Source organism: Argiope bruennichi, chromosome X1 (assembly GCF_947563725.1).
Source record: "Argiope bruennichi chromosome X1, qqArgBrue1.1, whole genome shotgun sequence".
Lineage (NCBI taxonomy): Eukaryota > Metazoa > Arthropoda > Arachnida > Araneae > Araneidae > Argiope > Argiope bruennichi.
The window spans coordinates 1,676,890-1,748,978 of record NC_079162.1 but is presented as its reverse complement, the minus strand read 5'-3'; the positions used below and the strand labels follow the sequence as shown (position 1 = coordinate 1,748,978).

General features: G+C 31.1%; 3 long non-coding RNA genes across 8 annotated transcripts; all 3 read left to right on the top strand.

Annotated features, from left to right (window-relative positions):
• The first annotated feature begins 40,318 nt into the window (after positions 1-40,318).
• LOC129958791 (uncharacterized) lies at positions 40,319-51,253 on the top strand. Of its 2 annotated transcripts, XR_008783311.1 has the most exons (6): positions 40,319-40,428; positions 49,613-49,732; positions 49,835-50,000; positions 50,080-50,358; positions 50,916-51,017; positions 51,117-51,253. It is a non-coding gene; the product is annotated as an uncharacterized LOC129958791 (long non-coding RNA). The 2 variants fall into 2 exon arrangements; XR_008783310.1 differs by having other exon boundaries at positions 49,835-50,358.
• A 726-nt stretch (positions 51,254-51,979) lies between these two features.
• Positions 51,980-54,461, top strand: LOC129958993 (uncharacterized). Its single transcript, XR_008783367.1, has 3 exons — positions 51,980-52,202; positions 52,404-52,490; positions 54,303-54,461. It is a non-coding gene; the product is annotated as an uncharacterized LOC129958993 (long non-coding RNA).
• A 5,803-nt stretch (positions 54,462-60,264) lies between these two features.
• Positions 60,265-65,683, top strand: LOC129958781 (uncharacterized). 5 transcript variants are annotated; one of them, XR_008783304.1, is made up of 9 exons: positions 60,265-60,652; positions 61,714-61,827; positions 61,970-62,125; positions 62,215-62,492; positions 63,073-63,160; positions 63,536-63,688; positions 63,871-63,972; positions 64,066-64,344; positions 64,966-65,683. It is a non-coding gene; the product is annotated as an uncharacterized LOC129958781 (long non-coding RNA). The 5 variants fall into 5 exon arrangements; XR_008783306.1 differs by having other exon boundaries at positions 61,970-62,138; XR_008783303.1 differs by having other exon boundaries at positions 61,970-62,492.
• The last annotated feature ends 6,406 nt before the right edge of the window (positions 65,684-72,089 follow it).

Sequence of the window (72,089 nt, the reverse complement as noted above, 5' to 3'; positions counted from 1 at the left end):
AAATCATATATTTCAAAACAATATTATAAATTTAAAATATTTCTAAATTTTATTGGAATTTTAAGAGTCATGTTCCAGCACATGCGCAGAATCTATTAATATTCTTAGCATTGTGCTTTTAAGACCAGATTTACACAATACTTAAAACTTTTTGCCGAGTCGTAATGAGAATCTTTGACCATTCAGAAGCTCCCGAGGTACGCGTCTTGGTGGCTAGATCGGCAGGGTGTGTCATTGTATTTTGCTGGTCTTCTGTTCGAATCTCTAGATCGACAAAGATTTTATAATTTTTCTTTTTTTTAAATAAATTTTATCTATATTTCTCCATTATTCATAGAGTTACTATGAATCATTCCAAATCATATATTTCAAAACAATATTATAAATTTAAAATATTTCTATATTTTATCGGAATTTTAAGAGTCAAGTTCGCGCACATGCGCAGAATCAATTAATATTCTTAGCATTGTGCTTTTAAAACCAGATTTACACAATACTTAAAACTTATTGCCGAGTCGTAATAAGAGTCTTTGACCATTCAGAAGCTCTCGAGGTACGAGTCTTGGTGGCTATATGGGCAGGGTGTGTCATTGTATTTTGCTGTGATCTGTTCGAATCTCGAGATCGACAAATAATTTATAATTTTTCTTTTTTTTAAATAAATTTTATCTTTATTTTTCCATTATTCATAGAGTTACTATGAATCATTCCAAATCATATATTTCAAAACAATATTATAAATTTAAAATATTTCTAAATTTTATCGGAATTTTAAGAGTCATGTTCCCGCACATGCGCAGAATCAATTAATATTCTTAGCATTGTGCTTTTAAAACCAGATTTACACAATACTTAAAACTTATTGCCGAGTCGTAATAAGAGTCTTTGACCATTCAGAAGCTCTCGAGGTCCGCGTCTTGGTGGCTAGATCGGCAGAGTGTGTCATTGTATTTTGCTGGTCTGTTCGAATCTCGAGATCGACAAAGATTTTCTAATTTTTCTTTTTTTTAAATAAATTTTATCTTTATATCTCCATTATTCATAGAGTTACTATGAATCATTCCAAATCATATATTTCAAAACAATATTATAAATTTAAAATATTTCTATATTTTATCGGAATTTTAAGAGTCAAGTTCGCGCACAATCGCAGAATCAATTAATATTCATAGCATTGTGCTTTTAAAACCAGATTTACACAATACTTAAAACTTTTTGCCGAGTCGTAATGAGAATCTTTGACCCTTCAGAAGCTCTCGAGATACGAGTCTTGGTGGCTAGATCGGCAGGGTGAGTCATTGTATTTTGCTGGTCTTCTGTTCGAATCTCTAAATCGACAAATAATTTATAATTTTTCTTTTTTTTAAATAAATTTTATCTTTATATCTCCATTATTCATAGAGTTACTATGAATCATTCCAAATCATATATTTCAAAACAATATTATAAATTTAAAATATTTCTATATTTTATCGGAATTTTAAGAGTCATGTTCCCGCACATGCGCAGAATTAATTAATATTCTTAGCATTGTGCTTATAAAACCAGATTTACACAATACTTAAAACTTATTGCCGAGTCGTAATGAGAATCTTTGACCCTTCAGAAGCTCTCGAGGTACGACTCTTGGTGGCTAGATCGGCAGGGTGTGTCATTGTATTTTGCTGTCTTCTGTTCGAATCTCGAGATCGACAAATAATTTATAATTTTTCTTTTTTTTAAATAAATTTTATCTTTATTTTTCCATTATTCATAGAGTTACTATGAATCATTCCAAATCATATATTTCAAAACAATATTATAAATTTAAAATATTTCTAAATTTTATTGGAATTTTAAGAGTCATGTTCCAGCACATGCGCAGAATCTATTAATATTCTTAGCATTGTCCTTTTAAAACCAGATTTACACAATACTTAAAACTTTTTGCCGAGTCGTAATGAGAATCTTTGGCCATTCAGAAGCTCCCGAGGTACGCGTCTTGGTGGCTAGATCGGCAGGGTGTGTCATTGTATTTTGCTGGTCTTCTGTTCGAATCTCTAGATCGACAAAGATTTTTTAATTTTTCTTTTTTTTAAATAAATTTTATCTATATTTCTCCATTATTCATAGAGTTACTATGAATCATTCCAAATCATATATTTCAAAACAATATTATAAATTTAAAATATTTCTATATTTTATCGGAATTTTAAGAGTCAAGTTCGCGCACATGCGCAGAATCAATTAATATTCTTAGCATTGTGCTTTTAAAACCAGATTTACACAATACTTAAAACTTATTGCCGAGTCGTAATAAGAGTCTTTGACCATTCAGAAGCTCTCGAGGTACGAGTCTTGGTGGCTATATGGGCAGGGTGTGTCATTGTATTTTGCTGTGATCTGTTCGAATCTCGAGATCGACAAATAATTTATAATTTTTCTTTTTTTTAAATAAATTTTATCTTTATTTTTCCATTATTCATAGAGTTACTATGAATCATTCCAAATCATATATTTCAAAACAATATTATAAATTTAAAATATTTCTAAATTTTATCGGAATTTTAAGAGTCATGTTCCCGCACATGCGCAGAATCAATTAATATTCTTAGCATTGTGCTTTTAAAACCAGATTTACACAATACTTAAAACTTATTGCCGAGTCGTAATAAGAGTCTTTGACCATTCAGAAGCTCTCGAGGTCCGCGTCTTGGTGGCTAGATCGGCCGAGTGTGTCATTGTATTTTGCTGGTCTGTTCGAATCTCGAGATCGACAAAGATTTTATAATTTTTCTTTTTTTTAAATAAATTTTATCTTTATATCTCCATTATTCATAGAGTTACTATGAATCATTCCAAATCATATATTTCAAAACAATATTATAAATTTAAAATATTTCTATATTTTATCGGAATTTTAAGAGTCAAGTTCGCGCACATGCGCAGAATTAATTAATATTCTTAGCATTGTGCTTTTAAAACCAGATTTACACAATACTTAAAACTTTTTGCCGAGTCGTAATGAGAATCTTTGACCCTTCAGAAGCTCCCGAGGTACGCGTCTTGGTGGCTATATGGGCATGGTGTGTCATTGTATTTTGCTGTCTTCTGTTCGAATCTCGAGATCGACAAATAATTTATAATTTTTCTTTTTTTTAAATAAATTTTATCTTTATTTTTCCATTATTCACAGAGTTACTATGAATCATTCCAAATCATATATTTCAAAACAATATTATAAATTTAAAATATTTCTAAATTTTATCGGAATTTTAAGAGTCATGTTCCCGCACATGCGCAGAATCAATTAATATTCTTAGCATTGTGCTTTTAAAACCAGATTTACACAATACTTAAAACTTATTGCCGAGTCGTAATAAGAGTCTTTGACCATTCAGAAGCTCTCGAGGTACGAGTCTTGGTGGCTAGATCGGCAGGGTGTGTCATTGTATTTTGCTGTCTTCTGTTCGAATCTCGAGATCGACAAATAATTTATAATTTTTCTTTTTTTTAAATAAATTTTATCTTTATTTTTCCATTATTCATAGAGTTACTATGAATCATTCCAAATCATATATTTCAAAACAATATTATAAATTTAAAATATTTCTATATTTTATCGGAATTTTAAGAGTCAAGTTCCCGCACATGCGCAGAATCTATTAATATTCTTAGCATTGTGCTTTTAAGACCAGATTTACACAATAGTTAAAACTTATTGCCGAGTCGTAATGAGAATCTTTGACCCTTCAGAAGCTCTCTATGTACGCATCTTGGTGGCTAGATCGGCAGAGTGTGTCATTGTATTTTGCTGGTCTGTTCGAATCTCGAGATCGATAAAGATTTCATAATTTTTCTTTTTTTTAAATAAATTTTATCTTTATATCTCCATTATTCATAGAGTTACTATGAATCATTCCAAATCATATATTTCAAAACAATATGATAAATATAAAATATTTCTATATTTTTACGGAATTTTAAGAGTCAAGTTCGCGCACATGCGCAGAATTAATTAATATTCTTAGCATTGTGCTTTTAACTCTTCAACCGGCTGGAACGTAGAAAGTCGCTCCAACGTGTCGTTCGAATCCCGGCTGGAACGTAGGAAGTTGCTTTCCGCAAACTGTTTGAATCCCGGCTCCAACGTAGAAAGTCGTCAATGCTTTCCCCCTTAAAGGCAATAAACGAGGTGGGTCATCTGCTTGTTAAGGTCATTTTGTGGTTTTCGCTGACAGTTAGAATTTGGGTGGTCCCTCCAATTAGGGGAATGAACTAACGAGAAGTGGAAATAACGTTCTTCGCAAGAATTCACGATTGCAGGATCGATTGGTGATATGAGCTGTATACTTCATTATTGATTTGAATATTTCATTATTTCACAGCAAATTTAATATACAAGTGAAAACTATCATACTTATTAAAGGTAGGGAATCCCTCATATTTACATGTCATAATCATGTATAACAGTTAATGACTGTGATTAGCTCGCAAAAACAGATTTGAATTTTCAGTACTTGGTTGATGAAATATTAAAAAAATACGTTTGAACTTTTAATAATACATTTTTTAGAACGCAGTAAAATATAAAAAAAATCCTTATATAATTTTTTAAAATTTATTTTCATTCCACTTATTAATCGAGACAAATATTTATTTATAAATGTAATTTTAATTATTGCTTTGGCTTTGTATATAGATTTTGGCGAAGTATTTAATACGTAATGAAAGGCACATTTGGAAACTTTTGGATCTAATTATATATTTATTTTTTATAGTTTAGAGTGAACTATAGTAAAAGTGTTTTTAATTATTTTTATAAACGTTTTTATTTAAAGTATCTTAATAAATGTTGTTACTATTATTCTTTTTACTGCTTAATATTATTTTTTATTTCACTATTTTAATACAAGCGCTGTTTACTGCTTTTTGCAAATCATATTTGTCTTTTTTTCGGGAAACGGGCTCGGGAAGGGAAAAAACGTTTCTTTTATAAATATTTTAAAAAAAACAATTAGAAATTATATTTTTAAAATATATAATTATATTATAAATATATATTTAAAATCTCTATAAAAAAACCACATTGAAATGGGAAGAAGTTTTGTGTCTTGTGACGGGCTGCGAAAAGTATAAATGAAAAAAAAATAACATAGAAATAATAAGGACTATTAAAAAAAGTTTATTATATGAAAGAAAGAAAATATATTTAATAAATGGGGAACTATTATAGAAATATTTATTTATATTCAACAAAATTCGATGATGAGTGAATTTAATAGATATTGCTTTGAAAAATGGAAAGAATAAATTGTATTTGTGTGATTATAATTATTGCTTTGCATTAAAACAGTATTAGCTATTTAATGAAATTAAACAAATGCATTTAAAGGCTGATACGATTTCTAGCTGTTTGAACGTATCCCAAGGCTGTGGATTCAGAACTTAATAATGAATACTGATTTACATGCAAACTTAAAAATGAAAGTAAATGAATGCAATTATAAATAAAAGTTACTACCTAACAGATGACACATTTTTTTATATATATCTGCAACAAAGCTGCTGATAATCTGTAGAATATAAATATTTTAAAATGTCTTCTAGAAGAAATTTTAAATATAATAAAATTTCTAAGATTAATAAATATAACACAAACAGTACTGCATAAAATCTGTTTATTTTTTACTAGAAATATTTTTAAAAAAATAATTAAGCGATTATTAAAAGTTTTTCATCAGAAATAGTTTGTATACTTTCTTTGAAAAGTGACAAAATTAGAAAATAACTGCCAAATTCCACGTATCATTACAGAATTCTTAAAAGTGAGAATATTAACATGAAGCTATAAATACTGAAAAAAAAATACGAACTTAAAATACAGCAAAATTTTTAGATGAAATTTATAAAAAGGCATAATTCAATATTTGAAAGATAAATGTGATCATGAGCAAGTTTTACAATATTTCATCCACTGCAATTACATGTAAGGAAATTTAAAAAACAGGTTGAGTGTGATATATCTCAAAACATGGAGCAGCGCATAAACCCACTTTGCAGATTACACATTCAAAACGTGTTTCTCTTCTCACTCTTTTACCATTTGCATTTGTTTTTGAGCAACACATGACACATCTCCTAGCAGAGTATTTTTTGTTTTCTGTTGGAGCAAATAAAGACGGAAAATGTCTGCCCGTCAATCTTCCCACATTTTCAATACTCTTTGGGACTTTAGACGATGGTAATCCTCTTCCTTCCTCACATAATCTCTCTATCAATCGCATTCTAAATTCCAGATGATTTACACTTCCTCCATTTCTTTTATAAAGCAGAAAAGCATTCCACACAGCCTGGTCAAGTAGATGTCGAAATATTTTTTTGTAATATTTCCTTTGTCGGCTTCTGGGTGAAGAATAGTATGCTAAGCACTGATCCGACTTATCAACTCCTCCCATAGATCTATTATAATCGACTACCACCTTAGGCTTTTGTTTGGTTGTAGTGGATATTTTTGATTCAACACTAACTAATGCAGCATTATGAATGGTACTTAGCATTGTTAGAACCTTCTTGTCTTTCCACTGTAGTACCATAATTTTTCCCTTTTGAAATGCTCTCAATTCATACTTTTTCAATTTTGTGTTCTTAAATTCCACCGGTAACCCTTTTCTGTTTCCTCTAACAGTTCCTATCAAATCAGTTTTATATTGAAGAAGAATTTCGGCCACTTCCGGAGAAGTATAAAAATTGTCTGTTGTTAGCTGATATCCTTTATTTTTAAGTTCATGGATTAAAGTCAGTACACATTTTGTAGATAATCCAAATTGTTCGTATTCTTCCATGAAAAGGGTTCCTTTACCGGTATAGATAATAGAATTCCAAATGTAACCGCTTTCTGATTCACAGAGTTGGAAAAATTTAATTCCGAATCTAGCTCTTTTAGTTGGAATGTATTGCTTCCATGCAAGTAAACCCTTGAAAGCAAGCAAAGACTCGTCTATTGTTACAGATTGATTGGGTGTATAAGCAGATTTAAATCTCTCAACCAGCATGTTATGGATATCAAAAAATTTTCTTAACTTTGCATTTGGATGCGTATTTTTATTGAATTCATCTGAATTCTCAAAATGAAGAAATTTCATTAGCAAACTGAATCTTTTCTCACTCATGATTTGTCCAAAGAAAGGAGTGTTTAAAATGGGTCTTATGCTCCAGTACGTTGCTTCCACAGATTTTGGCATTATTCCTTGAAGTAAAAGTAAACCAAAAAATAGATGTAACTCTTTTATATCCGTATTGTTCCAATTTAATGCTCTCGATGATGGTGTCAAATCGGTTTTGTTGAAAAAGTCTTCGGCGTATCTATTTGTTTCTTCCATAATGAAACTCATCACTGCATTATCAAAAAATATGCTGAAAAACATCATCGGATGATCTGAGTCCCCAAGGAAATTTTTTGCCGCTGAACTGATACCAGGAGTCGAAGTAAATTGAAAATTTGGGAGGAGCAGGTGAAAGTGCTTGCAAGTCAATAGGACACCAACAGCGAGCCGCATTTAAAGTATCATCGTCAGATTCACTTTCAGAGTATTCATCTTCAGACGATAACATTAATTCATCACAGTCAGAATAGTCAGAATTTGAATCCATATTAAGCTCATCAATTTTCTCATAAATATAATATTAATTACTTTGACTGCAGGAATTCAATTGCAAATTTCAATAACATATTAAAGAAACTGGATGATAAAATCTTTCATTAAAGCAATCAACATTTATTTAATTAAATAAATATTAATTAGGTCTACTCAAGTTCCCTGCGCAGTGCACTTCCCTCGAGTTGCTAGACCTTTCAAACAGAAAACTATAGCCAGCAAAACTTAAGAGCCTTTGGATTTAAAATCTAAGAATAAGAATCCTGGTGAATGCCTATATAAGTCAAGCTGTTATGAAGAAAATACCAATGAGAAATTAGAATTTGAACATGTGGCCAATAAGAAAGCAGAGGCAATAAAAAGTGATAAAGGATTTATTTAGAGAGCCCTTTCCCCTCATCTAAAAGGATTTTTTTTTAATGCTGCTTCGATTTTTCAGATTTCTTGGATGACATTTTGTAGAGAATATGCAACCCGTCAATTGATAACAGTCAGCAACATTTTTACTATCTACTGTCTACTCTCAATGAAGACATAATGGAACCATTCCTATTTGCTTGGAACAATGTCGAAGAGTTGGACCGATGTGGTGTAAATGCATAATATTCTGTTTTATTACCACCATGGTTCATTTATCGTTTTACTGTGCAATGTGTTTTAAGAGAAACTTCTCACAGATTATCTGAAGAATATTTTTTTTTATTATTATTATTTCTATGGATTTCGGTTCTGTTCAATTGTTAGTATTCCGTAAGAAAGTGCAAGTGTTTCTCTATGTGAAAGTAGTTTTTAGGCTTGTCCGTATTGTTAATAGAAGTTTTACGATCAAATCAAGCAGTAAGATGTCGGTAGGTTTAGTGCTAACAGTTACCCGAGTTACGTTACAAAGAGAAGCGTTATATCTGGCGACAATAGCCTATTGAAGAAACATTTGTGTCTCAAAATGGGTTATATAAACCATGCTCCAGGCAAATTGTACAATAGAAGTACTAATTTTGCATTGAAAGGGAGGATATTTTCCCTTGCTAGGCATTCAGCAAGACACGAAAGAATTCTTGAAGGATGTTACGAGTATTTCTTTTAATCTTTACCATTCTTGAAATTTATGAGTCTTGGATTCAAAAGATTTTTTCATCACTCTTGAAAGCACTGTTCTTTTTATAAAATTAACGTCGTTATTATGGCAATAATCTATGAAAAAAGTTTTAAAGTTTTGCTCTTTATTCAAGTTCAAATTTTGGTTCAATAAATTGTGTGCTCTATCATTTTTGATTTTCATATTTATTAAAGTTTTTTCATAGAACATTTAAAGACGTACTTCTTAATATATTTAATAATAATTAATAACTAACAAGTAAAATAAAAAAAATCGATTTCTCTGTTCACTAATATAATGCAAATGGATTTTATTACTAAATTGGTTTATATTTTGGTTGAAATTTGGCTATTGATCAGACACTAGTAAAGATTGTTTCCAATAGAAAAATTGCTTCCTTTAGGAAATTTATTTCTAATGCACCTCCTAAGGCCGGTCCTAATAGCAATTTTTAAAAATGAGCTAAAATTTTTTCACCAATGCTTGATTTTGCTCTTGAACTTTATCTAAAGTATAACAATTTTTTTAACAAAAGCATACCACTGAAACATACTCAACATTAAAGAATAAGTTGAATCATATCTTGATATCAACAATAGAAGCAACAATAAAGACAATTTAATTTCACTTCCATAATTTCTTTCCTTTCATAATGAAATATACTGATGTAAAATATACATAAATTCGATAAATTGATATACAAATTTCAAAATAATTAATTTTTTTTTCTTTGAATTACCCCGGGAAAATTCTAATTAAAATTTTTGTCATGCTTTAAAAATTAATAATTTACGAAAATATTAGCTTTTGAATTTTTTAAAAGCTATGTGTGAATCTTACCTTTTGCTTTGATAAAAAATAGTTACAGATGATAAGATTTTAACATCATGTGACCCCAATGAGTCATCTGTGACTAGACCACCAATAACTTGTTGCTTTACCACACCAACATGATTCTCCGACCCAGTCTTTGCTAATTAATTCTATGACGTTAAAATTCACGCTTCTCTCTATTTTTCTTATATATATAAAATAACTTATATATACTATTTCTGATTTAGCGCAATCTTCTTAATATGTAATGTCATTGTTAAGCCACTTTTCTTCCATCCAATTTTTGTGACCGGAGGATAAGATCCTTTAAATGAAGAACTCTGTCCTTCCTCCACAAACTTTCAAAACTATTACAGATTCATTAATATCTATAATTTGTTTTATTTTAATTAATGTGCCAAAATTTATAGCAAGTACTTTTATTGTTGAAATGAAATAAAAACCTTATTTTTCACTCACGGGTTTTTAAACTTCGCTGAAGTTATGATTACCTACTCTAGATTGTTTTTCTTTTATTTTATTGTGCATCCGTTTTTTGAAATTCACATGAAGTGAAATATATTATAAATGTTGCCAATGAAATTCGTTTGAATTGTTCAGACATGAAGAGCATGGAAGTACCGGTCTGAAAGGGGTAATTCTTAATTATTCGATATATGCAGCTAAGTCTCATTTTTATCTGCGAGATTTCATAATTTACGAATTTTCACAAAAAATCATAATGTTGTAACTTAATAAAATGGGTACAATTTAAATTTTGAGTTCATTGATGGAGTTAAATGAAGGAAAGGTTTCTTTCCAATATTTGGCGGCAGAGAAATGCATGGATTTAGGAAATTATTTTTGCTCTGACTTTGAGTCCTTTTTATCAAGATTTGTGACAAGATTAGGAATGATATAAGAAATTGTCATTCAAAATATTCACCTACTAAAAATATGAATGAAATGATAATTTTTATCAGATATAAACCTCGTGAGTAAATGGATGCATTAATAAGTTTTCATATTTCAGCATTAAAATTATCTTTAAAAACGTATCATCTTACCTTATTGCTTTAATTATTTCAAAATAAGATAATATGTCAAAAATATTCAAGTTAATAATATTTTCATAAACATATTATCAATAAAATATTCACCTACTATATATTGACCAAAGATTTTTTTAAGTTCTGAAAATAATAAAAGAATGGAATAGGAAACAAAAATCTAAAACAAAAAAAAATCATGCAAATTTTTATTTAAAAATTTTCAATAACAGATTATATTTTCCGAAATGAACGTAGTATTTTTACTATTACGTATTATTAAATCATTAAAAATAAATTTTTTACAATCTGTTTTAATCAGAAAACAATATTATATATATATATATATAATATGCAATGCTATTTTCTTTTCGTATACCAAATATACGAGTAAAATGCTTAAAACTAAAAATAAGATGAAACTTAAGTAAAATTCTCTGAATGTCAGTAAAAAGAATATATTATATTCGTAATGCAATTTGATAAATGGTAATTCCTCTAAATCATTTATTAAACAAATTTTTCTATTACTTAAAAAAAATTATAAAATCATATTGCGGAATTTTTTATTTATTTTTGAATTTATGCGGAATTTATTTTTGAACAAATTCTATTTTTTGCAAATATTGCAGATTAAAAGAGAAGTTCTTAGTCTTCAGAGCGAAAACCAAATTCTGAGTTGAAAAACCGCATGGCAATTGCCCTGCGTTGACAGATTTATTACTTGATTAATCGGTCAGTACTATTCAAAATCCCCGGTGTTTAGGGCGACGTGATAGTCGAGACGCGGGAAAGTTTACACCCTGCTGTTAATGGTCGGGGGAAAGTAAAAACATACCAGGCCGGTTTACGAACGTTCTGCCAATTTCTTTTCTAGTAAATTGTGTTCATCCATTATTTTGACTGCCGCCGTTTTAAGAGCATTCTTAAGCTAGACAGCCGGCGCTCGATGGGTTAAAACCAGATTTAAAATACTTAAAACTTTTTGCCGAGTCGTAATGAGAATTTTTGACCATTCAGAAGCTCCCGATGTACGCGTCTTGGTGGCTAGATCGGCAGGGTGTGTCATTGTATTTTGCTGGTCTTCTGTTCGAATCTCTAGATCGACAAAGATTTTATAATTTTTCTTTTTTTTAAATAAATTTTATCTATATTTCTCCATTATTCATAGAGTTACTATGAATCATTCCAAATCATATATTTCAAAACAATATTATAAATTTAAAATATTTCTATATTTTATCGGAATTTTAAGAGTCAAGTTCGCGCACATGCGCAGAATCAATTAATATTCTTAGCATTGCGCTTTTAAAACCAGATTTACACAATACTTAAAACTTATTGCCGAGTCGTAATAAGAGTCTTTGACCATTCAGAAGCTCTCGAGGTACGAGTCTTGGTGGCTATATGGGAAGGGTGTGTCATTGTATTTTGCTGTCTTCTGTTCGAATCTCGAGATCGACAAATAATTTATAATTTTTGTTTTTTTTAAATAAATTTTATCTTTATTTTTCCATTATTCATAGAGTTACTATGAATCATTCCAAATCATATATTTCAAAACAATATTATAAATTTAAAATATTTCTAAATTTTATCGGAATTTTAAGAGTCATGTTCCCGCACATGCGCAGAATCAATTAATATTCTTAGCATTGTGCTTTTAAAACCAGATTTACACAATACTTAAAACTTATTGCCGAGTCGTAATAAGAGTCTTTGACCATTCAGAAGCTCTCGAGGTACGCGTCTTGGTGGCTAGATCGGCAGAGTGTGTCATTGTATTTTGCTGGTCTGTTCGAATCTCGAGATCGACAAAGATTTTATAATTTTTCTTTTTTTTAAATAAATTTTATCTTTATATCTCCATTATTCATAGAGTTACTATGAATCATTCCAAATCATATATTTCAAAACAATATTATAAATTTAAAATATTTCTATATTTTATCGGAATTTTAAGAGTCAAGTTCGCGCACATGCGCAGAATTAATTAATATTCTTAGCATTGTGCTGTTAAAAGAAGATTTACACAATACTTAAAACTTTTTGCCGAGTCGTAATGAGAATCTTTGACCCTTCAGAAGCTCCCGAGGTACGCGTCTTGGTGGCTATATGGGCATGGTGTGTCATTGTATTTTGCTGTCTTCTGTTCGAATCTCGAGATCGACAAATAATTTATAATTTTTCTTTTTTTAAAATAAATTTTATCTTTATTTTTCCATTATTCATAGAGTTACTATGAATCATTCCAAATCATATATTTCAAAACAATATTATAAATTTAAAATATTTCTAAATTTTATCGGAATTTTAAGAGTCATGTTCCCGCACATGCGCAGAATCAATTAATATTCTTAGCATTGTGCTTTTAAAACCAGATTTACACAATACTTAAAACTTATTGCCGAGTCGTAATAAGAGTCTTTGACCATTCAGAAGCTCTCGAGGTACGAGTCTTGGTGGCTATATGGGCAGGGTGTGTCATTGTATTTTGCTGTCTTCTGTTCGAATCTCGAGATCGACAAATAATTTATAATTTTTCTTTTTTTTAAATAAATTTTATCTTTATTTTTCCATTATTCATAGAGTTACTATGAATCATTCCAAATCATATATTTCAAAACAATATTATAAATTTAAAATATTTCTAAATTTTATCGGAATTTTAAGAGTCAAGTTCCCGCACATGCGCAGAATCTATTAATATTCTTAGCATTGTGCTTTTAAGACCAGATTTACACAATACTTAAAACTTATTGCCGAGTCGTAATGAGAATCTTTGACCCTTCAGAAGCTCTCGATGTACGCATCTTGGTGGCTAGATCGGCAGAGTGTGTCATTGTATTTTGCTGGTCTGTTGGAATCTCGAGATCGACAAAGATTTTATAATTTTTCTTTTTTTTAAATAAATTTTATCTTTATTTCTCTATTATTTATAGAGTTACTATAAATCATTCCAAATCATATATTTCAAAACAATATTATAAATTTAAAATATTTCTATATTTTTACGGAATTTTAGGAGTCAAGTTCGCGCACATGCGCATAATCAATTAATATTCTTAGCATTGTGCTTTTAAAACCAGATTTACACAATACTTAAAACTTATTGCCGAGTCGTAATGAGAATCTTTGACCCTTCAGAAGCTCTCGAGGTACGAGTCTTGGTGGCTAGATCGGCAGGGTGTGTCATTGTATTTTGCTGTCTTCTGTTCGAATCTCGAGATCGACAAATAATTTATAATTTTTCTTTTTTTTAAATAAATTTTATCTTTATTTTTCCATTATTCATAGAGTTACTATGAATCATTCCAAATCATATATTTCAAAACAATATTATAAATTTAAAATATTTCTATATTTTATCGGAATTTTAAGAGTCATGTTCCAGCACATGCGCAGAATCTATTAATATTCTAAGCATTGTGCTTTTAAGACCAGATTTACACAATACTTAAAACTTATTGCCGAGTCGTAATGAGAATCTTTGACCCTTCAGAAGCTCTCGATGTACGCATCTTGGTGGCTAGATCGGCAGAGTGTGTCATTGTATTTTGCTGGTCTGTTCGAATCTCGAAATCGATAAAGATTTTATAATTTTTCTTTTTTTTAAATAAATTTTATCTTTATTTCTCTATTATTCATAGAGTTACTATGAATCATTCCAAATCATATATTTCAAAACAATATTATAAATATAAAATATTTCTATATTTTATCGGAATTTTAAGAGTCATGTTCCCGCACATCCGCAGAATTAATTAATATTCTTAGCATTGTGCTTTTAAAACCAGATTTACACAATACTTAAAACTTATTGCCGAGTCGTAATAAGAGTCTTTGACCATTCAGAAGCTCTCGAGGTACGAGTCTTGGTGGCTATATGGGAAGGGTGTGTCATTGTATTTTGCTGTCTTCTGTTCGAATCTCGAGATCGACAAATAATTTATAATTTTTCTTTTTTATAAATAAATTTTATCTTTATTTTTCCATTATTCATAGAGTTACTATGAATCATTCCAAATCATATATTTCAAAACAATATTATAAATTTAAAATATTTCTATATTTTATCGGAATTTTAAGAGTCAAGTTCCCGCACATGCGCAGAATCTATTAATATACTTAGCATTGTTCTTTTAAGACCAGATTTACACAATACTTAAAACTCATTGCCGAGTCGTAATGAGAATCTTTGACCCTTCAGAAGCTCTCGATGTACGCATCTTGGTGGCTAGATCGGCAGAGTGTGTCATTGTATTTTGCTGGTCTGTTGGAATCTCGAGATCGACAAAGATTTTATAATTTTTCTTTTTTTTAAATAAATTTTATCTTTATTTCTCTATTATTCATAGAGTTACTATAAATCATTCCAAATCATATATTTCAAAACAATATTATAAATTTAAAATATTTCTATATCTTTACGGAATTTTAGGAGTCAAGTTCGCGCACATGCGCATAATCAATTAATATTCTTAGCATTGTGCTTTTAAAACCAGATTTACACAATACTTAAAACTTATTGCCGAGTCGTAATCAGAATCTTTGACCCTTCAGAAGCTCTCGAGGTACGAGTCTTGGTGGCTAGATCGGCAGGGTGTGTCATTGTATTTTGCTGTCTTCTGTTCGAATCTCGAGATCGACAAATAATTTATAATTTTTCTTTTTTTAAATAAATTTTATCTTTATTTTTCCATTATTCATAGAGTTACTATGAATCATTCCAAATCATATATTTCAAAACAATATTATAAATTTAAAATATTTCTATATTTTATCGGAATTTTAAGAGTCATGTTCCAGCACATGCGCAGAATCTATTAATATTCTAAGCATTGTGCTTTTAAGACCAGATTTACACAATACTTAAAACTTATTGCCGAGTCGTAATGAGAATCTTTGACCCTTCAGAAGCTCTCGATGTACGCATCTTGGTGGCTAGATCGGCAGAGTGTGTCATTGTATTTTGCTGGTCTGTTCGAATCTCGAAATCGATAAAGATTTTATAATTTTTCTTTTTTTTAAATAAATTTTATCTTTATTTCTCTATTATTCATAGAGTTACTATGAATCATTCCAAATCATATATTTCAAAACAATATTATAAATATAAAATATTTCTATATTTTATCGGAATTTTAAGAGTCATGTTCCCGCACATCCGCAGAATTAATTAATATTCTTAGCATTGTGCTTTTAAAACCAGATTTACACAATACTTAAAACTTATTGCCGAGTTGTAATGAGAATCTTTGACCCTTCAGAAGCTCTCGAGGTACGAGTCTTGGTGGCTAGATCGGCAGGGTGTGTCATTGTATTTTGCTGTCTTCTGTTCGAATCTCGAGATCGACAAATAATTTATAATTTTTCTTTTTTTTAAATAAATTCTATCTTTATTTTTCCATTATTCATAGAGTTACTATGAATCATTCCAAATCATATATTTCAAAACAATATTATAAATTTAAAATATTTCTAAATTTTATCGGAATTTTAAGAGTCATGTTCCAGCACATGCGCAGAATCTATTAATATTCTTAGCATTGTGCTTTTAAAACCAGATTTACACAATACTTAAAACTTTTTGCCGAGTCGTAATGAGAATCTTTGACCATTCAGAAGCTCCCGAGGTACGCGTCTTGGTGGCTAGATCGGCAGGGTGTGTCATTGTATTTTGCTGGTCTTCTGTTCGAATCTCGAGATCGACAAAGATTTTATAATTTCTCTTTTTTTTAAATAAATTTTATCTATATTTCTCCATTATTCATAGAGTTACTATGAATCATTCCAAATCATATATTTCAAAACAATATTATAAATATAAAATATTTCTATATTTTATCGGAATTTTAAGAGTCAAGTTCGCGCACATGCGCAGAATCTATTAATATTCTTAGCATTGTGCTTTTAAGACCAGATTTACACAATACTTAAAACTTATTGCCGAGTCGTAATGAGAATCTTTGACCCTTCAGAAGTTCTCGAGATACGAGTCTTGGTGGCTAGATCGACAGGTGTGTCATTGTATTTTGCTGGTCTTCTGTTCGAATCTCGAGATCGACAAATAATTTATAATTTTTCTTTTTTTTATAATAAATTTTATCTTTATATCTCCATTATTCATAGAGTTACTATGAATCATTCCAAATCATATATTTCAAAACAATATTATAAATTTAAAATATTTCTATATTTTATCGGAATTTTAAGAGTCATGTTCCCGCACATGCGCAGAATCTATTAATATTCTTAGCATTGTGCTTTTAAAACCAGATTTACACAATACTTAAAACTTTTTGCCGAGTCGTAATAAGAATCTTTGACCCTTTAGAAGCTCTCGAGGTACGCGTCTTGGTGGCTAGATCGGCAGGGTGTGTCATTGTATTTTGCTGGTCTTCTGTTCGAATCTCGAGATCGACAAAGAGATTATAATTTTTCTTTTTTTTTAAATAAATTTTATCTATATTTCTCCATTATTCATTGAGTTACTATGAATCATTCCAAATCATATATTTCAAAACAATATTATAAATTTAAAATATTTCTATATTTTATCGGAATTTTAAGAGTCAATTTCGCGCACATGCGCAGAATCAATTAATATTCTTAGCATTGAGCTTTTAAAACCAGATTTACACAATACTTAAAACTTATTGCCGAGTCGTAATGAGAATCTTTGACCCTTCGGAAGCTCTCGAGGTACGAGTCTTGGTGGCTTGATCGGCAGGTTGTGTCATTGTATTTTGCTGTCTTCTGTTCGAATCTCGAGATCGACAAATAATTTATAATTTTTCTTTTTTTTAAATAAATTTTATCTTTATTTTTCCATTATTCATAGAGTTACTATGAATCATTCCAAATCATATATTTCAAAACAATATTATAAATTTAAAATATTTCTATATTTTATCGGAATTTTAAGAGTCATGTTCCCGCACATGCGCAGAATCTATTAATATTCTTAGCATTGTGCTTTTAAGACCAGATTTACACAATACTTAAAACTTATTGCCGAGTCGTAATGAGAATCTTTGACCCTTTAGAAGCTCTCGAGGTACGCGTCTTGGTGGCTAGATCGGCAGGGTGTGTCATTTTATTTTGCTGGTCTTCTGTTCGAATCTCGAGATCGACAAAGATTTTATAATTTTTCTTTTTTTAAAATTTATTTTATCTTTATTTTTCCATTATTCATAGAGTTACTATGAATCATTCCAAATCATATATTTCAAAACAATATTATAAATTAAAAATATTTCTATATTTTATCGGAATTTTAAGAGTCAATTTCGCGCACATGCGCAGAATCAATTAATATTCTTAGCATTTAGCTTTTAAAACCAGATTTACACAATACTTAAAACTTATTGCCGAGTCGTAATGAGAATCTTTGACCCTTCAGAAGCTCTCGAGGTACGAGTCTTGGTGGCTTGATCGGCAGGTTGTGTCATTGTATTTTGCTGTCTTCTGTTCGAATCTCGAGATCGACAAATAATTCATAATTTTTCTTTTTTTTAAATAAATTTTATCTTTATTTTTCCATTATTCATAGAGTTACTATGAATCATTCCAAATCATATATTTCAAAACAATATTATAAATTTAAAATATTTCTAAATTTTATCGGAATTTTAAGAGTCATGTTCCAGCACATGCGCAGAATCTATTAATATTCTTAGCATTGTGCTTTTAAAACCAGATTTACACAATACTTAAAACTTATTGCCGAGTCGTAATGAGAATCTTTGACCCTTTAGAAGCTCTCGAGGTACGCGTCTTGGTGGCTAGATCGGCAGGGTGTGTCATTGTATTTTGCTGGTCTTCTGTTCGAATCTCGAGATCGACAAAGATTTTATAATTTTTCTTTTTTTAAATTTATTTTATCTTTATTTTTCCATTATTCATAGAGTTACTATGAATTAATCCAAATCTGGGGGCACGGCAGTGCCCCCGCCAAGTCGAGCAAAAACAAGCGGCACTGCCGTACTATCCTTTTCTCGAAGCAGTTCAGGCCATTTTTGAACCTCTATAACTTCGTTGTGGATAATACTAGAAGCATGAATTTTCAGTAACCAAGCAGGCATTATATAAACACGGTATATTTCAAATTTCATTAAATTTGAACCAGTAGTTTAAGAATTATAACTAGTCAAAGTTTGTGAATTTTGTCACTGACTGACTGACTGACTAACAGATCATCAAAACTCTAATTCACTTCTAGCAGACATAGAAGCTTCAAATTTAGAATACAATTAGTGTTTAGTGTATAAATCAAGGAAAAACTAAAATATCCATGTAATAATGGACGTATCAATAAATTTCTCGAAGTTTCGAGCATTATCCATTTTGTCGGCAAATTCGTCGCCAAATGGTCGCCAAGTTTGTCACCAAGCTCTGACAACAGATTACTATAAAACGGTCTTTCGTATGATGACACTATTCTCGCTGGGAAAAATTAATTAAATCTCAAAATTACAGGTTTGTAACAATATCTAATTTGAAATAAGTCAATTTGAAGCTGTGGAAGCTGCAAACGCAATGGATGACTTTCAGAGAATCAATCTGGTAGAAGAGCAAACTGATCTTCAAAGTGTGATCTCAAAACTTAATGTCGATCAAAAAAGAGTCATATATATGATCACAAATAAAATGGACACAACTGATAATAATGCTGACGTTTTACGCTGTTTTGTGAGTGGAACTGGTGGCACTGGAAAGTGCTTTTTAATAAAAACTCTGAAAATTTAGGTTAAGACGCATTTAAACAAAAAAAGTGGCAGTTAGTGCTCCAACAGGAATAGTTGACTATACATAGAATAGATTGACTATACATAGACTATTGCAGCTGCCTCTAGAACACAAGCAACACCGAAGTACAAACCACTTTCTGATGAAGTGCTCCAAGTTCTGAGATCAGATTTGAAAGTAGTAGTGTTGTTTATCATAGACGAAGTGTCGATGATATCCAATGTTACTTTAACATATATCATATATTCATTTAAGCTTATCTGAAATATTCGACACAAGAGACGATCAGAAAGGGTGGTTTGGAAAAAAAACATCTTGTAGTTTTCGGAGATCTCTTACAGCTTCCGCCGGTAAGAGAAAAATCACCTTTTGAAAAACTATCAACTGCTGAAACTAACAAGTTGTTAGGTTCCCTCAGTGTACCGATTCTGTGGACTGAACTGTTCATATACGATGAACTTACAATTAACATGCGACAACTCAATGATTCTGACTTTGTTGAAATGCTAAATAGAATAAGATTAAGTGTGAATACACAAAAAGACCGCTACCTACTCTCGACTAGATTAATAACTCTCAAATCCAATTCAAATGAAAACAGATTAATTGAAATAATTGAACACATCTCGAAACTTCCTGATAATACCGTTTGCTTATTATCTACAAAAAACTTGTGTCAACAATTAAATATTGCAATGCTTAAATCTCTTCCACATCCCAAAATAAAACTTACAGCTGTAGATAGCATAAATTTCTTCAGATACCTAACAAAAAGAGCTCATGAATGCATAAAAAGTATGAAGACGATGATTCTATGACTGCAGGCCTGGAAGAGAACATAATTATAAAAATAGGAGCAAAAGTCATGTTAAGGCGAAATATTGACGTGAGTCTTGGTTTAGTTAATGGTTCTATCGGTATAGTGCAAAGAGTAAAGGTTGATCCGGAAAATGCAAAAAATAATTAAGAAAATGTACATTACATTTAATAAAGAACATGTTTACGAGCTTAGTCCGGTCAAACTAAATTTGAAATTATTAATAGAATTTATGTTCAGAATTCGGATCCGCAGTGATCGGCGTGGTTGATATTTTCTTGTGCTCTTCAAAATATGGCTATAAAATGAAAAATGATGGATAATTTCTGTTGAATGTGATGATCAAGTGTAGCTGAAACCCTGGAGTAACAGGTTTTTGAATTTTATTCCAAAATTCTTTAGCATCTTAGAAGTTTTTGACTTTCTGAAGTGTAGTTGTGGCAGAAACGCCCACTTGTTTGGGTAGCCATTTTGTTGTTTGTTTACCATTTTAGAAACTGCTATCGATATCTGCGTTCAGTGCATGAACTATTTGCAGGACTCGGATATTGTTCTTCTGTATCGAAAGATTTCTTTATTGTGCAGACTCTTATTTTGTGATTTTTTTACCCATTTTAAATTCCAATTTATGGAAAGTGTCCATAAATGTGTTGATTATTAGTTGACAACAAAATTGTTTGGAAAATATCAGTTCTCTTTAGTGCATCTAATTAGAAGAAATTCTTGTTACACTTTTGATGGTTTTTTTGGTGCAAAAAAAAATTATTGATTTTATTTGGACAGTTTTTTTACATTCTTTTCTAATAATTCAAATTTAAAATTGGGAAAGCTTTCCAAACATTTCGTTAAAAGCTTGCTTAAGCTTTACTCTCTGTTGCACTAGAAATTTAGACTTTGTGGGGAAAAAAATGGAATCAGACATAAACAAGACGGATAGGGAACACTTTGCTGATGATAGCGATATTCTAACTGATGATGAGAATTTATTTTACTCGCCAAAAGGAGCGGGAATGATAATCCCCGATACACCAACTCCAATTAAAGGATTTAAAGGATTGACATATAAAGACTTTAAAAAATCATCGGATTCTGATTCAAATGAGATAATTGAACCGTCAATGCAGACGGACAGCAAAATGCAAATGGCCACAAAACGGAAAAAGAAAAATGTAAAAATGAAAACAGGGGAAAATCTCCCTAAAGATAAAAGACCGTGCATTCCTCTTAAAGCCAAAGAGAAAGAAAGAAATGATGGTATTGCAAATGCTAAAAAAGCAAAGAATGTAGATGCAAGTGAAAACGAAATACCAGAGGAAAATAAGCAACCCTTTGGCCCACTGGGAATATTGGAAACATTTGAAAATATTATCAGTAAATATAGGATTGAAGGTAACGCGGCTGAAGAATTGAGAGACTTATTTTTGAAAGTTTTGTCAAATTCTTCAGCAACCAAAATGAATTCAACAGATGATAATCATGGACCAACATTCGCAAATGTGGTGAAAAATCTTAACAGTGATGGTATAGCGGGGAAACAAGTTCCATTAAAACCAGGTTTAACGTTTATTAGAAGGATCCAAGCCTCTAAAAAGCTGTTGGGGGAAGAAAGGAATCAAATTCAACAAAAAATAATTAACGCGAATGAAAACGATAATAAAACAACACCATTGCTAAGACCTAAAGCAAACCTGCCTACACTGGTGGTTAGACCAATTACAGAGGAAATTGACTCATCGATTAAAATGAGAAAAACATTAGAAGCGAATATCAGCCCAAAGGGGATGGAAATTAAAATTATGGGTTTGAAGCCAGCAATGAGAAATGGAGTTCTGATTCAAGTTGAAACACCGGAAATGGTAACAAAGTTAAAAGATGCTATTAACAGTCATACAAATTTGCAAAATGTATGCAAGGCTACTACTCCACAGATAAGAATGCCTCAAATCATTATATATGATGTGGAAAAGAGTGAGAGACCCAGAGAGGAGGAGGAATTGGATTTTCTCAATCAAATCAAGCTAAGCAATGACATAGTAGGGAATATGCGGGTTCTATTTAGGAAAAAAGGAAGAGGCAGCTCGTCTCACTGGGTTATAAGTTTGGACCCGAAAGCGTTCCGAACAATTAAAGATAAAGCAAGATTACAGTGCGGTTTCGGATCGTATAGATTTTGTGGAACCCCTTAAATGTTTCAAATGTCTCAAATTTGGGCATGTTCTATCTAAATGTATGCAAAAAGAAGATAGCTGCTCCAAGTGCTTGGAAATGCATAACTATAAAAATTGCACAAAGCAAAATACAGAATGCAGAAACTGTAAAGAGTATCGCAAAAGAACAAAAATTATGATTCGAACGGATCATATTGCAACATCGGAGCATAGTCCTGTATTTATCAGGGAGAGAGATCAGTTGATTAAACAGACGAATTATGAATAATAAGCCTTTCAATGATAATTCTTGGCGTGTTATTCAACATAATATAGGTCGGGGTAAATATGCGACAAAGGAACTCCCAAATTTGTTTGGGGACAATATTCCAGATGTTTACTTGTTACAAGAACCATATACAATGAAAGGAAAAATAATAGGACTTCCCCTAGGATGGAGAATAATTTCTCACCCTTACGGGAAGGCGATTATAGCAGTAAGAAACCAAGATATTTCTGTTTTGACAAGATTTACTAGCGAAAACATAGTAGCAGCCAATTTATCAGTGGGAAATAGTGAAATTACTATGGTATCGGCATACTTCCCACCGACTCACAATAAAGAAGAAATCTGCAGAGAACTTGGAAATCTGTTTGAACAGTTGGGGACATCATCCATACTTATTGGAGGAGATTTCAATCTTCATAGTCGACTGTGGGGAAATGAAATTCCCGATCATAGACCACAAGATGAAGCCGGCTCGTTTATAGAATTCATTTTTAAGAAGAACCTTGTTATTTGGAATGATCCAAACTCATTGCCAACGTTCCAATCTGCACGTGGAAGAAGCTGGATTGATGTCACCTTATCAACTAAAGACCTGCATAACAAAGTGATGGGCTGGAAGGTAATCCAAAGTACTTTGAGTGACCATGGCTTTTTGGATTTTCAAATTAATATGGGTGACAAAGTTGTTTCAGCAGAAAGATTTAAATTAAGCAAGTGGAAAATTCGAAAAATTAGTTTTCAAGTGGCTGAAAAATATGCTGATATAAGAGAAACAATGCAAAGGATAAAGACTAAAAAAGATTTAGAAGTATGGGTAGAAGAATTTACAAAATTCATTCAAGGAATTAGCCAAAGATCGAACAGTAAAGAGACAAATCATCTCAGGGTCCCCTGGTGGGACACTGAACTGGAGAAACAAAGAAAACTGACAAGAGCCTTGCGGCATAGATACCAACGATGTAAAAACACTGAAGAGAGAATGAAGAGAAGACAAATTTATAAAAAGAATGAATCAATATACAGAGGGATGTTAAGAAAGAAAAGTATTGAATGCTTTGAAAAGTTATGTAGCGAAATAACGAGAATGAACCCTTTTGAGCTACCTTATAAATTAGCGGCAGATAAAATGAAAAGGAAAACAGTTTTGCACGGTGTCAAAAAACAGGATGGTACAAAAACCAATAATACAAAAGAAACTATAGAAACTATTGTGAGATGCCTTTTCAAAGAGGAACAATCCCAACAAGAAAGTAAAAAGCAGAAGAAAATGAGGAAAAGTATTGAGTTATATAAAACAAAAGAAAAAGATAAAATATTTACAATAAATGAAATAAGAACAACGATTAATAAAATGGCCAAAAAGAAAACACCTGGATTAGACAACATCCCAATGGAGATGCTTGCTGAAATTAACAGAAAGAATCCATTCATACTTTTAGAGTTATACAACAAGTGCCTAGAATTAGGTGCGTTCCCTAATCAGTGGAAGGTAGCAAAACTGATTTTAATTCCTAAAACTAATAGAGACTTAGAGGATCCTAAATCCTATAGACCAATTTGTTTGCTAACCACAGCAAGTAAAATCTTGGATAAACTGATAACTCAAAGAGTACAGCACTTATTAACGGCACAAAATAGACTGCATCATGATCAACATGGTTTTAGATATAACCACTCTTGTGAAACAGCACAAAATGCACTATGGAGTAAAATAAAAGGTGCGATGAATCAAAAACTAAAAACAACAGTTATATCTTTGGATGTAGCTGGAGCATTTGATTCCGTATGGAGGAAAAGCATTTTATATGCCCTTATAAAAATGAATTGCCCGAGCAATCTTTTTGAATTGATTAAAGATTACTTAAATGAAAGGAAATGTATTTACCAAGATGGAGAGAATAATTGGGAATTTATAATGGATAGAGGAGTGCCACAGGGCTCGTGCAGCGGACCGTTATTCTGGAACTTGGTTATGAATTCTGCATTTAAAATCAATCTTCCAGTGAACTGCTTTATGCAGGCGTATGCCGATGATGTGCTACTAATAATCTCGGGAAGAACAAAAGATGAACTGGAAATTAAAGGAAAACAAATAATTCATAGGCTAGTAAAATGGGGCAAAATTCATAAACTTGAGTTTAATGAAAGGAAAACAATTCAAATGCCTATTACATTTGGAGAACGTTTAAAATTAACAGATCCGCCTAACATAAAAATAGGCAATAACAACATAAATGTGTCAAATCATATTAAGTACTTGGGAGTTACATGGGACAGTAAATTAACATTTACGTCACATTTTAATAAGGTCAAGAAAAAAGTGGATGTATTAACATATAAACTAGTGACAGTTGCGGATAAATTTTATGGAAAAAGGAAATACCATCTAAGAAGAATCTACACTGGGGCCATTGAGCCATTTGTTCTTTTCGGGCACGGAGCATGGGGACATCGGCTAAATCTAAAGAAAATCAGAGAAACATTAAATTCAATCCAACGGCGCCCTCTCATCATTATGTCTGGGGCTTATAGAACCATTTCTACAGAAGCCCTTCAAGTGATAACGGGAATTTTGCCAATGGACCTCAGAGCAACGGAAATTTTCACTAAATTTCAAATAAGAACTTCTAGTAATAAAGTTAAAATAGGAAACAAATGCTTCAGCAAAAATGATTATGAGATGTATTTTGACAAATTCGAACAACATCCTACAGAATGGTTTAGTCACGGTTTTCAAGTTAAAATCCCAGATATGGATGGAATAGAAATTTTTACAGATGGTTCAAAAGATGAAAATAAAGTAGGAGCTGCAATAGTAGTATACTACTATGGGAAAGAGATCGATAAAAGTCTTGTGAAATTATCGAACCATGCCACAAGTTTCCAGGCAGAAGTGCAAGCTTTAAAGATGGCCATTGAATATTGTGAAAGGGTGGAGGACGGACAGAAGTGCTCAATTTTTTCAGATTCTCTCTCAGTCCTACAAGCCATACAATCTTCTCACAATTGTAATAAGGAAATATGGACGATAAAAGAAAAGATAAAAAGTGTAAAAACTAACAAGTGGATAGAGTTGAATTGGGTTAAGGCCCATATTGGGATCTATGGTAATGAAAAGGCGGATCAATATGCAAAGTTGGCGGCCCAGAAAGAGGATGTTGATATGGTTGTCCCCAAATCAAATGGTGTCTTAAAATGGGAAATAAGAGAAGAAATAAAGCTGCAATGGTTTGACAGATGGTATATGTCCAAGAACGGAAGAGTAACTTTCGATTTTATTCCTAATCCAGAAATAAAAATAAGAAGATACCATCCACTGATAATTCAAATTATATCAGGACATGGGAGATTTCCTGCATATTTCCAAAGATTTGGAAGAATGCAGGACAATAAATGCATTTGTGGAGGAATCGGTACTGTTTTCCACTATTTAAAGGAATGTATTGAAATTTCGGAGTTAAGAAAAAATCTGAAAATTATAAATAATGATACAGTACTGATGGTACCAGGTAATCTTAAAACTCTGAAGGACATGATGTCAAAAATTGTCAGTTTTTTACCAACTATTTGAGAGTTTGTAGATAAGGCAGAAGGACAATAATTGACCACTTTGTGGCCAATTACCTAGAGGAGAATGTCAGTTTGACAAATCGGTCAATGAAAGGATGGACAATACTCAAGATAGCAGTCGGCCACAACAAATCCTGTCGATACTGCTACGTTCAGTGGTGGCGGGGTGGTCGGCTGTACGCAAGAAGACAAGAAGAATTTATGTTCATCGCGAACAGTTTCCCATATGTATAGCCTATGCTATAACTATACACAAAAGTCAGGGCCTAAGTCTAAATAATGCACTGATGGATATCGGTTCTGCAGCATTCACATCCGGTCAAGCTTACGTGGCATCTATCTAATCTATCTAATAAATGTCGACTTTGGAAGTATTAAAGCGCAGGAATCCTCAATTTGTGAATACAACAGACTAAGAAGCTTTTACCGTCCAGACTTATCAAAAATTGTAACATCAAAGCTTACGAGAAAAACCCATAGAGACAGGGACTGGGCTTTGAGAGAAACTGTAGCTGAATCTCAAGAAGTAGTACCGGAAAAGAAAAAGAGGAAGACTATATACAAAAATAAGAAAAGGACTATCTACAAAAAGAAATGAGATGCCATCAAAAACATAACTTGTAAAAAAAAACCAAGTCTCGCAGCTCATTTCTTCTAGATACATAAATCGCATCGCATAGATTGACTTGGCTTCTCGGTGAACTTCGGGATGAGACCCCATCGCATGAAATCACAATGTATCTATACATTAAATTAGATTACATTAACATATTATATTAAATTAGATTGTTTGGTGCGATTGCCAAGTCAATCTATTTATTTTAACCATAAAAGATTTTTAATATTGATATGGTTACTATACGATGTTGTTAAGTTAGCTAATTACGTAATAACTTAAGACAGAAGGACCCTTAAGTAGGGACTGAATAAATTGACCGACTTGGTATTACATGGATCTCACAACTTTTTACGATAGAAGAAATGAGCTGCAAGACTTGGTTTTTTTTACAAGTTATGTTTTTGATGGCATCATATATTTCAAAACAATATTATAAATTAAAAATATTTCTATATTTTATCGGAATTTTAAGAGTCAATTTCGCGCACATGCGCAGAATCAATTAATATTCTTAGCATTCAGCTTTTAAAACCAGATTTACACAATACTTAAAACTTATTGCCGAGTCGTAATGAGAATCTTTGACCCTTCAGAAGCTCTCGAGGTACGAGTCTTGGTGGCTTGATCGGCAGGTTGTGTCATTGTATTTTGCTGTCTTCTGTTCGAATCTCGAGATCGACAAATAATTTATAATTTTTCTTTTTTTTAAATAAATTTTATCTTTATTTTTCCATTATTCATAGAGTTACTATGAATCATTCCAAATCATATATTTCAAAACAATATTATAAATTTAAAATATTTCTAAATTTTATCGGAATTTTAAGAGTCATGTTCCAGCACATGCGCAGAATCTATTAATATTCTTAGCATTGTGCTTTTAAAACCAGATTTACACAATACTTAAAACTTTTGGCCGAGTCGTAATGAGAATCTTTGACCCTTCAGAAGCTCTCGAGGTACGAGTCTTTGTGGCTAGATCGGCAGAGTGTGTCGTTGTATTTTGCTGGTCTGTTCGAATCTCGAGATCGACTAAGATTTTATAATTTTTCTTTTTTTTTAATAAATTTTATATTTATTTCTCTATTATTCATAGAGTTAATATGAATCATTCCAAATCATATATTTCAAAACAATATTATAAATTTAAAATATTTCTATATTTTATCGGAATTTTAAGAGTCAAGTTCCCGCACATGCGCAGAATCTATTAATATTCTTAGCATTGTGCTTTTAAAACCAGATTTACACAATACTTAAAACTTATTGCCGAGTCGTAATGAGAATCTTTAACCCTTCCGAAACTCTCGAGGTACGCGTCTTGGTGGCTAGATCGGCAGGGTGTGTCATTGTATTTTGCTGGTCTTCTGTTCGAATCTCGAGATCGACAAAGAGATTATAATTTTTCTTTTTTTTAAATAAATTTTATCTATATTTCTCCATTATTCATTGAGTTACTATGAATCATTCCAAATCATATATTTCAAAACAATATTATAAATTTAAAATATTTCTATATTTTATCGGAATTTTAAGAGTCAAGTTCGCGCACATGCGCAGAATCTATTAATATTCTTAGCATTGTGCTTTTAAGACCAGATTTACACAATACTTAAAACTTATGGCCGAGTCGTAATGAGAATCTTTGACCCTTCAGAAGCTCTCAAGGTACGCGTCTTTGTGGCTAGATCGGCTGAGTGTGTCGTTGTATTTTGCTGGTCTGTTCGAATCTCGAGATCGACTAAGATTTTATAATTTTTCTTTTTTTTAAATAAATTTTATCTATATTTCTCCATTATTCATAGAGTTACTATGAATCATTCCAAATCATATATTTCAAAACAATATTATAAATATAAAATATTTCTATATTTTATCGGAATTTTAAGAGTCAAGTTCGCGCACATGCGCAGAATCTATTAATATTCTTAGCATTGTGCTTTTAAAACCAGATTTACACAATACTTAAAACTTATTGCCGAGTCGTAATGAGAATCTTTGACCCTTCAGAAACTCTCGAGGTACGCGTCTTGGTGGCTAGATCGGCAGGGTGTGTCATTGTTTTTTGCTGGTCTTCTGTTCGAATCTCGAGATCGACAAAGAGTTTATAATTTTTCTTTTTTTAAATAAATTTTATCTATATTTCTCCATTATTCATTGAGTTACTATGAATCATTCCAAATCATATATTTCAAAACAATATTATAAATTTAAAATATTTCTATATTTTATCGGAATTTTAAGAGTCAAGTTCGCGCACATGCGCAGAATCTATTAATATTCTTAGCATTGTGCTTTTAAGAACAGATTTACACAATACTTAAAACTCATGGCCGAGTCGTAATGAGAATCTTTGACCCTTCCGAAACTCTCGAGGTACGCGTCTTGGTGGCTAGATCGGCAGGGTGTGTCATTGTATTTTGCTGGTCTTCTGTTCGAATATCGAGATCGACAAAGATTTTATAATTTTTCTTTTTTTTAAATAAATTTTATCTATATTTCTCCATTATTCATTGAGTTACTATGAATCATTCCAAATCATATATTTCAAAACCATATTATAAATTTAAAATATTTCTATATTTTATCGGAATTTTATGAGTCAATTTCGCGCACAAGCGCAGAATCAATTAATATTCTTAGCATTGTGCTTTTAAAACCAGATTTACACAATACTTAAAACTTATTGCCGAGTCGTAATGAGAATCTTTGACCCTTCAGAAGCTCTCGAGGTACGCGTCTTTGTGGCTAGATCGGCAGGGTGTGTCATTGTATTTTGCTGGTCTTCTGTTCGAATCTCGAGATCTACAAATAATTTATAATTTTTCTTTTTTTTAAATAAATTTTATCTTTATTTCTCCATTATTCATAGAGTTACTATGAATCATTCCAAATCATATATTTCAAAACAATATTATAAATTTAAAGTATTTCTATATTTTATCTTAATTTTAAGAGTCAAGTTCCCGCACATGCGCAGAATCTACTAGTATTCTTAGAATTGTGCTTTTAAAACCAGATTTACACAATACTTAAAACTTATTGCCGAGTCGTAATGAGAATCTTTGACCCTTCAGAAGCTCTCGAGGTACGCGTCTTGGTGGCTAGATCGGCAGAGTGTGTCGTTGTATTTTGCTGGTCTGTTCGAATCTCGAGATCGACAAAGATTTTATAATTTTTCTTTTTTTTAAATAAATTTTATCTTTATTTCTCCATTATTCATAGAGTTACTATGAATCATTCCAAATCATATATTTCAAAACAATATTATAAATTTAAAATATTTCTATATTTTATCGGAATTTTAAGAGTGAAGTTCGCGCACATGCGCAGAATCTATTAATATTCTTAGCATTGTGCTTTTAAGACCATATTTACACAATACTTAAAACTTATTGCCGAGTCGTAATGAGAATCTTTGACACTTCAGAAGCTCTCGAGGTACGAGTCTTGGTATCTAGATCGGCAGGGTGTGTCATTGTATTTTGCTGGTCTTCTGTTCGAATCTCGAGATCGACAAAGATTTTATAATTTTTCTTTTTTTTAAATAAATTTTATCTATATTTCTCCATTATTCATTGAGTTACTATGAATCATTCCAAATCATATATTTCAAAACAATATTATAAATTTAAAGTATTTCTATATTTTATCTTAATTTTAAGAGTCAAGTTCCCGCACATGCGCAGAATCTACTAGTATTCTTAGAATTGTGCTTTTAAAACCAGATTTACACAATACTTAAAACTTATTGCCGAGTCGTAATGAGAATCTTTGACCCTTCAGAAGCTCTCGAGGTACGCGTCTTGGTGGCTAGATCGGCAGAGTGTGTCGTTGTATTTTGCTGGTCTGTTCGAATCTCGAGATCGACAAAGATTTTATAATTTTTCTTTTTTTTAAATAAATTTTATCTTTATTTCTCCATTATTCATAGAGTTACTATGAATCATTCCAAATCATATATTTCAAAACAATATTATAAATTTAAAATATTTCTATATTTTATCGGAATTTTAAGAGTGAAGTTCGCGCACATGCGCAGAATCTATTAATATTCTTAGCATTGTGCTTTTAAGACCATATTTACACAATACTTAAAACTTATTGCCGAGTCGTAATGATAATCTTTGACCCTTCAGACGCTCTCGAGGTACGCGTCTTTGTGGCTAGATCGGCAGAGTGTGCCGTTGTATTTTGCTGGTCTGTTCGAATCTCGAGATCGACAAAGATTTTATAATTTTTCTTTTTTTTAAATAAATTTTATCTTTATTTCTCTATTATTCATAGAGTTACTATGAATCATTCCAAATCATATATTTCAAAACAATATTATAAATTTAATATATTTCTATATTTTATCGGAATTTTAAGAGTCAAGTTCCCGCACATACGCAGAATCTATTAATATTCTTAGCATTGTGCTTTTAAACCCAGATTTACACAATACTTAAAACTTATTGCCGAGTCGTAATGAGAATCTTTGACCCTTCAGAAGCTCTCGAGGTACGCGTCTTGGTGGCTAGATCGGCAGAGAGTGTCATTGTATTTTGCTTTTCTGTTCGAATCTCGAGATCGACAAAGATTTTATAATTTTTCTTTTTTTTAAATAAATTTTATCTTTATTTCTCTATTATTCATAGAGTTACTATGAATCATTCCAAATCATATATTTCAAAACAATATTATAAATTTAAAATATTTCTATATTTTTACGGAATTTTAAGAGTCAAGTTCGCGCACATGCGCATAATCAATTAATATTCTTAGCATTGTGCTTTTAAAACCAGATTTACACAATACTTAAAACTTATTGCCGAGTCGTAATGAGAATATTTGACCCTTCAGAAGCTCTCGAGGTACGCGTCTTGGTGGCTAGATCGGCAGAGTGTGTCGTTGTATTTTGCTGGTCTGTTCGAATCTCGAGATCGACAAATAATTTATAATTTTTCTTTTTTTTAAATAAATTTTATCTTTATTTCTCCATTATTCATAGATTTACTATGAATCATTCCAAATCATATATTTCAAAACAATATTATAAATTTAAAATATTTCTATATTTTATCGGAATTTTAAGAGTCAAGTTCGCGCACGTGCGCAGAATCAATTAATATTCTTAGCATTGTGCTTTTAAAACCAGATTTACACAATACTTAAAACTTTTTGCCGAGTCGTAATGAGAATCTTTGACCCTTCAGAAGCTCTCGAGGTACGAGTCTTGGTGGCTATATCGGCAGGGTTGTCATTGTATTTTGCTGGTCTTCTGTTCGAATCTCGAGATCGACAAAGATTTTATAATTTTTTTTTTTTTTTAAATAAATTTTATCTATATTTCTCCATTATTCATAGAGTTACTATGAATCATTCCAAATCATATATTTCAAAACAATATTATAAATTTAAAATATTTCTATATTTTATCGGAATTTTAAAAGTTCCCGCACATGCGCAGAATCTATTAATATTCTTAGCATTGTGCTTTTAATACCAGATTTACACAATACTTAAAACTTATTGCCGAGTCGTAATGAGAATCTTTGACCCTTCAGAAGCTCTCGAGGTACGAGTCTTGGTGGCTAGATCGGCAGGGTGTGTCATTGTATTTTGCTGGTCTGCTGTTCGAATCTCGAGATCGACAAATAATTTATAATTTTTCTTTTTTTTAAATAAATTTTATCTTTATTTTTCCATTATTCATAGAGTTACTATGAATCATTCCAAATCATATATTTCAAAACAATATTATAAATTAAAAATATTTCTATATTTTATCGGAATTTTAAGAGTCAAGTTCCCGCACATGCGCAGAATCTATTAATATTCTTAGCATTGTGCTTTTAAAACCAGATTTACACAATACTTAAAACTTTTTGCCGAGTCGTAATGAGAATCTTTGACCCTTCAGAAGCTCTCGAGATACGAGTCTTGGTGGCTAGATCGGCAGAGTGTGTCGTTGTATTTTGCTGGTCTGTTCGAATCTCGAGATCGACAAAGATTTTATAATTTTTCTTTTTTTTAAATAAATTTTATCTTTATTTCTCTATTATTCATAGAGTTACTATGAATCATTCCAATCATATATTTCAAAACAATATTATAAATTTAATATATTTCTATATTTTATCGGAATTTTAAGAGTTTTAGAGTTTTAAGTTCCCGCACATGCGCAGAATCTATTAATATTCTTAGCATTAAGCTTTTAAACCCAGATTTACACAATACTTAAAACTTATTGCCGAGTCGTAATGAGAATCTTTGACCCTTCAGAAGCTCTCGAGGTACGAGTCTTGGTGGCTAGATCGGCAGGGTTGTCATTGTATTTTGCTGGTCTTCTGTTCGAATCTCGAGATCGACAAATAATTTATAATTTTTCTTTTTTTTAAATAAATTTTATCTTTATTTCTCCATTATTCATAGATTTACTATGAATCATTCCAAATCATATATTTCAAAACAATATTATAAATTTAAAATATTTCTATATTTTATCGGAGTTTTAAGAGTCAAGTTCGCGCACATGCGCAGAATCAATTAATATTCTTAGCATTGTGCTTTTAAAACCAGATTTACACAATATTTAAAACTTTTTGCCGAGTCGTAATGAGAATCTTTGACCCTTCAGAAGCTCTCGAGGTACGCGTCTTGGTGGCTAGATCGGCAGGGTGTGTCATTGTATTTTGCTGTCTTCTGTTCGAATCTCGAGATCGACTAATAATTTATAATTTTTCTTTTTTTTAAATAAATTTTATCTTTATTTCTCTATTATTCATAGAGTTACTATGAATCATTCCAAATCATATATTTCAAAACAATATTATAAATTTAAAATAATTCTATATTTTATCGGAATTTTAAGAGTCAAGTTCCCGCACATGCGCAGAATCTATTAATATTCTTAGCATTGTGCTTTTAAAACCAGATTTACACAATATTTAAAACTTATTGCCGAGTCGTAATGAGAATCTTTGACCCTTCAGAAGCTCTCGAGGTACGCGTCTTTGTGGCTAGATCGGCAGAGTGTGTCGTTGTATTTTGCTGGTCTGTTCGAATCTCGAAATCGACAAATAATTTATTATTTTTCTTTTTTTAAATAAATTTTATCTTTATTTCTCCATTATTAAAAGAGTTACTATGAATCATTCCAAATCATATATTTCAAAACAATATTATAAATTTAAAATATTTCTATATTTTATCGGAATTTTAAGAGTCAAGTTCCCGCACATGCGCAGAATCTATTAATATTCTTAGCATTGTGCTTTTAAAACCAGATTTACACAATATTTAAAACTTATTGCCGAGTCGTAATGAGAATCTTTGACCCTTCAGAAGCTCTCGAGATACGCGTCTTTGTGGCTAGATCGGCAGAGTGTGCCGTTGTATTTTGCTGGTCTGTTCGAATCTCGAGATCGACAAAAATTTTATAATTTTTCTTTTTTTTAAATAAATTTTATCTTTATTTCTCTATTACTCATAGAGTTACTATGAATCATTCCAAATCATATATTTCAAAACAATATTATAAATTTAAAATATTTCTATATTTTATCGGAATTTTAAGAGTCAAGTTCCCGCACATGCGCAGAATCTATTAATATTCTTAGCATTGTGCTTTTAAAACCAGATTTACACAATACTTAAAACTTATTGCCGAGTCGTAATAAGAATCTTTGACCCTTCAGAAACTCTCGAGGTACGCGTTTCGGTGGCTAGATCGGCAGGGTGTGTCATTGTATTTTGCTGGTCTTCTGTTCGAATCTCGAGATCGACAAAGATTTTATAATTTTTCGTTTTTTTAAATAAATTTTATCTATATTTCTCCATTATTCATTGAGTTACTATGAATCATTCCAAATCATATATTTCAAAACAATATTATAAATTTAAAATATTTCTATATTTTATCGGAATTTTAAGAGGTAAGTTCGCGCACATGCGCAAAATCTATTAATATTCTTAGCATTGTGCTTTTAAGACCAGATTTACACAATACTTAAAACTTATTGCCGAGTCGTAATGAGAATCTTTGAGACTTCAGAAGCTCTCGATTTACGCGTCTTTGTGGCTAGATCGGCAGAGTGTGTCGTTGTATTTTGCTGGTCTGTTCGAATCTCGAGATCGACAAAGATTTTATAATTTTTCTTTTTTTTAAATAAATTTTATCTTTATTTCCCGATTATTCATAGAGTTACTATGAATCATTCCAAATCATATATTTCAAAACAATATTATAAATTTAAAATATTTCTATATTTTATCGGAATTTTAAGAGTCAAGATCCCGCACATGCGCAGAATCTATTAATATTCTTAGCATTGTGCTTTTAAAACCAGATTTACACAATACTTAAAACTTATTGCCGAGTTACATTTTTTTATGGCAGATTGAGATAGAATAGAGCCAGACTCTGTGAGATAACGGATGAATTGTTACTTCAACTATAAGAATGATGAATAGGATGATTCAATTGCATGGAATAGCAAAACATTGAGGCTGACTGGATTAAAACTTACATTTTAGGCAGTAGAGGGAAATTCTCTCCGAGAGTAAAAGAAAGACCAGAAAGTGCGAATGACTTCAGAACATTTCGAAAAAATTGTATAGAAATAGGTCATGGAAATGCAATTAGTAAATTTCTGAATATTAAAAATTCCTAATTAATTTTTGAAGGAAATAAAACATTAACTTTTTAATTAAAGATTTAGAAGTTTTGAAATGAATCTATGGTTAATTCTTAATCAACTACCCTTTTTATAAGGTCTGGTTAAGCAAACGTATTCGAAGAAATTAGATATTTAAAGATTCCTATTAGACATTTCATAGAATTTAAATTTAAGAGTTGGGAATGATTTTTTTTATTAAGCTCTACCACGAAGAAAATATAAGGAATATCACCAGTAAAGTCGCAAGAATTTTATAAAAATTTTATTTTATTCAATCCACTGAAGGATTAAGTGCTGTGTGTGTTCTTCTCATACTATAAAGAAATTTCGAATTATCCGTCGGACACAAAATGAATTACGAAAGTTGACTAATATGATTCCAATTCAGATTGATTCTATGAAACACCGTCACAAAAAGGACCTCGACAATTAAATCTATTTAATTAAAAACTTCCTCACAGTTTCCAAAACCTATAAATTAGTGAAATTCAAATACAAAAGTGCGTTTAATATTAACAAAAGTAAAGTTTTTATTATTTAAAATTCAGTTAATTTTAAAACTGAGTAGACATTCTGTTCTTCCATTATTCCCAATGGCTACTGGCGTTTTAAATTCTTAACCGATGCCCCATTGTTTCGTCCTTTTTTCCTTCCAAGACCAAAATATTCTTCACGAAGATTAATTTTCTAAGTTGCTTTCCTTTAAAATTCTAATTTCCAGAAATTAATTCAATAATTCTTACAAAATCACACACACAGGCCACATTGTCACCACGATGACTCCATCTCATAAGCACACACACTGGCCACACTACAATCACAATTCATCTCGCACACAAATTTCCTACACCGCCTCCATACGACGACTCCACAGTCTCGTACACACGATTCCACATTTCTCGCACTCATTACCCACGCCACCAAACAACGACACGATTCCACATTTCTCGCACTCATTACCCACGCCACCAAACAACGACACGATTCCACAGTTCTCCCACTCATTACCCACGCCACCAAACAACGACACGATTCCACAGTTCTCCCACTCATTACCCACGCCACCAAACAACGACACGATTCCACAGTTCTCGCACTCGTTACCCACGCCACCAAACCCGACACGATTCCACAGCTCACGCACACCCAACAAAAAGCTCAGAATCCTCGCATTCATTACCTAAGCCACCAAACCTAACACGATTTCACATTTCTCACGCCGGCACCCCCACACAACCAGTCCTCGGCTTTCACATGCATTTCTCACTCATAATTGCATACAATATCCAATTACGCGATAAGCGATTATCAGACATTTTTGCTACCAGGCCCACACCACAACTTTTGAGTATGAGCAATTAATCCACAGCGCTTTCGCACCACATTACAATAGAGTCGGGACTAGCATTGTACTTGCCTACTATGATCTCGCACGGTTTCTGTTTCACATACAACTATCTCTTAAGTATATTGATTTAACTCCATCCATCGCATGTCAATATATATCAATGCAATATTTCCCATTCACATAATGCACCTCTCAATCTGAGGATAAAATGCATCCTACAGCCCAAGTTCGAAAAATATTTCTATGAACATTTTATGCCCAAATCGATTACATAAAATGTTCAAAAACCAAGGGTCGATATTCCTAGTTTTGATGAGATATCGAGTTAAAGCAGGCTAATAGTAATGCAGGATTTGCGATTTATTCAACAGCCATAATTTTGTAGATTCCATGCAAAAACTTCCTACATTCTGCTTAACTTACCAATTTATAAATTTAAAACATTCCCATAATCGGGACAAATACTGACAGCTGTCAAAACCGGGTCATGCACTTTGATAGCTCCGTTGGTTACAATAAAGGTGCATTCTGAAAAGGTGGATTACGTTTAATTTGTATCAAGTCTAAATACGATTTCTAAATGTGAAAGCGATATTTGGATGCACGAATCTAGTTTTATTGCATCTTTAGTTTCTATGATTTGATATTAAAAAATTACCAAAAAGTGAATACAAGATCAAATATATTTTCTCTAAATTTCAACAAATTAAGTTTATAGTTAACCTAAGGGAGCTGATTTCAAATCAGAAACTGTTAAATTGAAATACACTTCGATTGAAATGTTAAATTATGTAATAGCATATCATAAAATTCACCGTTTGGATACAGAAAGAAAATAGATATTCACTAAATCAGCAATAAGTATAGGGCACTATTAAAATATAGAATTTTAATACAATAGATTTGTTCGATTAAGGGGAACTAATACATAGGACATTAAACCACTTCACAAACAAGACTCGCACGCGCATCGAATAAATGAATTTTTAACTCCACAATTAAGAGTATATGCAATTTAATGTATTAACTTTACATGCAAAAATCATAAAGGCTTCAATGCCTCAAGTATATAATTAAATAGCAAGTGTCCCAAATAATTAAGAAGCTATATAGAATAAGAATATCAAGATTACAATAAAATAAGAAACTATTTTAAGAACCAGACAAGCCTACTGAACATTTCTAGTAACAATTTGTCGCTTCATTAATTGATATGCTAATTATGCGCAGTTACAAATTCAATAAAATATTCTGAAATTATAGATTTTTCTTCCGGTAAAATTTATATCGCGTTTTAATAAAATAATGAATAAACTGATAATAAACTTAAGTAGGTTACGAGTTCAATTAAGATTTTAAGTGACCTGTAATTCACCAATTCATAAATGAAGCTTTGAATAACGACATATACTGAAGGTTTCTATTGCATTTGAAAAACTAAGCTCGGGGAAAGCTAAACTAGAAAAATTATAAACAAGTCAATTGAAGCATTAGAGATGCATTAGTAATATCCCGAGTTGAAATTATACGCGAAATTAAGTTAAATACTTTGGACAAATATAATATTTAATGGATGGACTTTTCACTCAGTTAGCGCTGAGAAATAGAAGGCGTTGCTAAAAATAAAACTGAATTTTAGTTTGAGATTCATTTTGGAAAATTACATTAATTCAAATTGAGAGAATACTCTAAATCAAGGAAAGAAATTTTAATTTTAAGGATTTTTTTTATTGCAAGGTCATTCTAGTTTTATAATTCTTATTCCTATACGAGAATGAATGTTTGAATTATATGATATTTTGAACTAAACGAAGGATCTTAACGCGTTAATTTTTGAACTCTAATATTCCGATTAAACAATGAAGAAATATCCATGATGTACGAATATTCCGCATAAACAGCCTCCGAGCAGCTAAAATACCACAATAAATAGACATACCCAGTGAAGTCCAGTGCGACAGACGACAATATCCAAAATTTTAGCCGTCATCCTTAAAGACCTAATATGGCGTGATGGCGTTTTGTCACGACATCGAGGAACTAGTATTGGATTTTAAATAAGCAACATGGGAGAGTGTCACTTGCTGCGACTTCGGCTTCAATATGCGCACAATCCATCATAAGGAGGGTTATATCTGAACGTTAAAGCGAATATACTTCACCATGCAAAGAATCACAAAATAAAAAAAACTAATCATTTTCTGAGACTTTATCAAGTTGTATGAGGTAGAAAGTGTTCATAAATTGTTCTCTTCTTCCAAAGATTTATAAAAAGCGGCTCTGCAGCAAGAACGAGGAATTTTAAAAAATTACAAAAAATGTTATTCGAATTCGAACCCGGAAGGTGCATCCACAAGAAATATAAATTTTATTAAATGAACAACAATTATTGCGCAAATTTAAAAATAAATCTACCAAAACTAGCGAAAGACGAAATAAAGGTGGTCTGTGCTCCTAATGTAAATAAGATGATTACTTTAAATATTATCAACCGGAATTTTATGTCAAGGGTATCAAAAAAAAACAAAAAAAACGGTAAGCAACATAGATGTTAATGAAGAAACAAGATGAAAATATTTCGTTTCTAATTTCAGCTAACCTTCGCAAATATTCCTGCATGACTTCCTTAGGGGACTACGGTGGCCTAGTGGTAGGGTCTCTCCCACGGAATTGGAAGGATCCAGTTTCGAAATTCGATTCTACTAAAGATTCATCGTTAATGCAGGCCGAGTGAACGCTAAATAGCTATTGCAAATATGCAGAATTTTGGAGAGAGAGGACTACAAGAGGGATTACGCTCATCATCGGAGCTCAAAATTACAAGGTCCATCCCATATAAAAAATGATAGAATCTAAAATACTAAGTTGAAAAATATGAAATGACCTAAATTATTTCAGATTAATGCTATCTTCATCAAAAAAAGGGATATTAGTAACAACTCAGTGATATAAAGATATGATGAAATGAGTGGTTAAATTATTTAAAAAAAATTCAATTCGCCTTATACTTTTAAAATATGTTCCTAACTCAAAACATATACTCTGAGAATCTTAAGAAGTCTATTCAAAAGTTTCAGAGAGGATAAGCAAACATTTAAAAAAATCAGATGTCAGTATGTTGTTTCATTGACCTCTATGCATCGGAACCATTTCTTTTTTTTACAGTTCTTAAAGTAAAAATTCCTCAAATAATGACATTTGTTGAATGAAAGATAAATAATCTTTTTATCACATTTTCCTAATATTCAACCAAAGCTGGCAGATTTATTTTTAAATTTATAGCAATAATTATTGGTTTTTAAGCAACATTCATATACTTTATGCGTGCTTCTTCCGGGTTCAAATTTGGAAAACTGTTCTTTATTTAAAAGAAATATCCAAGCTAGCTGCAGAGCCACCTTGCATAGATCTTTGGAAGAAGAGAAGGATTTATAAAACACGTCAATATCTTTACTATTTAAAAGTTTCAAAAGATTGATCAGTTTTCGTTTTGTAGTTCTTTGCATGCTAGAATAATTTTTTTTAAATGATTTTTGTTAAACCTTGAATATTTTGAATTGTGCTGGGATAGATATATTTTATAATTTAGTATCTTTTGCGTTATTAAGCAACTTCTTAGTATTTTGATGGTAAGTTCTGTTGTTTCAAATTAGTTTAAGTCTAATAATGAATATAAACTGTTTTGTCGTTTTACGTCTATTGTAGAATATTTTTTCTTGCTAAAATATCCGTTTACATTAAATGTCTTTTTTTTTTTTTTTTTTTTTTTTTTTTTTTGAAAAATCGGAATGTTGCAACTATTTTAAACTCGGACATTCTTTTTTTAAATGTGTTCCCTAATCCATGTAACTGGCGAAAGATCAATTTTATACACATGACATCTTCGTTCGCTAGAAGAATAAATAAATTTTTAACTCTGAAAGAAAAGTTTTTGTTACCGCTTTGGGAATTCTTCGTTAAAGCATTCAAATATAAAATCTGAAACATAAATTATTTGTTTTTGTGAACTTTGTTTTGGCTGAGCGAACAGAATGATTTTTTTATATTAAAATTAATTGTCAAACAAATATTTTAAATGTAATATTTTGGTCAATAAATTAAAAAATCAATTCTGAAAGCAAAGTCACTTTTTTTATTAACTCATGGGAATTCTGCTTATTTTAAAGAATTTTGTGCTGAAAATAGTAAAATTTGTACTGAAGTATATTACAGAAATTCTCTAAAATTAAAATTTTATCTATTTGATGGAATATAATGTGAATTTTCACTTCCGACACGTAAGATTTTATTGTTATCAAAGCTCGGCAAAAACGGAGAATAGTTCATAAAACACTTTAAATCGGAAGCAACAATTTCTTGTCTACAGAGATTGACATTTGAATAACTACAAATGAAACCATTATTGATTGAACTGTTATTTTACGTAGCAAGATTACCACAAAGTTTTGTGGCTGATTACTACAAATAATTTACTTCATAACTACAAATTTTTCATAGCTGCATGTGACCATCTGCTTCTATTTTAAAGAATTTTGAATTATATTTATGGTTAAAAACAGTATCTGGAGCAAAAGTATGCACAATACTCGATAACCCATAGTTTATTCAAAAACTTCTTTCCTATTATCTAAGCACTTCATTAATGGGGTAATTACTTCAATGATGGATTCAGATTTATTTAATTGTCAAGAAGAAAAGAAATTTAATGTTTCAGGCAATCGATATTACACATATTCTAAACACTTTATCTGATTTATATGTTAGCTTAGTTCCGTTCTCTTTGCTCTTTCATTTTGAGTGTTATAATGTTGATTTTAGAAACGTCTGAAATTTAGCTAAAGAGCCTTTCAGTTCATCTGAACTTTCAATATAGCACTCACTTATTAGGATAGTTATAAATGATTGTATTTTATTCTGCACAATAAAAGTAGCAAAAATGATACTCTTATATTGGAAAATCTGAGGATGACGAACTCAAATTCATCTGCTTGAGACTACCCAACTTGAAAATATCGAATTAACTCGGCATTGTCATTGATAAAAGAAAAAAACTTTTTAGTAGGCAGTCATTTCTATTTATTGTAATTGTTCCAAACCATAGCTGTATGTCCAATAACAAGAATTGTATATTCTGACGGGGAAATGTATCGGAATGACCATTGCAATAAAAGCTCCATAATTATTAATCTATATTTATAGTTCAAGTATTTAAGAATTGGAATTCATAAAATTCATTTATTTATAGTAATAAAAAGATAATGAAATCTTATTTGAAAAAGGTTTATTGCAACTTCAAAAAAAATTTCATTTATAATTATGGAAATAAAAACTATGAGAATCGTTGAAAGAAGTTATAATGGATGTTTTCATTATTGAAAAATGAATGCAAGTTATAATATTTCGTCACGATGTGACGGTATTTCGTTCGGCCACTCCTACTAAATCTGACTATTTTTCAAAACTTTACATCAGAGGAAATTTTAAATAATTTGATTAGAATGGACTTTAAGTTTGTGTATGAATGTTTCATAAATGAAACCTATGATAATTTAAAACTTCTCTTTTGCTTAGAAAAGTAGATCTAACCAATAAGTAAAGTTTCCTATAAAGTGTTTCCAAAAAATACTTAGTTCGTTTACTTTCAGGTTTTCAGATTGACGAAGATAGAATACGTAGAAATACGTAAAGTATTTAATATTTCAACAATATAGCCTTTTCAAAAAGTGTGCTACGACTGTCTTGAATGTTTTTTGATTTATCTTAATGGTTTGGTAATTAAAACTGCAAGTCACTCTGCATAAAAATAGTTGAATTTAAGCATTTAATTGTACAAATTTGTCTTATTGTAAACATAACTTTTCAAAAGTTAAATTTTACAATGCATTGTGTATTACGAACTTTACATTAAAATTCTTTTCTGCCAAAAAAATTCTTCCTTTATAGAATTGGTAACCTAATATTTTTTTTGCATTACAATGTATTCCTTTTAGAATTGTTTATTTGAAGTCGCTTTCTATTTTCATTATATTTCTTGTCGGTTATTACTAGCAAATACTACCTGAAGTTGTATTTTTTAATTTGCTTTATTCATTTCAAACACTTTCAATCCCTAATGATTATTTGCCTCATTGTTTTGGGAAAAACTCTCTTAAAATTTTGAACCTTTATTCAAAAAATTGTATCACAGTATTTCGGAATTGAATCGTCTGTATTGTCTTCGTCTAGTCGTGTTACCTCAGTCATTGCCTTCTATGCAGTAATTTTACAGAAAAACCAGCCCGTTTTCAATAAATGTAAAAGTTATTCTTTGATGCCTATCCAAAGTTTGTCATTTTTATAGATTTAAAAGTGGAAACAAGAGAATGACTTCATGAACTTAAAGAATTTATTTTTTAATGAGTGTAAAATATTATGATTTCTTAAAATTAAATTTGAAAAACTGAAATGAAAGAAAATTCATAATAAAATTGATATAAGCGAAAAGTTAATACTTTAGTTCCTGTATTTTTATGCAAAATGTTCTAAAATTATTGAGGGCATTAACTTCCAATTATTTTAATACACCCGAAAATTCAGATTTATCATTTAAAGTTTTGGAGGGGGGACTTTATTTGTCAGAGACTGCTCCTCTAAAAAGAGTAAAATTTGTCTTCATAGAGACGGGTCCAATCGCTTGTCTGAATAGCGTTGCGTTTTGTGCATAATGGCACGATTATACCTCGCAATTTATGGAAAGTATGTTAGTTTAACAATATTGCTTTGAATACATAAGAGAACCACAATGCAATGCAAGATATGCGCTTTTCTTATTTCAATAACCCATGCTTTTCTTAGCTTCAGACTATTAAGCTGAAGTTTTAAAAACGTTTATGTATCAATTTCCATTCTGTGTTGCATTGTTACTTTTATCTCAATGGACCATTTTTTTCTCTTGACTTAGCAAGATGTTAATGTAAGCACATTTTTATGGCACAATGTAAAATGTAATTCGAGAGCATTTCTGTAAAATAAAATGCTTGCATATTTTCATGACATTCTAATGTTTGCTTTGTGAATTTACTCTAATATTTAATTGTTCTGAATTCAATTAGTAGTTGTTGAATCACCCGTATTAATGAAATTATTTTTAGTTCGTAATTTATCATTCTTCCATTAGTGCAAAAGTTACTTGGTTAAGGAAGGTGCATCAGCTCGTATGACGCTTTTGTATTCTGATTGCAGTACAAATTTATCAGATACGTTATCTACTTTCAAATAGAATATTAATATAAAATTAAATAATTCAACTAAATTAAGATTAAATCAAATTAAACTTGACTTTTACCATCTAAGCTGCTGCTCAACTATAAAAAAAATCGTAAAAATTGCAAAGAGTTAGTGTTAAATATGATTCATAATTGTTAAAATTCCAGATTTTTCTCATTCAAAGCAATTGTTTGTACTTCTGTACATACGGATACTTAATATATTCTTATAATTAAATTAAAATATTTTTCAAATTTCCTTAAATCATTTTTTAAATGTTGTGTTAACTCAAATATTGACCATTAATTATCTGCGCAACGATTAACCATAATCTTTGACAGCTCTTCTGCTTACGATAATTTGTATTCGAAAGTAGAAGCGGCATCTGCATCATTATGTCCAACACTTGCTATGTGATGAATCGTGCATAAGTTGAAACCATCGTTCCAGCAAGTGGCATTCTTCCAAGTTTGGAATTGAAAATCCTGTTCCAGTTCAAGCTGACATCAAAAAGTAATACTAATCACTATTTCTACAAGCCATGTCACTTATGGTTAACGGAGGAAAGTATTTTCATGTGGATTTCCTTCTGTTGTATTGAACTAACCAGGTATATGTCTATATAATTGTGGTATCTAGCTGTCCGGAAACTACCTCTGTAGGATATTTGATGATTAGAATACTTCTTCCTTGCTCATTCAGAAACCAGAGGTTCAGATTCTTCATTCCAATAAGTTACTAATTCTTAAATGGAAAACTGAGTCTAGTTATGAAATTGAAATCGTAGAGGCAGTTAACTCTGCGATAAGTGAAATTCCCTAGAAATTAAAAAGCATTTTACTAATATCAATATTTAAATCGTGGTGGTAGATTTTTCAGAATAAATCTAAAATTAAGTTGGAATTTTTTATTTATATTCTTGGTTCAGAAGTAAAGTCCATTGCCAATATTTGATTAGTGAACTAGCTCATTTAATTAGTATTGATTATAATATTCTTCTAAGAACTTTAATAAAGTTCTGTCACTTCATTTCGGGATATGTCTAATTCATCTGAAGTTTCCTATCTAACTTATTTACAATACTTTGTTTCCACGGAATCCAGCCTTTTTATGGCTTCAATTTATTCAAATAGAATCGATTTATTCATGACATTCAGTGTGCGTGCTGCTTTTCAAATTTTTGCTTGCGAATTGTTATGGAAAATCACGGATTACATAAATTAAGTTCTTGAAAAAAATTTTTGTTTATTCTGCGGGTAGATTCAATTACTTTTTCAAAAGGCGACTGTATGAATTGCACCTAAAAATATATATATTTGATGTTTGAATCAAAGAAATTTTTTTTTTAGGATGAAAGATAAAATGTTTTTCGAACAAAGTAAATGGTAAGCATATGAAAAACCACCTAAATAATGAAGTCTTAAATTTTTGCATTATAGATGGAGAAATAAAATTCTTGAATATATATTTAAAACTGTTAAATACTTAAGAATATATTAGTAAAACTATAGATGACATATGAATGATAATGAAACCATAGCAATTATTATTGGCAAGAAATTAAAAAAAAAACTTTTGATTTGCTTTCGGAAATGACAGTAGTATTGAAATTAACTTTTGACTAATTCTTAAGTAAATTTCTCTCTTATACTCTAGATGAGGCAAATGAATATAAGAAAGTATCGTTGGAATTCTAATTTTCTATCGTTTTATAAGGCGTTGGTTAGTTGTTTAATACTAACGATAGGTAAAGAATTGAACTTAACCATTCCATACATGCTATCTATTAGGCATATTTAAATTGCCGCTCATTAACCTAAACAAAATTTCCTTGCTGTTTGAAATAATTAGTTATGTATTGCTTTAAAATGTCTTTCAGCCATTCTCTTGGTTTGAAATTTTAATGCTATTAAAATTAAGGTAATTCATTCCGGTTTGAGTTAAACATAAATTATGTTAACATTTATTAGTATGCATGTCAGCACTCTTTACTTAGTACTATTTAATGGCCATTTTCGCAGTATTTATCTTAATTATTGAACTCGAAAATTCTTTACATGTTATTGCTTAATGAACTACCGTAACATTTCGGCTCTAATATTATTTAAACCATTCCCGCTATGAAGTCAATTCCCTTATCATTAAATTTCGAGTCTTTATTGATTGAAATTTAAGAAAATGCATTTGGTATCGTTTCTGCTATAGGAAGTTTGAATAATCTAATTGTAATTTAAGACAGAAAACCGTAATAACGTAAAGGAAATGTCCCATAATGTGCCCTCGAGTCCTCTTGCATCGAAATATCAATGTTCAATTTTTTAATTCCTATTCACTAATTCATCCTTCATATGAAACAAGTTTTACATTATTCGATACAAATAATACTTAATCCAACGTCTAATTTGTCTTTTCGTTGAGTTAAAATGAATTATCAAAGAAGCAAAGTCATCTCAAAATTACGAGCTGTCAGTCTTTGAATTGTTAGGTACGATGTTTAGAGGAAATTTTTTAATACTGATAAATTTGTAGACTAAGCTGTACAAAATGTAACAGGTGATTGTAAGGAATTTTAGCAGTTATGTTCTTGAGCAAATTGCGTGTCTACTATCCTGCATCAACTCGGCATTCCATTTTCTAAATGGGAAAACAGCACTAAGATCGTAATTTACGAGCTTTTGCGTACCATTTTCAACTAGATGTTTGGTTCGATGTTGAATTAAGCCATTGTGATGTACACCTGAAAGCTGCAGATTCGTAGTGGTGGTGGTGACGGCGTGGGTAATGTATGAAAGAGAGAGCTGCAGATTCGTAGTGGTGGTGGTGACGGCGTGGGTAATGTATGAAAGAGAGAGCTGCAGATTCGTAGTGGTGGTGGTGACGGCGTGGGTAATGTATGAAAGAGAGAGCTGCAGATTCGTAGTGGTGGTGGTGACGGCGTGGGTAATGTATGAAAGAGAGAGCTGCAGATTCGTAGTGGTGGTGGTGACGGCGTGGGTAATGTATGAAAGAGAGAGCTGCAGATTCGTAGTGGTGGTGGTGACGGCGTGGGTAATGTATGAAAGAGAGAGCTGCAGATTCGTAGTGGTGGTGGTGACGGCGTGGGTAATGTATGAAAGAGAGAGCTGCAGATTCGTAGTGGTGGTGGTGACGGCGTGGGTAATGTATGAAAGAGAGAGCTGCAGATTCGTAGTGGTGGTGACGGCGTGGGTAATGTATGAAAGAGAGCTGCAGACTCGTAGTGGTGGTGACGGCGTGGGTAATGCATGAAAGAGAGAGCTGCAGACTCGTGGTGGGGTTGATGGCGTGGATAAGTTTATGGGTGCGAGAATTGTAACTGTTTTTATGTTGGCGATGTGGGAAATGTGAGAATTGTGGATTTATAGCTGTATGGATAGTGTGTGTGAGTGTGAAAGAAAATGGGGGAAGTGTAAAATACTAAGTGAGAGAACTAAGTATAGAATTTTGTGCGAAAGAATTGCTTATGTCATTCATCTAAGGCTGATTACAACGATTTTCTTCGTTGGAAATATTTTAATGCTGGGAAAGTCAGAATTCAGGAACATCGTTCGAAACGTTTCATTGAAAAAGTAAAATGAGAAACAGAATATATATCGGAATTAACCGGTTCGAAGATTTAAAATGAGGTTATTAATCTCTTAAGAATATTTTCTTTTGCAGTCTCACCAATTCTGTATTTTTATCCGATAAAATTGTGTTTATGTAACCACATTCCCACCGTGCACTCGACTTTCAAACCAGAATGAAGCTTGAACTTTTCATTTTGTAATAGAATTCCTCGCGATTAGATTTGTCTAATCAAATGCCATTTTATGTTGATGGCAGAATATTCTTAAATTTCTTCATGATATGGAAAGAAAGGGCATGCATTTTAACGACTCGCAGTTTATGATGGGAAGAATGAATTAAAGTACATCTTCAGATAAAAAAAAATTTGCTTGACTGGCAAGAACCCCTTTTGTTTCATTTTATCATCTTCGTGACTGAACCTGAATAAGAAATACTAGTTCATAAAAAGAAAATTACTAACTTAGCATTACATTCACCACTCCTACTGAAGATGGAAATAGAAAAATTAGCAGTCTCTTAACAATTTAATTTTCAAAATCCCCTCTGAACCCCAGTGTTAATGTTCACTTTTAATTACTTTTTGAATTCTAACTCGCTACTCTTGTCGTCCAATACTGCTACAGTTACGTGTTTATGATGCATATTTTATCCAAATTTAATTTCTCCAAATATTTAATCTCTTCGTGATTTTTAATCATTATTTGTTTCATTTGAATTTCATGGATTCCTCTAACCTGTAATAAAGTTAGCCTTGCTTCGTTGTTTTGGCTTTTCATATGTTTGCCATTCCCCTAGTTGAAGGAACATTTTGTTTGATATTCCCTGAAGACTAGTTCGATTCAGTTTCGCAAATCCATCAGCCATAATAAGAAACGAATATTTGAGGTGCAAAACATACAAGTCGTTTTTGATATAGTAACTATGTCAAAAAATTAGTGATTTAGTACATTTAGCAAATATTTAAATTGCTACTCGTACCGAATTTATAAACAATATTTTTAATTCTATATAACCCGTTTTCGAATTGTAATACATCAAATCTTAGAAGTTTTAACGATGAAATATTGAATGCGAATTTAAATTTTTTAATGAATGAATGGATAAAGTTGACAAAAGGAGCTAGAGAATTTTTGCAAATGTAATTGAATTAGATTAAACAATTGGGGCCGATTTAAAAAAAAAATGGATTTTTGTTTGTCTTTAGTTCTAAGCGATGGTAATGAAATAAAATCTTAAGGATCGGGTATACATGTAAAAAGTGAAATACTGATCTTAAAGGCCGAATTTAAAATCAAATGTATTTATAATAAGCAAGATGTAGTCATTGGGAAATAAAATTTCTGCACAGATAGCCAAGTCGTCTATTACAAAAAAGACCAGCGAGTTCCATTAAGACAAAGAATAAAATTAGTGTAAAAACTGGAATTCAAAAACACTCAAACAATCCAGTCCAGTTCAAAACCAAACAATTTAGTTCAATTAAATTCTAACAGAAATTGGTCTGTAAAGATTACTTGAAAAGAAATCATGCATCAAATATCCAATTTTAACAGCAGGGAATTTCACTTATTGTAGAAGCACGTATTGATTTGGGAAGTTTTCATCTTATAACTGTATTCTGCGTGAAGATGTTTCAATTCATTTGAAATCTTTCAAAATTCAGTGTAAATCTGCTCTTCTGGTATGATGATTGAGAATAACAGAAATATTCGTAATTTCTTGATATTCCATACTAGTGGCTCTTTGGCAACGATAACTGTCAGAATTATATAGGAAATACTTGGTATGTCCCTTGCTACAGAAGAACATCATTGGTTTGTCTGTTCATTAATAGTAGCTGGGAAGAGAATAAATGTAAACTCTGGTGGTGAAAATAGCAGGAACTTGAAGTTGCTTAAATTTAAACTGCTTTCATTGCACCAGAACATTTCTGTCGAATCATGTGAATACATTATTAAATGTATTTGATGCTATTAATAGGAACAATGGTACCCTCCCCCAACCCTCGTCTATGGAATGACTTTTTTTCAGTTTTTGTCACAAATTCTATCAACTAGCAATTTGGATGACCAAGAAACTACATCAGAATGATAGATAATGGTAAGTTAAAAGAATCTTGTTAATTATCATGCCAAAATATAGAATACAATCATTCAATGTAATTATTAAATAATTGTAACCTTACTAATGTGGACACTTAAGTATATATAGGTTAGAACACTAACAACCTTTTGCCGACTAAAGGCTTGCGACTCGCCAGCAGAAGTGAGATTGCTTCCTTGGTTCTCTCTCGTGTTCCGAGCTGACATGAACTACGCTGGATGCTGTGAAAAGTTCGCTAAAGATGGCATCAAAATATTAAATCTAAGTATCCATTTAGTTCCTTGATTATAATACTAAAATTGCGAAAACATGACATCCTGTAATCATTTTATTTATTCTTCTAGTCGAATGAGTTGCAAGTTATAAGGAGAGAAAACATTATTACTTAGAAACATCTATCGAAACATATGCAGCATTCCCATCTCTTTCTCAACATAAGAATCGGCTGAATCGAAAAACGGGCCATTCTGACATCAATTTCTGTAAAGGGCCGAATAAATCAGACGCCACAGAATGGAGCCAGCATGCGAGAGCCTTCTGCATGTAGCCGTCCTCCCCAGGAAAATGTTTCCAGGCAAGTAACGAACCACTTAGTGCTAAAACAAGACAAGAAATGTTTCCAGGTAATACTGTTAGTCTTTCGCTTCCCGGAAATTTATTTTCTCGGAGAATGAAACATTTTATTATTGCTTCTTAAACAATTTTCAAGCCTTTTTACTCCTAATGAGATGTTCATTAAGATCACAAAGCAATGTTTTTAACGTCAAAATACTTCAATCCAGAAAACATTATTTGCACTCTTACAGAAGGAAATTGAATGTTTTTCGAATAAAATTTCATCTTGTCACTATATAGTGCTCTCTGTTTGGAGGACGTTTAACGGCGCTTGACGGAGAAACAGTACTGTAATCCTAAGTATAATCAATGATTGTTGAATTAATTTATCAATCCTCCTTTTATGTCTTTAAAATACACTTGCATAAACTTACTACCATTAAGGAAATAACACTTTAGTAATATCAATAACATGTTAAAATAGATTTACAAATGCATTTAAAATACTGCGAGTAGTTACATTATCAATAGAGAATTAAATTGCTGTTAACTTAAAAAAAAAATTGTATTTGGGTTGAATGCAAGTATATCTGATTTAATAATATAAAATTTTATATTTTCATAGGCGATGTGTAAGTGTCATATTTGCAGAGTGACTACTTCAGTTTCTGTCAGATTCTCTATCAGCAATCTGTATGATGGCAAATATTTTCTCATAATGGTATTAGTAAGTAGTAAGAATTGATAATTGCCATACAAAAATGAATACAGGATTTGATTATTAAACTGTAACTTTGTTTAATTTACATTTTTTGTATTTTTATAGGTATATACAAGTTGGAAAACCTACTGCTTATATAATTGCTCTTTTTCTGAGTGAAGACTTCCTATTTACACCTAAAGTAAGACGGCTTTCATGAATCCACATATGTCCTGAATCGAACCCATTTATGCTGAATGTGGTGAAACTCTAGCTAAAGATGACTACTTATTTTGGCAATGGAAGTATGCAGTCAGTTCCTAAATTATTTCAAATATAATTAATAAATTTTAAAATTATTTAATTACTTGAAATAGCCCAACAGACATAGCATTTTCAAATCTATTTTTAGAAAGTTCTCCTTAAGCTATACGGAGGCAATCCGTAATTACCTGGAAACATCTATCAAAGCAAAAACAATATTTCCAGCTATTTCTCAACACAAGAATAAGGCTTGGAAAGTTTCCTCATTGATTCCGAAGCGATATCGGTAAGTTGCAAAAATTTTGATAATTGTCATACCAAAATGATTATAGGATATTATTCATTTTATTTAATAACTTAATACATTCGTAATGTAGATTAATAATTTAACCGATTTTCTATTTTTATATTAAGTATTGTATAGATTGGAATAAGTTTTGATCTATAGCCATCTCTTGCTGAATAAAGCCTTACCACACTCCACCAGAAGTGAGACTGCTTTCTCGGTTCCACACGTGTTCTGAACTGGCATGTACTGAGCTGGATGTTATGAAATACTCGCTACAGATGACATCAAAATATTAAATCCAAGTATAGTCGGTTCCTTTTTTATAATACTAAAATTGTAGAAATAACATTCTTTAATCGCTTTTTTTTTTTTGTCTTATAGAAGGCAAATTTCCCCTTATCTGTAAGGGGAAGAACATTATTATTTGTAAACCTTTATCAAAACAGAAGCAGCATATCCAGCAATTTGTCAATGTTGTAATCGGTGGTACTGCAGCACGTGCCATTCGGAGGTCAAATTCTGTACAAGTAAGGATTAAATAAATCAATCGCCTACGAAACAGCCAGCATATGAAAGCTTTTTGCAAGTCGTCGTTCTCAAAATGAAACTTTTGTCCTGCCAAGAACTTTCTACTGTATTGAAATAAGACATGTTTCCAGGTAATTTTGATTCTTTTACTTTCGGCAAACTTATTTTCTGACTGAACGAATGAAATATTTTATAGTTTGTTTTTTTAAAGCTTTTTTTAAATCCTATATTAGTTCTAATGAGATGTACATCTAGTTCATTAAGATCACAAAACAATTTTTTTCAACCATCTAACTATGACAATCCACAAAATTCCACTTACTCTCTTACAGAATGAAAGTGGAATGTTTTTCAAACGAAATTTCATTTTGTCACTACATGATGGTCTGAATTTGAACGACAGCTGACGACAGATGGCAGTGAGTATTTTAATTTAATATTGAGAATAACAGAATATTAAATGGAGGATTATTGACTTAATTTCAACTTTTGTAATTAAAATAAATACTTGGACAGTCCAAGAAACATTTAGAAGCCAACACTTCAGCAAGACATGTTAGATAAATTGTTTTAAAAATATATTTAAACACCAGTAAGTGTGATTACCAGCAGAGAAGTGGATTTTTTTTTAATTTAACTAGGGAGTTGAATGCATATTTGTCTGATTAAATAATGTAATTTAATTTCAATTCTTATTTTAGAATTATTTTCTCAAGTTTAAAAAGCAAAATTTAATTTTGCGCTTTGCATTTTATCATTCTTCATAGATCTATTCATATTTGTTCTAATTGAAATATTAAATTTTTTCAGATACCTGCTAACACGTAGAAGTGAATATAACGACATGACTATCATCTTGCACCTTTTATCAAGCGTATTCTGGAATTCGTAGCTTATAAAGTAAATTGGAGAAATATCCAAAATCCAGTTAATAGTTTGTAAAACCTGGTAGTTGAGTATCAAGTTCAAAATGTAATTAAAGACGATTTAATATATGGTCGCCCTAATTTGATATGGTCTACAACTTTCTTCACTCGATTTTGCTCAAATTTTGAATTCGACTTATTAAAAGGATGCAAGTGATACATTTGAGTACAACATGAATAAAATTCACGAATCTTGATTCAACAGGAGAGGGTATTAAATCAATAGTTGGAGAAATATAGTTATGGAGCAAAAGCAAGTCTTTTGAAAAGAACTGCAATTTTATTTACTTACCTACATTTGAAACCAGATTCGTTCTCAGTAAACAAAATGGACATGGGATATTTTCTGCTTTCACGAACTTCTTTAAATGGGTCTAAAAAAATCAGCAATTTTAACTAGGACGATGAATAAGATTAAATTTTAAAAATTATGTATAGGATAATTAAAATTTTTAATTCGCCTGTAATTTTTTTAAATAATTTTATTGAAGAGATGTTTAAGTTCTAGTATATTTCTCTTTTCTTATTATGCAGGCATTCTTACTCATTTGGAAATTCATCACTTCTGACAATTCTCTTATCTATTAAGTTTTAAAACCTTTTTAAAATGCATTCGTATCTCAACATCTGGTACGTTGATTGAGAACGGGAGAAATACTCGCATTTTCACTGTTTAGTCTCGCAAATCGTCTCACTGTTTAGAAACCCAAACTGTATAGACTATATATGATTTAGTGCGGTAGATGAAAAACTACGATTGTTTCTTAAGTTGTCTTCTACTAATGGACAAAGACGACGAGGACAGTTTTTGAGGAATACTTGGGCTCTCTACCTTGAACATGCTCCTCTAAAATTACTTTTAAACGCCAAAACAATGAATTTAACCAAGTTGTGTAATGTCCATAGGAACGTGAAGTTACCTTCCCTTTACACGGTTTTACTAACAGCAGAAAGCTTCTGGGATTCAATTCTTTTAAATCAAGTGAAATTCAACGTTCATATTCAATAAAGCAAATTCACCTCCATTTGAGAGTAAAGTAGCAACATTGTAGACGATACATTGTAATGATATTTACATAAAAGTAAATCGCCATTTTCCCTCTGTAGAGTGACTAATCAGCTCCTGACAAGTCAATTGTAATAATTTTGTTGATCAGGACGTATTTTCTCAGAATGGTACTGAAACGAATAACGGCGTTCGAGAATTTTGGTGATTGTTATACTGAAATGAAGACAGGGTATAATCATTTGTCTTCATTCATGCGTAATTTAAACTTAAAAATATTAGTTTTATTATATTCATAGATTGAATAACTTGGGACCTATACAAGTGCATCTTACTGAATGAAGACTTTTCGTCCACCACAAGGACAACTGTTTTCTTGGTTCTGCGTACCTCGGCAATTTACACTAAGGATGTTGAATGTGCGTAATTATCTGTCAATGACATCAAAACATCAGGAATTCAAGGGCATGTTAAGTTTTTGAATTGTAAATTTTCTAAAACAACATGGATATTTGGATACAAATTTATTTTGTTCGTTCAAAACAGCAAATTTCCCGAAGGTCTAATAAAGTAATGAAGCTAAAAAATACTTTATTAAAATGGATGCAGCATTTTACGTTACAATTAGGCACAAGATCAATCGGAATTGAAATTCTTGTCATACTCGGAGATCGACTTCTTTATATAGATATCGACTCCTTGAGAATGGAGCAATCTATAAAACTTTCTCTCTGTAGAAATCACATATTACTCTTAGTAATTCAAAATGTGTAATTTTTCATATTTCGTTTGCGTAATAACTAGTTATCACGCATTCCATTAAAATTATTTTGTTACTATAATTTCTCACTCGTAAATTTATAATAAATAAAAGTTAAAATATAACAATCCATAACTAAAATCGTATTTTTTTTAATGCAAAGCTTCATTTTTTTTTTATTATAAAGTCCGTTTGGAGAACATTTTTGTTTTAAATTCTAAATACTGTTAATAGAGGAACTTGTCAAACATTGTGAGCGAAGGGTTAATAGATTGCACCACTCAAGATCCAGTGGGAAAAATGGTTTCATAATTTTATGATCTTTAAAAATTCTTGAGCAACTTGTTTTCCTGAATCTAAAGCTCTTTTCTCTACTATTTCATATCATTGATAGATGTATTCTATTTTAATTTTTTTTTCTCATTTTAGGTGTCTTTTAAAATGTTTAGACCGAAGTGATTGCAACAAAACTGGACGATTCTGAAGTTTCATCAAGCGTAACCTTGGAACCCGAAGTCTTTACAAATTATGGACAAAGATTCAAAAGGTGCTATGATATCGTAAACTTGTGATTTATACCAAGTTTAAAATGTATCGATTAAAATGATAAAAATTGGATTATCAAAATCTGCACATTAGAAATGATATTTAATATAATCAACATTTTTGGCTGCTAATATATTTTTGAAATGATTGCTTCCATTGTAACTCCAAATGATGGATAACATTATTTAGAACTCTTCTGAAAAATGCAGAAATTCGTTTACAAATGTTTGATGTTCAACGAAGTATCTTTCGTGCATCGTAGTTATGCATTCAAAATAAATGTTTGGCTCATCAATTAATTTTTTATCGAGAAATTGTTCAGAATTTTTTATTCGGTTATCAATTCTGCCTGTAAACTCTGAGTTAAAAATTCATTCGATGTACATGTGAGTCTTCTTATATGCGAAATGGTTTAAAGTCCTACGTATTGGTTCCCATTAATCGAACAAATCTATATTATATTAACATTCTATATTTTACTAGTGCCGTATACTTACTGCTGACTTAAGGAATATCTATCTTTATGTATCCAAACGGCCAATTTTATGATATGCTATTACATGAGCAATTTAACATTTCAATCGAAGTGTATTTCAATTTAACAGTGTCTGATTTGAAATCAGCTCCCTTAGGTTAACTATAAACTTAATTTGTTGAAATTTAGAGAAAATATATTTGATCTTGTATTCACTTTTTGGTAATTTTTTAATATCAAATCATAGAAACTAAAGATGCAATAAAACTAGATTCGTGCATCCAAATATCGCTTTCACATTTAGAAATCGTATTTAGACTTGATACAAATTAAACGTAATCCACCTTTTCAGAATGCACCTTTATTGTAACCAACGAAGCTATCAAAGTGCATGACCCGGTTTTGACAGCTGTCAGTATTTGTCCCGATTATGGGAATGTTTTAAATTTATAAATTGGTGAGTTAAGCAGAATGTTGGAAGTTTTTGCATGGAATCTACAAAATTATGGCTGTTGAATAAATCGCAAATCCTGCATTACTATTAGCCTGCTTTAACTCGATATCTCATCAAAACTAGGAATATCGACCCTTGGTTTTTGAACATTTTATGTAATCGATTTGGGCATAAAATGTTCATAGAAATATTTTTCGAACTTGGGCTGTAGGATGCATTTTATCCTCAGATTGAGAGGTGCATTATGTGAATGGGAAATATTGCATTGATATATATTGACATGCGATGGATGGAGTTAAATCAATATACTTAAGAGATAGTTGTATGTGAAACAGAAACCGTGCGAGATCATAGTAGGCAAGTACAATGCTAGTCCCGACTCTATTGTAATGTGGTGCGAAAGCGCTGTGGATTAATTGCTCATACTCAAAAGTTGTGGTGTGGGCCTGGTAGCAAAAATGTCTGATAATCGCTTATCGCGTAATTGGATATTGTATGCAATTATGAGTGAGAAATGCATGTGAAAGCCGAGGACTGGTTGTGTGGGGGTGCCGGCGTGAGAAATGTGAAATCGTGTTAGGTTTGGTGGCTTAGGTAATGAATGCGAGGATTCTGAGCTTTTTGTTGGGTGTGCGTGAGCTGTGGAATCGTGTCGGGTTTGGTGGCGTGGGTAACGAGTGCGAGAACTGTGGAATCGTGTCGTTGTTTGGTGGCGTGGGTAACGAGTGCGAGAACTGTGGAATCGTGTCGTTGTTTGGAGGCGTGGGTAATGAGTGCGAGAACTGTGGAATCGTGTCGTTGTTTGGTGGCGTGGGTAATGAGTGCGAGAACTGTGGAATCGTGTCGTTGTTTGGTGGCGTGGGTAATGAGTGCGAGAACTGTGGAATCGTGTCGTTGTTTGGTGGCGTGGGTAATGAGTGCGAGAACTGTGGAATCGTGTCGTTGTTTGGTGGCGTGGATAATGAGTGCGAGAACTGTGGAATCGTGTCGTTGTTTGGTGGCGTGGATAATGAGTGCGAGAACTGTGGAATCGTGTCGTTGTTTGGTGGCGTGGGTAATGAGTGCGAGAACTGTGGAATCGTGTCGTTGTTTGGTGGCGTGGGTAATGAGTGCAAGAACTGTGGAATCGTGTCGTTGTTTGGTGGCGTGGGTAATGAGTGCGAGAACTGTGGAATCGTGTCGTTGTTTGGTGGCGTGGGTAATGAGTGCGAGAACTGTGGAATCGTGTCGTTGTTTGGTGGCGTGGGTAATGAGTGGGAGAACTGTGGAATCGTGTCGTTGTTTGGTGGCGTGGGTAATGAGTGGGAGAACTGTGGAATCGTGTCGTTGTTTGGTGGCGTGGGTAATGAGTGGGAGAACTATGGAATCGTGTCGTTGTTTGGTGGCGTGGGTAATGAGTGGGAGAACTGTGGAATCGTGTCGTTGTTTGGTGGCGTGGGTAATGAGTGGGAGAACTGTGGAATCGTGTCGTTGTTTGGTGGCGTGGGTAATGAGTGCGAGAACTGTGGAATCGTGTCGTTGTTTGGTGGCGTGGGTAATGAGTGCGAGAAATGTGGAATCGTGTCGTTGTTTGGTGGCGTGGGTAATGAGTGCGAGAAATGTGGAATCGTGTGTACGAGACTGTGGAGTCGTCGTATGGAGGCGGTGTAGGAAATTTGTGTGCGAGATTTTGTAAGAATTATTGAATTAATTTCTGGAAATTAGAATTTTAAAGGAAAGCAACTTAGAAAATTAATCTTCGTGAAGAATATTTTGGTCTTGGAAGGAAAAAAGGACGAAACAATGGGGCATCGGTTAAGAATTTAAAACGCCAGTAGCCATTGGGAATAATGGAAGAACAGAATGTCTACTCAGTTTTAAAATTAACTGAATTTTAAATAATAAAAATTTTACTTTTGTTAATATTAAACGCACTTTTGTATTTGAATTTCACTAATTTATAGGTTTTGGAAACTGTGAGGAAGTTTTTAGATTTAATTGTCGAGGTCCTTTTTGTGACGGTGTTTCATAGAATCAATCTGAATTGGAATCATATTAGTCAACTTTCGTAATTCATTTTGATTCCGACGGATAATTCGAAATTTCTTTATAGTATGAGAAGAACACACACAGCACTTAATCCTTCAGTGGATTGAATAAAATAAAATTTTTATAAAATTCTTGCGACTTTACTGGTGATATTCCTTATATTTTCTTCGTGGTAGAGCTTAATAAAAAAAATCCTTCCCAACTCTTAAATTTAAATTCTATGAAATGTCTAATAGGAATCTTTAAATATCTAATTTCTTCGAATACGTTTGCTTAACCAGACCTTATAAAAAGGGTAGTTGATTAAGAATTAACCATAGATTCATTTCAAAACTTCTAAATCTTTAATTAAAAAGTTAATGTTTTATTTCCTTCAAAAATTAATTAGGAATTTTTAATATTCAGAAATTTACTAATTGCATTTCCATGACCTATTTCTATACAATTTTTTCGAAATGTTCTGAAGTCATTCGCACTTTCTGGTCTTTCTTTTACTCTCGGAGAGAATTTCCCTCTACTGCCTATAATGTAAGTTTTAATCCAGTCAGCCTCAATGTTTTGCTATTCCATGCAATTGAATCATCCTATTCATCATTCTTATAGTTGAAGTAACAATTCATCCGTTATCTCACAGAGTCTGGCTCTATTCTATCTCAATCTGCCATAAAAAAATGTACAAATATTTAAGATGCGACTATCTTTTTAATAAAATAGTTCAGCCTACTTGATGAAATATTTCGCTAGTTTTGAACTTATTTTGTTTTTATTTTTCATGTTGCAAGTAAACAAAAAAATTTAAATGCAAATTTATTTTTAATATGAACATATTTAAATTGCAATTGAATGATCTGGAGAAATCGGCAAAAATAGAGCTAGGATTGAATTTTAAGAAATGTGTTGGATGAAGCATTCGGGATAAATTAAGTGTTTCAAAATGAAATTATTCATTTCAATTGAACGATTTGAACAATTTTGAATCAATCTTTATAGTTTTCTATTTAGATATGCTAAACGCATTATGAGAAGGAATAGATATGCTAAAAAAACTTGAGGAAAATATTGTTGTCTTGAATATATTTTATTTAAGAGTAAACTTGTTCATAACAAACTGAGTGAATAAGTTATAAAATTTTGTATTTTTTTAACTTATTAACGATAGAAACAGTCGCCTTAAAAATGAGCAGACGATTTCATAAGAATAAATTCGGCTTAAAAACTATAGTTCAAAAATTCTAACCGAAATTGATTTCGTAAGATTCGCCACCATAGCTTGAATAGATGCCGTATTGGAAAGATTAACGTAATTTCTTGAATCGTTTCCAAGTTTTCAGAATTCCGTAGAAATCTATACTTTTGATATGCTGATTGAGTACGGAAGAAGTGTTCGTAATGTCTGGATATTTAGCAGAAGCGGCCTTTTAGCGGTGACATTGCCACAATTACATAGGCGATACTTGGTATTGTCTGCTGCAACAGAGCATCATTACGACTTTTCTGTTTAGTAGTAGCTGGTACAAGCAAAAGGTGAATTAGGCGAGTAAATATAACAAACTTGGAGTTACCTTAAACTTAAAATGTTTCACTTATACCGGAAGGTTTCTGTCGAATTATGTGAATTTATTGTCGAATACATTAGATGCTAATAATAGGAACAATGACACATCCCTCAATCTTAGTCTATGGAATGACTGCTGTTTCGGTTTGTCACAAATTCTCTCTACTTGCAATTGGACGATTAGGAAACTTTCTCAGAATGCTATAGAAGATAACGGTAAGTTAAACGAATTTTGACAATTATCATGCCAGATTATAGAATATAAGCATTCAATCTGATAATTAAATTGCAACATTACTAATGTGCACATTAAGTATGCATAGGTTAGAAAATTGACGACCTATAGTAATGACCTTTTTGCTGAATACCAATCGCCATGAAAAAGGGTTCCTTGGCCCCCCCCATGAACTGAACCGACATCAAGTATATTGGATGCAGAGAAATACTCACTACAGATGATCAACATATTGAAATACAAGTATAGTAGGCTTCTTAATTATAATACTAAAATTTCAAAAAACGACATTCTCTAATCGTTCTATTTTTCTAGAAAGCAGGTTCCCATAAGCTAATAAAGTTGCAAATCACAATTACCTGGAAACGTCTATCAAAACGGATGTAACATTTCCAGCTACTTCTCAACGTAAATATCTGAAATTTAATCTCTTGCCATTCTGAGATCAACTTCTGCAAATGCAAGAATAAAATAAATGAATCGCCTGAAAATGGAGCCAGCATGCAAAGGCCTTCTGAATGTCTTCACCAGGAAAATGTTGCCTACCTTGGATGGAACCATTTGAAGTGCTAAAAGAGGACAAGAAATTTTTCCAGGTAAATTTCTTTCTTTAAAGTCTTTGCCTTTCCTAGAATTTTTCTGGATGAATGAAATATTTTACTATTGGTTTGAAAAAAAATATCTCCAATCCTCTATTAGTCCTAATGAGATGTGTATATGTAGGTCATTATGATCACAAAGCAGTGTTTTTATAACGTCTAAATATGTCAAACCACAACAGTTCAACTGTCGTCTGACAGAATGAAAATTGAATGTTTTTCAAGCGTAACTTCATTTTATCACTATACGCTGGTTTCTATTTGGAGGATATTTGATGGCGCTCGGAGGGAAAACTGTACTGTAATCTTCAGTATAATCAATGATTGTTAAAAGGAGGATTAATAAATTGATGGCAACATTTGTCATTAAAATAATACGCTTGCATACCCTTCGTAAGATTGAGAAACTAACACTAGGATAAATAAAACTATTTTAACATGTTACAAATGCATTTAAAATACTGAGAGTAGTTTGATTATCAATTGGGAATTAAATTGCTGTTAACTTCCAAAAAATGTTATTGTGTTTATTGCATGTATATCCGATTTAAATAATGGAATAAGATTTCTGTTCTTATTGGAGATGTGCCCATGTCCATTTGTAGAGTGACTCTTCAATATCTGACACATATTCGGCAGCAATCTGGATGATATGGAAACTTCTTCTCAATATAGTATCGAAGAGATAAATATAAGCTACAAAAATTTATAATTGTCATGCCAAAATAGAGGTTTTAACTATTAAATTGTAGCTAACAATGTACACTTTATATTTTTATAGGTATATACAAATTGGAACACATGCTGTCTATATTAAACTTGTTTTTCTGAATAAAGACGTACTATCCACCCATGAAGTAATTAACTTTCGAGATTCCACATATGTCCAAAATTGACGGCATTCTTGCTGAATGTGATGGAATACTCACTAAAATGACCCATTTTGGCAACGCATGTATATAGTTAGTTTCTGAATTAATAGTTATATTAATTATCTGAAATAACCAAAAGACCATGGTATTCACAAATATTTTTCTAAAAAATTTCTCTTAAATTAGGAAGCAAACCATTACTACTTGAAACTATCTATCAAAACAGAAGCAGAATTTACAATTATTTATCAACGTAATAAGACTTGGTTAATGTTACTGATATCCTTCAGAATAATTGAGGTAAGTTGCAAGAATTTTGATAATTATCATATCAAAATGAATATAGAATATAATTATTCATTTCATTATTAAATAACTTGACGAATGTGAAGTAGGTTATTATATAATTAAACTTTGTATTTTTTATAATATTTATATGTAGGTTGGATTAGATTTTGATGCATAGTAACCTTTTGTTCAATAAAGGGTCCCCATTTACACTAAAAGTGAGATTGCTGTCTCCGTTACCACACTTATTATGAACCGACATCTATTGCGATGTATGTTGTGAAATGCTCACTGCAGATGACATTGAAATGTTGGAAAATCAAGTATCCTTTCGTTTCTTATTTATAATATTGAAATCACAAAAATGACATTCTCTAACCATTTTATTTGATTTTCCAGAAAACATTGAACTGCAAGGAGGCAAACCATAATTACTCGTCAACATCTATTAAAACGGATGCATAATTTCTAGCTATTTCTGAAAATAGAAAAGCAGAGGAACTGAAGCGCGTGCCATCCCGAGATCATCTTTCGTGAGTAGAGGGACCGAACAAATCAATCGCCAGAGCATGGAATCAACATGCGACAGCCTTTTGCATGTCTCCTCGTCACAAGTAAAATGTTGCCAGGCCAGAAACCTTTTTAATGTGCAGAAATAGAACAAGAAATATTTCCAGGTAATTTTGTTTCATTAAGCTTTTGGATATAGAGGATCTGATTTTCTGAATAAGCATTTTACTGTTAGGATTAAAAATGGATTTTTTACAAATTATTACTCCTAATTAGATATAATATATATGCAACTAATAAGTATAAAACGCTTTCCCGAGTGTCTCAATACCTCAATGAACAAAATTTCAGTTGGATTCTTACATAAAATAAATGAATGTTTTTCAAACGAAATTTAATTTTATCGCTTTATGATGGCTTTTATTTGAAGAGCATTTAATGAAGATTGGTGGAGAAACTGTACAGCGATCTTCATTAGACAGTTATCGACTGTATTTTAATTGAATGCAAAACTTATGTTTTTAAACATTTGCATAGCTCACGAAAGATTCTCGAACCAACACATTAGTATGATCAATAACAAGTTTAGATCTTTTTACAAATATATTTAAAATGCTGCCAGCGTTTGATAGCTTCAAAAGAAATGAATTCTTGTGTACTTTGCTTTTTTTATTTTTAATTATGTCAATGCATGTACACCTGATTAAATAAAATTCTTAATGACGATATTTCAATGTTCATTTGTAGCGACTACTTCAGTTTCTGACAAATTCTCTACCAGCAATCTGGGTGATCGAGAAATTTATTTTCTCGGAATGGTATCGTAGAGATAACGGTAAGTTGCAAGAACTGATAATAGTCGTACCAAAATATAGATAGAATTTGGTAAAGTTGCAATTTAATAATCAATGTACATCATTTTGCTTTTATAGATATATAAAATTTGGAGTACCTACTGCTTATATTAAATGTCTTTTTCTGAATCAAGACATGTTATCCATCCATGAAGTAATAAGGATTTCGTGATTCCATATAGCTTTGGAATTGACGCCATTTATGCTGCATATTATAAAATAGTCGCCAAAAATGACTATATACTTGCATTGCTAAATTTCAGTTACTGAATTATTTGAAATACAATCAATGCATAATCTTATTAATTACTTGAAATAATCGAAACGCCATGGCATTTTCAAATATTTTTTTCTAGAAAGCAAGTTTTCTGAAGCCATGCGGAGGCAAACTACATATAATTTATGTGGAAGCTTCTATTAAGACAGAAGCGGGCTTTCCAGCTATTTCTCAACAGAAGAAAGTTACCTGAATGATTCTGAAGCGATATCGGCATGTTGCAAGAATTTCGGTAATTGTCATACGGAAATGAATATAGGATATATTCATTCATACATTTGATCATTAAATAACCTACTTTACGAATGTAAAATAGGTTTATAATTTGACTTATTACCTCTTATAACTTAATATTTTTTAAACATAATTCCGAATAGGTTTTGATCTATAGTCATGATCTTTTGCTGACTACAGGTTTATCACTTATCACCAGAAGATACTGCTTTCTTGGCTCCACACATGCTCTGATCTGACATCAACTAAGCTGGATGCTATGAAATACTCACTACTGATGACGTAAAAATATTGGAAATCTAAGTATACATTCGAATTCTTAATCAAATTAAATAGCATGAACATGACATTTTCTAATCATTTTTATTCTTGTAGAAGGCAAATTTCCAGTAAGCTGCAAGGAGACAAACCACAATCATCTGTAAATATCCAGCAAAACAGAAGCAGCATATCCAGTTATTTCTCAATATGGGAATCGTCGAATTTGAAACGCTTGCCATTCCGAGATCAACTTCTGCAACTATAGTGTCTGTAGAAATCGGTCTATTGAGAATGAATCTACCATGTGACAGCCTTCTGCAAGTCCTCCTCACCACTAAAATGTTGCTCTGCTATAAGCCGCTTCACGTACAGTGACAGAACGTGAAATGTTGGGTAATTGCGTTTCTTTTAAATCTTTTTATTTCCGGATTAACTTATTTTCAAGGATCATAAAATTATTTGCTATTGACTTTCAATTTCCTCTTCTCAATGATTCCTTATTTTTAATAATATATTATCTTGGTAAGGGCATTAATTACATTGTTTTTTCAAGAGTCTAATGTGAAAATCCCAATATTTTGGTTTCTGCCCACAGAATGAAAACTAAATGCTTTTCAAGCGACATTTCATTGTATCTGTATATAAGACGTCCATTTGGAGAGTATTTTAAGGGTGGTTGGCGAAGAAACGTTTATTAATCCTTCATTAAGCAAAGTTATTAGTCATCACAGTTTATCTTAAATAATACATACTCGAAACTTTCAGGAAAAGGCTTTTTACTATGATAAATAACTTAAATATTTAGATAAATTCTAAAAGTGCAATTAAAATAGTGCAAATAGCTTTATTAGGATTTAATTCTTGGTATGAACTTTAAAAAGATTAAATAGGCAATTTATTCAACTATAATCATATTCTTGGATTACACTTTATGAGAAATATTAATGATATTTGACATTCAATGGAATTGGTATTGAAATTGAATTGATTTAAAATATTTAATATTCCCTTCAGGTGTCTGTTAAGAATACGCCTTCGTCGATGTGATCCTGGAATAAGACAATACCTGGACCCTTCATCAAGCGCATATTGGAGTGCGGATGCTGCACAGTTCAATTACGGACGAAGACTATATTTGAATTTTTATATTATCAATATGTTCAGAAGCAAATTTCAAACGGAACTAATTGACTCAATGGAAGAAACGGATATTATAAAAACAGCGGTATAACAAATTTGTAACAAAACCTAGATTTAATTTTCGCAAATAATAATATAAATTGCATTTGAGAACATATTTGTTATTACTAAATTTGATAAGAATTGTTTGACATGACAGATTGCCACTATACAACTTTAAAAATCTTGGATTTTCATTACTGTAATCTTTCTATTATATCGGCAGAATTTCTTTCCATTTACAAACCAATTTTATAAAGAAAACTGAACCACTTCGTTGTAACTGAAGCCATTTCTTGACCTTGTTTATTTCTAAATCTTCATTTTGTGATTTTGAATGACGATTATAAAAGAATCCTTCATATTCGAATAGGTGTTTCATTCCTGTATCTATAACGAAATTTGGATTTTGATCTCTGTAATGCTAGTATCAATTATGTAAATGAATTTCATTAAATTTCCCTTAGTTATCAATCTCGAAATCTCGATAATCAGAGCTTCAATCTACAAGTTTATTAATATGTGGCGTTTAATATGTACTTGTGTTTGATTAATGTATGGAATATTCCTTCAAGGAAAAATGTTTCTGTCTTATGTATACGATGTAGGAAGATGCATTGTTAACAAATATATTGGTTTTTCTAATCGTTTGAAATAAGGTTGAAAATATTGCAGTTATCTTGTATTGGAACACATGAAAGAATCCCGAGTTTTGAAAAATAAATTATAATTGCATAGAAGTATTAATTGAATATGAAATGTCTTTAAACAAATTTCTAATTTGAATGTTTGAGAACAATTTTTATATTGCAAGATTTATTTTGCATGCATTATCTTCATCTTAATTTCTAGCCTTTAATTGTTCTTAAGTTAAAATTTTAAAAATATATGCAAAGAATTAATTTAGTTTAAGTTTCAGAGATTTTACCTTTGTCTATTCATTGCATCCATTTATAAATATTTTTAAAAACTAATCTTTTTATTAAATTTAAAATAAAATTTAGCAATATCAATAGAAAATTTTAAATCGTGAATTTTAAATATATTTTACATTTTGGCTCTAAATTTTCTGTAAATCTTTATCCGCGGACAAAGGATATTTTGACTGGTTCGGCCGGCCAACCAATGGAAATATTCTTGTCCTCTTCAAAAGCATTTGATCACCGTGCCTGATCACCATGGTGATCAGAATGCTTTTTTAAGAGAAATTGTATGGGGATAGATTGTCGGAATATCGTTTTATTTCTAGAATAGCGAATGGATGAAATGAATGGTAAATGGTATAGTTTAATTTTTAATTTTCGTTTTCCAATTATGATTAGGGGAAAGTTAGGAATTTTGAATTCAAAGTTTCTACTGAATAAAATTTGCACGAAACATTCTTCCTAATTTAATGAAATGTTAAATATTATGGTATAATGTTAAATATTAATAAAATCTTAAATATGCATTATACATTTAAAAATTCTAAATAAAAAAAATTCCGTTATCCATTATGTAGTAATTTGTAAAGATGTGTTGTGATTTTTTTCCCTCCGTTCATGCTATGTTTTTATTAATCATCGATGGAAATGTTAGTTTTTCATTAAAAATTCATACATGTGCTATTTAATTTTAAGTTGGAGCATATGAATAAAAATTGAATGTTTTACTTAAACTGCCTGAATGCATGTATGCCTAGTTAATGTAAAATTGCTTTTGATATTTTACTTTAGTATATACTAAATTTTTATTTTAAATGCATTACATTCACTGCTGCAATAATCTTGTTAACCATTGCATTGCATATATCTGTATAGAAATTTAGCAAATAAAGCTTTCGTATTTTGTATTCAAATATTTGAAATTATTTCTTATGAATTACGCTTGAGTTATTTGGCAGAATTTGGAAACTCTAAACTCGAGCAATTTATGTACTGAATTTTCATTCGCTTCAGTTGCACACAGCAGTAAAAGCAATTTTTACTCATTTGAGCAAGACAATTTAATGTGTACATTTCTAGATTTAATGAAACTTGTTTCTAGTCTATTTTTAAAGTCATGGGATTTATATTGAAATATAAATCTCTCTAAATTCATTTTTCTGGAATTGAATGAAAAAAATGCTTGAGAATGGTAATTTTCCGCAAACAAAGTAGAATTGCGCGAGTTCGAAGGCAAATAGAAATTCAAATTTCCTCTTAGAATATCATCTAACGTTATGTTATTTTAATTCATCTTGATTCCAATCTATAAAATAAAACATCGTTATTCCTTTCATCTTCCTTTCTATAATCGCAAGTGAATACATATTTGAGATCATTAACTGAATCTTTTAAAACGTGCAAGTTGTGAATTGCATCTTTTTACTCTGAAGTTCCAATCTTTATTTTTTCGTTTGAATAGCAACTTCCACAATAAAATTACTTAATTTTATTTAGATAAAGAATTCTAATGAAGGAAGAATAAATACTTGTATGTATCGCCAATTCAAGCCCGAACTTCTTTTTGTACTAGTTTTCAAATAGGATCTTTTCTACAATTACTACAAAGCGATCATAAATATTCTAACTTTGGAAGGTTATTGAATGAAAATATTCAATAGTTTGTTCAAAAATAACTGAATGTTGAAAGATTAAATTCGACACTTATGTTGACTCGCATTTGATACTTATAACTAGTCTTGCATTTTTTTTGTTTGCCTGATGTGAAGCTTCGAGCATATGTATATATGCTTGTATTGAAATATTAGAATTTTTATTTTATTGGACTACATTTAACATCTATTTCATCACCACCTACAGACGCTGAACTTAAAACATACCACTCGACAGGCTTTCAAAGCATCATATCGGATGCTGAAAAAATAGGGCACGAGTTATCTTTTCTTAATAGTTCTTTTAGATGGGGCTTGTAATGAATATTTATGACTGTGTTAAATTTACTTTTCCATGGCTACTTGTAATGCTGTTTTCAATCAAAAATTACACTTTATTTCCTTTCCTTTTCTTTTAATAACTCTGCAAAGTTGGGATATTTATTTATAATAGCCCTGTATTGTGGAGAAATTTTTTATTATAAGAATTGGATTCTCTCTTCAATTGCCAATCTGTCGAACTTCCATTGAACATAGATTCGAATAGATGTTCTGTATATAGTAATATTAAGTCGTAGAACATTAAAAAAATTGTTTCTTTCAAGGATTGCACTATGAAACAATTCCTAATTTTTAGTTTCTCCAGTAACAGCTAACATAAATTTGAGTGCAGTTTGTCATCCCCTTACATCAACCATTTCTTCATGTAAGCCTTTTACACTAACCTTTAAAATTCAACTGATTTCATTATGGGATATGATATCGTACTTCAGGAAGGATATAATTATTTATTCAAATAGTGGATAACTTTTGAAATCGCAATTACCAATTTTTGTTGTTAATCAAAGAAGTTGCACAGTCTTTTAAGGACTTTGATCCAGCGAATGTGACCAACAAAGCATTATAAGCATCCAAATGAATTTTGGGATATCAGTGGCAACTGAAGCATTTTTATCTTCTGCCATCCCTCTGCAACTTGGTTGTTCACTGATTAAGTTTTAATGTGAAGAAAAACAGGGAAATTAATTGGGAAATTTTTTAAACTTCAAAATTAATATTTTTATGCGAATCGGCGTTTCAAAAGAGATATTTTATCAGATTACCTATAATCATGGCTAGGTAGCGGTTTATTTTAATTTAAATGATTCTAGAACTTGTACACATGCATAGCTTCCTCTCCTTCTAAGCGATAGGATAGGTGGCAACTTAATTTCCCCATATTCATTAAATCAAAAGAAAGAATACCGTCAATATTTTAGTCGAAGATATTTAAATATTCATTTAATTAGAAATTTTTATTTATCTGCAATAATTTCAAAAGAAATTACCATACAAGGAATGATTTAATACCATCTTAATATTTAAAATGTAATCAATGCAGTGTTGTACTTTCAGGGTCATTTTTTTAAAAAAACTATTAATTTGAAAATTTAACACAGATGATTTTGAATTACAGTAGCAGCAAGACTATGATCTAATCTTTCACTATTTTTTTGAAGTTTTCATGTTATGTTTTAAAATTGGATTAAGATAGTTATTTAATTGAGTCTAAAAGAATTGAAAGAAAGAAAAGGATTGAGATACCATACAAATTTAATAGATTATATGTGATCAAGATCTGAGGCCTCAATCCAGCCATGTTGTGTATTCATGCTTTGTCCACGAAAGGCGACTCTCACTCGGCACATGATTTAATGCCGCAACTCGAGAGGTGACAGCTTTATCTGGTTCGAAAATTCGATGCGTGGCGATAACTATCATTCTTCTTTAAAAATTAAAAAAAAAAAAACTAAATTTGAAATACCACGTGTAGGTTTAAAGATTAATAAAGTGCGTGAATATAAAAGTTTTATACGCTAAAATGTGTGTGTAATCTTTTTAAGTTGGAGGTAAGGAATTCAAACAAAACGCCTAACAAAAAGGTATCAAAATGCTGCTTTGTTCGCGCTAAAACGGCCTCGAGGATAAAAAAGACTGTATATATTATATACATTTAATTTTTAAAATAAGAATATTATACATAAATAAATATTAATTTTGAGCGATGCCGCTATATGAAATAGCTAAAGATAAATGAAATCAAGATTAAAATGATTTCAATCGTCCCATACATACTTGATAATTCCACATAATATTTGATCTTAAAATGTGAAATAATTACAGAAGCATTTTTGTGTTTTGTATGCTTTCTTTCTTAAGATTAGTGCTAGTGTATTTATATCCCCTTAGCTGCAGCCCCAATGCCAATGCCAAAGAAAGCATTCATTTCACAAGCAAACTAAATTTCCTACTATCATCTGTTTTAAACGAATTTTGTTATTATGATGTTCAGCAATAAGACAATATACTATTACAACATTGTTTAGAAATAGGATTTATATTCCCTTACCTTCATTCCCTATGCTAGTCTCAAAAGAGTGCATTTATTTAACATGCAAACTAAATTTATACTATACTAAATTATAATAAGATAGTATACTAAGATAGTTATTATACTATCTTACTAAACTATAGTAAATTATAGATAAAATACATGGTCTTAAAACGTTAAATAATTTCAAAAGCATTTTTATTTTCGGATGCCCACTTTCTTAAGAATAGTTCTAGTGCATTTATATTCCCTTGTCTGCAATCTTTATGCCAATGTCAAAAGAGGGTATTAATTCAACATGCAAATTAAATTTGCTACTATCGTCTGGTTCAAATGAGTTATGTAATAATGAAGTTCAACAACAAAATAATATACTATCGCAACGTCGTTTAGAAACAAAACTTATATTCATTTGCCTTCAGTCTCTATGGCAGTGTCAAAAGAAATCCTAAGAAAGGCAGGAGAAGAGCTAATCATCTTCTGCTGTACAGTTGATTTATTTATTGGATTAAAATTCTTGTTCGATATTTCTGAAAATAAATATGAAATAAATAATACTTTTTTTAAGTGGAACTTTTAATTTTTCATCTTTAACAATTAAAAGTAGTTTTCATTTTTAGTAAAGTATGGATTACATTGCTCAGTGTAATTCTTCATTCCAAAAACTACTTGTCAAGCAACACAATTTCTAAAATTCGTTAACATTTTAATGGAGTACATATCGCATGCAGGGTTTGAAAATACAGCAAAGCTGACACGAAAGGAAATGTATTCAAAAACGTGCCATTAGATAATTGTGTCTTTTGTTCATAAAATTGCTATTTCGTAAATGCATTATGTGCTTTAAGTCTCCATTAGAGAAAAACAAACAACATGTTTTCATATTAAACACATTAGTATGTTAAATATCTTATAATTATTTCAGAAGAGATGAAGATACATTCTTCCAATTTTTTTTTCAAATTCTACAATAGATGTCATTTAAACGAAAGTAAAAAAAAAGATGTATTATAAGAATGTTCAATTTCTAAAAAGTAAAAAAAAAAGATGCATTATAAGAATGTTCAGTTTCTAAAAAGTAAAAAAAAAAAAAAAAAAAAAAAGATGAAATATCAGAATGTCCAATTTCTGAAAAATAAAAAAAGATGAAATATCAGAATGTTTAATTTCTAAAAAGTAAAAAAAAGATGAAATATCAGATTTTTCGATTTCTGAAAAGTAAAAAAAAAAGATGTAATATCAGAATATTCAATTTCTGAAAAGTAAAAAGAGATGAAATATTAGAATGTTCAAACAAAGCATTAAACGACAAACAATTATGGGCGTGTTGCTCAAAAAAGATAGAAGTTATTATTATTTTTAAATTTAAATTATTTCACATAAAATTATATCATGCTGTTTTATGTACACCAAATAAAAAAGTATACTTCCGGAATAAAATTCTTTATCCATTTTTTTATTTTAATAAGGACATCTATCATTATATTACAATTTTATTTTAATAATAATGCATAAATTCATTTTTTCACATTTCTGAAGACTAAGTTACAGATTTTTTCTTCTTTGTGTACATTGTGTCACAACTTAAAGATAACCTGTCGAATATTTAGCTTTCGAGAAAAGGTGGAACTTGAACTTGGAAAAATCCATCAGATGAGATAAATGAGACTTTAATGTTTGTCTTGAGTTACAGTTATCTTTTCATATAAGCTACGAGTTTCTTAAGACGAAAGACGATTTTCTTCTGACGTAAAGGTTGAATAAAAAAATCCATAAAGGTGATTCTTATTCTAAAAATAGTTCCTCAGTGATCTAAAGTAAGGAGAATAAGGAAACAAATATGAATAAAAAATCCGTTAGTTTAGAAATAAGTTCTAAGAATAGAAATAAGTTAAAAAACAAACAAACATAAGTTTTTGTTCGTATCTAGAATGTTTACATATTTTTTAAAATTTTCAGCCGTTTTTAAGATTAATACTTATATTTTTTAAATGTTTGCAAAGAATAAAAAGA